This window comes from Ictalurus punctatus, chromosome 15 (genome assembly GCF_001660625.3).
Source record: "Ictalurus punctatus breed USDA103 chromosome 15, Coco_2.0, whole genome shotgun sequence".
NCBI classification, from domain to species: domain Eukaryota; kingdom Metazoa; phylum Chordata; class Actinopteri; order Siluriformes; family Ictaluridae; genus Ictalurus; species Ictalurus punctatus.
Genome location: NC_030430.2, coordinates 12,904,875 through 12,976,963, shown reverse-complemented (window position 1 = coordinate 12,976,963; position 72,089 = coordinate 12,904,875). Strand labels below are relative to the sequence as shown.

Sequence of the window (72,089 nt, the reverse complement as noted above, 5' to 3'; positions counted from 1 at the left end):
TATTTGAGACTATCACAGACTATTCCGACTATTGACTATTGTTGCTGACCATGTGCTTCATGGCCACAATTTACCCATCTTCTAATGGCTACTTCCAGTATGATAATGCATCATGTCACAAAGCAAAAGCTGTCTCAAACCGGTTTCATGAAAATGACAATAAGTTCAGTGTTCTTTAGTGGCCTTCTAAAAAGGCCACATAATCTAAATGTTTCCAACATCTTGTGGAATCCATGCCATGAAAAATTAAGGCTGTTTTGAAAATATAAAGGGAGGCCATACCCAGTATTAATATAGTGATCCTAATAAAGTTCTTGGTGAGTGTATGTACAAACCTTCTCTTCCAGTGGCAGCACTAAGATTCCTCCAACCTTCAGCAGATTCTTCATGTAGTTCTCATATTCTTTCTGCACTCCAGCCCCACAGTACACTCTGTCATACTGGCGGCTCTCTGGAAGAATTTCCAGACAGTTCCCCACAACAAACGATGGCTCACAGAACTCAAACCTACACACACGCACACGCATCAATACTCACTTAAATCCTACATGAATCTCTTCTCATGTTAAGAAACTTACTCATGTTTGTACTTTACACCTTTTTTCTAAAGGTCTTGCATTCTTTTATTACTTATACATTTCCCCTTGAAATTCCTGTTGGCCTCTTAAGAGCCATCTTGGAATTGATCAGCAACTTAATCTTAAATCTGATGCAATTTACTTTTCAAAATCGGAAAATAGTGATAGATACAGCATTTTATAAATCTAAACAGAGAAAAGTACTATTTTAAAAAATATCATATATTTCATATAATATCATATAATATATTTTTAAAAATGTAGTTGCTTTGTAATGGTCAGTAAGTTTACACCATGGGAGGGTCTACAAAACAGAACACTTTTTATGTACTCTGTCCTGTTCAATCTTTTACTCTTCAGGTTTTCTCAGTAACATGACAAGCAGCATTTTTTTGTGACTACTGTCACAACAACTGTTAACAGCTTCTACAATGATAACAGGAAATAACTTCCTGTTAAAAATCCACATAATTAAATGTATACATAGTTAAAAGTCTAAAAAGTCATTTATTAATAAATTGAAAATGTGTTGGCCAATTTCTATGATATAAGAGAAATAAATGGCATGGAGTTGCTGTTATAGGAAAATAATCAACTTTGGGGTGGTAATCAATCGTACTCCAATACCAATATTCAGTACTAGCTGGGTGCATCCCTAATGATCACAACTTTTTATGATTAGACAGCCATAATTGGATTCTTTATTAATAGTCAATCAATTGTACAGTTCTAGAATGGAAATGAAATTGGAGTGAAACCTGGAGAAATGGTGCCATATTAAATGACACATTATGAATTAATGCAAAATACTACTGCAAAAAAAGAAGTAGATTCCATTAAGGGACAAAATCAAACTTCTGTGCATGTAGAAAAACAAACTGACAAAGGCATATATCATATATGAAGCATGATTAAAAAAATACATCCAAGCACTGTGCCAGGATCTTTTCTGAAGCAAAGTTTTAAAATATACTTTTGCTCATAGCTCACCTGTCAAAGCTGTCACTGGTTTTGATGAAGTAGTCGAGTTTCTGGTAGGCATACTCCACCACATCTACATGCAGCTCAACACCGTGATTCACACCGAATGGACCTGCAAATCATTTTTTTTTTTTTACTGTCATACTAAAAATATACATGTAGATAGTGTTTAAATATTGGAACCCTGGAACTGCAGTGTAACATAAGAGACAAAATAGGGCTATTGTACACTAAGCTGCACACAGATATAAAAATTTTAAATATATATACATTTATATTATATATTAAATATTTATATATATATATATATATATATATATATATATATATATATATATATATATAGAGAGAGAGAGAGAGAGAGAGAGAGAGAGAGAGAGCAAAAGTGCACTCTTAAGGGAAATAAGTACAATATAGTACAATACAGTACTGGCAGAGAACAGTATACATATCTATAGAGTACAATCTAACCATATAGAACAACACAGTAACTGTTAGGTTTCACTTTGAGCATGAAAACCAACTGTGAAAAACCATGATTGTAAACCATCATTAGCAGCATACAAGACTGTAGCACAGAAAGAATGTAAGCATGCTTTATGAAAAAAGTATTAGACAGGATAACTGACAAAAACAAAGAAATTCTCAAAAACTTAACTGGACGCATTTTCATTGTGGATCAGAAATTCTTTAAACCCTGTCTACTAATGTCTTTACTGATGATGATGATGATGATGATTATTATTATCATTAACATTATTATTTTAAAGGGGCCTTGGGCAACTCACCCAAGATGAGGCCCACCATGGTGCTGAGGTAGCCTGTTCCACTGCCTAGGTTAAGGAAAGAAAGGCCAGGCTGCAGCTCCAGTGCCTCCATCACTTCCGAATAGATGCAGGGAGCGGACAAGTGGAGGTTGCCATGCCTCCAGGCCAGGTCTTTGTAGGCACTGTCCTTGTACTCCTCCAAATAGTAATCAGCACGATCGATGGCCCGGAAAGCCCTTTCAACCAACTCTGAACGAATGTAGTGTGCCTCCTTCAGGTTGTCGATCAGTTCATCGTTGTCCTCTCCAGCACTCACAGCACCACCCATGGTGAAGGAGAGAGTGTGTGTCTGGGTCAGAGCGGACAGAGGCCTAGCACAGTCTGGGGGGGTGATTAAAATAAACATTGGCATAAAACTGATATAAAGACAAAGAAAATAAACTAAGTCTGTATAAAATTTACATTCTGTAAATTCATTTTACACTGCATTCATTTTACCCCCTCCCCCTCCCCCTCCCCACCCCTCTCCACCCCTCTCCACTCTCTCCCCTTTCCTCCACCCTCCCTCCCTTCCTCCACCCCATCTCCCCCTTCCTCTCTCCATTCCTCCACCCTCTCCCCCTTTCTCCCTCCCTCCCTCCATTCCTCCACCCTCTCCCCCTTCCTCCCTCCCCTGCTTCCTCCCTCCACTTCCTCCTCCCCTTCCTCCCTCCACCCCATCTCCACCCTCTCCCCCTTCCTCCCTCCCCTGCTTCCTCCCTCCACTTCCTCCTCCCCTTCCTCCCTCCACCCCATCTCCACTCTCTCCCCCTTCCTCCCTCCCCTGCTTCCTTCCCTCCCTCCCTCCCTCCCCCATCTCCACCCTCTCCCCCACTCCCTCCCATCTCCACCCTCTCCCCCCTCCCATCTCCACCATTTCCCCCCCCATCTCCACCCTCTCCACCCTCTCCCCCTTCCTCCCTTCACCCTCTCACCCCTTCCTCCCTCCGCTTCCTCCTCCCCTTCCTCCCTCCACCCCATCTCCACCCTCTCCCCCTTCCTCCCTCCCTCCATTCCTCCACCCTCTCCCCCTTCCTCCCTCCCCCGCTCCCTCCCTCCCTCTCCCCCTCCCTCCCCCCTTCCTCCACCCTCTCCCCCTTCCTCCCTCCCCTGCTCCCTCCCTTCCTCCACCCTCTCCCCCCTCCCTCCCTTCCACCCCATCTCCACCCCCTCCACCCCATCTCCACTCTCACCCCTTCCTCCTCCCCTTCCTCCCTCCACCCCATCTCCACCTTCTCCCCCCTCTCACCCCTTCCTCCCTTCACCCTCTCACCCCTTCCTCCCTCCACCCCATCTCCACCCCATCTCCACCCTCTCCCCCTAATCTCCCCCTTCCACCCTCCCTCCCTTCCTCCACCCTCTCTCCCTTCCTCCACCCTCTCCCCCCTCCACCCCATCTCCCTCCCTCCCCCCTCCACCCCATCTCCCTCCCTCCCCCCTCCACCCCATCTCCCTCCCCCTCCCCCCTCCCCCCTCCCGTGATAGTCCTCTGTGCCCCAGTCTGAAGTCTTGCCAAGGCTCCACTTAGACCAGAGGGTGTCATTTGTATATTTGTTTGGGACAGACTTCACAATGTGTTTTTGAAGCAGGCTTGCGAATGAGAAAAATATCCTGGAACAACTGAAATAAAATTGATTGTTGGGACAAAGGAGCACTTAAAGCTTCACAACCATGTGCTTTTGACCAGTTCTTTCCTCTGGCCTGAGGATGACATGAATTGCATCAACAGCAATGTGAACTGTTTGTGTTTGAGCAGAAAGAACAACATTTGCAGTGCTGAGTTTTTACATAACATGTTAATGCCCAAATAATTTTGTTCAGTGGTATGTCAGAAGAGTGGTCATATTTTGAAGCAACACAGACTTAACATTAGCAGAATGTATATACAGTAAGTCCTGTTACACAAAACTTTAGTGTGGCAGAAAATAATAAAATATTAAACATAAAGATGCATTTAGTGGCCACTTTATTGTCTAAACCTACTCTATGGCTTTATGTAAAAAGTTACACTGTTAAACAGAATATCAATTTGTATGAGCTGGACCACTTCATGACTTCTACATGGAAACAAAACATTATTTAGTGGATCCTTGATTGTAAAAATAGAGATTGTTGTTGACTAAAGTTAATTGAGGACCTCTGACGTATTTGCAGCCGTCGGTGATTTTAAATATCCAGCACGTGACGCTTCAGGACTTTTATCTTTTTGCTGTAACACACTAAAGCAGCAAAACAAAGGAAAACAAATTTAGCAAAATAACTACAACAGTGCAACTTTGAAAACGTTTTTGAAAAAGCGAGGTTCCTTTAACAAACGCAGCTGCTGTATTCAGCAACTTGAACGACTAAAATGGCACAGCGACAGCGTACCAACAACAACTACAACAGCAGCAAAATTAATGTCAACTCTAATATACTGTATATAAACATATGACCGAGTTGCTAAAAGGAAACGCAGGTTAGATGTATATATATGACAGGAGGGCAAATTTGTCCAACACAAACAAAAGACAAAAACAAAACAGTCTGGCGCTGCCTGACCCCCCCACACACACACACACACACGGGCACTGCCAACCCTGTCGATGGTAGTACAGCCTCCATTTGCCCTTACCGTGCGATGGCGGAATCGACAACCGTTTCACTCATGTGTTTACCCATCGATTGCCAAACGCTGCTTTTTCACATCTCGATGTGAAATATTTAAACAGCAAAACAACAGCGCTGAACTTGACTCTGGAGGAGAAAGAACGATCTGATGTAAACAAAAAACAGCTGACGTGACGTGTTGACGTCACACGGACAAGAACGTCACCTGTGATTGGCCAGTTGTGTTTCTCCAAAACACGAGCGTTTCCGAAATGAACTCCGAGCAAACCAGATTAAGAACATCCCACTGTACTTAATGCATAAAATTATTATGCATGTCCACCACAAATCACTGCTTTGCAAAGGCTACAAGTGAAACTGAAACTAGCCTATATTTTTCTGTTCAACACAGCTGATCGATATAGTTGTCCAAGTGACTGTGCTATCCCACAACGACATTAAACAGTCCTACGCCAAAAGTACATTCAAGTGGCGACCTGCGGAAACAGGCGAGAAAGCAAAGAACACTTGTAGGTAGCCTGTTAAAAAAAATGACTGCGCCACCTACCTCTTGTTCCTCGACAGGCCGTCACCTCCTTCGGTCTGAAGCAAGAAGTGAACATTCAGAAGCAGCAGGCTACCTTTAAGCGCCCTTATATGCCATCACTAAAGTTGAAATTCTTGAATCGGTTCAGTTAATTTATGCCGATCAGTGAAATGATTCGTTTATTTGCATGGTTTGCCCATATGTGGAGCCTGATCATGCAGCCCAACACTACTATTTTATTAGATTCGGCAGTGATCCAGGCTATACCAGTCCAGTAAATTCCGAATATCAGTTCCCAAAGTCCGTGGACGAATGTAGAATGTAGTGCTGGAGAAAAAGTGCAAAGACTGTGCGGAGAGTGCGCGAGAAAAGCTGCGCTGGCAGCCACATTTTTAAAATGAAATAACTTTCATTTCCAAGTTGGCCGCTGTTATAATACACTGTAAAATAGCTATTAACAGCCAATTACCAACTGTATTATGCCGTTAATCTTCAATACAGCTTTTTGTTAATCAAAAATGCTTTGCGGGGTCACATAGTATAGAGGAACAGCACTAACAACCAGGGCAATCCTGGGACAAAATATCAGGCCATGAGTCTCACACTCAGGCCCAGGCTACCCCAAGCACCTACAAAAATTTTTGAGCCCACTGACCACACTCACCAACCAATGTATTGGGAGCCCATCCATCCATTTTCCTACACAGGGAGCCTGGAGCTGGGGTAGGGGACCCAGGGCACAAGGCAGGGGATGCCCTGGACAGGGTGCCAGCCTGTCATAGGGCAGAACTGCACACAAACTCACACCAAGAGATGCCAGTCAGATTTAGAGATGCCAATATGTCAATCATGACTTTGGACTTTGGGAGGGAACCCCCAAAGCACACATGCACATGCAAACTACTTGCACACAGGGTGAAGGTGGGAATTCGAACTCCCAGCCCTGGAGGTGGGAGGCAAACATGCTATTACGATGCCGTTACGATGTATTAACACCCCCTGTACTCAATCATGCAAATACACTATATAGTTAATGTTGACACCTGACCATCACACTCATACAGTATATGCTTGCTGAACATTCCATTTCAGATTTAGCCACCCCCCCTCCCATTCTATAACGTTATTTATAACATTCGTTTAAGCTAACATACTACACATACAATTGCAACAAGCATAAATACAAACCGGGTGCATGGTGGCTTAGTGGTTAGCATGTTTGCCTCACACTGCCAGGGTCGGGGGTTCGATTCCCGCGGCTCTGTGCAGAGTTTTCATGTTCTCCCGTGCTGCTCCGGGTACTCCAGTTTCCTCCCCCAGTCCAAAGACATGCATGGTAAGCTGATTGGCATGTCTAAAGTGTCCGTAGTGTATGAATGGGTGTGTGAGTGTGTATGTGATTGTGTGCCCTGTGATGGATTGGCACCCTGTCCAGGGTGTACCCCGCCTTGTGTCCGATGCCCCATGGGATAGGCTCCAGGTTCCCCGTGACCCTGAAAAGGATAAGCGCTATAGAAGATGGATGGATGGATAAATAGAAAACATAAAAATGGATCAAGGAACCAATGAAGGTAGGGTAAAATGGGGGCGATGTGATCCTGTAGTAGTTTAACAGCTGCACAAGTCTTAGATGACGTGTTTGCCTTTACTATCCCAGATTGGTAGCTGTTGTATGATAAGGTGAGCTGTTTGGCATCATAAAACTAGAATTTAATATATTATTTATCATGGTATATGGTATATAGTATTCTATTGCATGGTATTGTGCCGCTCAGTTTAAACAGATTTAACCCTCTTTGTCATTTCACAGCAAACCAGTGACTACATTTCCCATCCTGCACTGCGGCCTACATACATGGCCTTCATGGACTACACTTCCCACACACACACATGTTCACCTTCTCTGGAATTGTAATCAGACACACCTGTTGCCTGTTGCCAATCTCACACTCACTCACTCCACTCTATAAAAGAGACTTTTTGAACACCATGACTTTGTGAAGTATAAGTTTTCACTGTACCAAGCGATTATACCCTGTTTCTTGTTTTGTGCGCCTGACCCTTTGCCTGTTTCTTGACCTCGCTATTGTCTCGTGTTTTGGATTTGTCTGCCTGTCTCTCTCTCATTAAACTGTTGTCTGCATTTGCATCTGTCCTAATGTTCATTATTTATATATATATACATATATATATATATATATATATATATATATATATATATATATATATATATATATATATATATATGTGTGTGTGTGTGTGTGTGTGTGTGTGTGTGTGTGTGTGTGTGCGTGTATGTGTGTGTGTATGTATGTGTGTATGTGTGTGTATATTTATGTGTGTGTCTGACCATTACAGGCTAGGCCACTGCTTAGGATCATTTAGCCACTTACAGTATGCCAAGCCATAAGTATCTTCTAGAGTTACACCATTTAAAAGTGTTAGTTTAGCTTAAAAGCATTCACTGTCTTTCAGTGCTAACCTATAATAATAAGTGTATAACATTTTAACTAATGTCGATCTGATTCCTAAATAAAATTCATGATAGATTCTTTATTCAGATTATAATCTAGTTGCATCATGTTGCCAGGCTACTGTGGTGTTTTCGCAACCAGGTTACACACACATCAAGCACATTTTGTTTACAAACATCAAAGGTGTCTTTACACCACCTAAACATTATGGGTATTTATGAGCTCTTCAAACCAGAGTACTATGAAAGAGTTATTGGGTCGTCTGCCGAAGAAGATCCTAAAGAAAACGATGATTCCGATTCCATACAAAACAGAGGCCAGAGGAGCATTCCAAGCCTGGTCAACTTGACTAAAGGAGCCAAACTGAGGTAAGGCATCTGCTGTAAAATTATTCAGCAATGTGAATAATTCCAGTAATTATTAAGAAGAAGGTGATCGAAATACATCAGTCTGGGAAGGGTTACAAAGCTATTGCAAAGGCTCTAGGACTCCAAACTTCCACAGTGAGAGCCATTATCTCCAAATGGAAAAACTTGGCACAGCAGTGAACCTTCCCAGAAGTGGCCGACCTTCCAAAATTCCTCCAAGAGTACAGCAACTACTGATCCAACAAGTCACAAAAGAGCCAAGAACAACATCAAAGAACCTACAGGCCTCTCTTGTATCAATAAAGGTCACTGTTCATGACTCCACTATCAGATGACACTGGGAAAAAATGGCATCCATGGAAGAGTGGCTCATTAAGAAGAACATTGTGAGAATTTTCCCAAAACACACCTTGATGATCTTTTGGGAGTATATTCTGTGGACTAATGAGTAGAAAGTGGAACTGTTTGGAACACAGGGGTCCCATTACATCTGGTGTAAACCAAACACAGAATTCCACAAAAAGAATTCGCAACTGGATTATGCACCAAGACAATGATCCAATGCATAGGAGTAAGTCCTAGTCTTAGAAATAAGTGAAAGACTGCTCTCCAGTTAATGGAAGTGGTTGGTTGTAGTTTTTGCTAATAAAAATGGCACAACCAGATTTTATGTTTAAGGGGGCAATTTGTTTTTTGCATTGGTGATAGATGTTGGATAAATTTTTGTTGCTTAAATAAAAAAAATTGAAATAAAAACTGCACTGTGTGTTTGCTCAGGTTGCTTTTGTTTTATGTTGTATTTCATTTGAAGATCTAAAACTATCTAGTATTAGATATACACAAAAAGAGAAGAAATAATGGTGGGGGCAAATTATTTTTCACAGCACTGTACCTTTTATAGCCAAAAGTATATGGACACCTGACGTCACACTCATATGTGGTTCTTCCCCAAACTATTTCCACAAAACTGGAAGCACACAGTTGCATAGAATGGCTTTGTATTCTGTAGCATTAAGATTTCCCTTCACTTGAACTACTCACGTCGCATTTGTTTTATGTTGTATTTCATTTGAAGATCTAAAACTATTTAGTATGATATATATATATATATATATATATATATATATATATATATATATATATATATATATATATATATATACAAAAACAGCACTGTAGGTGATGTCCATTAGCAAATGTTGATCCTCACCCATGTACAGTGTATATAAAAAGTCTACACAATCCTGTTAAAATGGCATGTTTTTGTGATGTAAAAAAATTAAACTAAGTTAAATCAACCCTTTTCACCTTTATTGTGAAATTGCAACATATAAATGACAAACACAAATGTTTTTTCAAAAAGAAAAGTTCCAATAAAAAAAGAGAAAGAAAACTTCCAATACCCAGGTTGCATAAGTGTGCACACACTTTTCTAATTGGGAATGTGCCATTGTTCGGATTTAACCAATCACATTCAAACTCATATTAATTACTAATTACTATACACCTGTCATCAGTTAAAGCGACTGATTACCACCAAATAAAGTACAGTGGTTCCCATAGGATTTTCCTTGGTAACATCAAACTGGAAAAGCCATGGGCTTCAAAGAGCTTACAAAGCAGGTATGGCATGTCATTGCATCAAATATCAAATATCAATCAAGAGAAGGTTACAAAAATTTCCAAGGCATTGTATACACCATGGAACACTGTAAAGACAATAATCACCAAGTGGAGAAAATGTGGCACAAAAAGTTGATGAGAAGATCAGGAGAAAACTCATGAGGGAGGCTGCCAAGAGGTCCACAGCAACATTGAAAGAATTGTAGCAATTTCTGGCAAGTACTGTTTGCTCCCTACATGTGCCAACAATCTCCTGAATTCTTCATATCTCTGTTCTATGGGGTAGGGTGCCAAGGCGGAAGTCTTTTTTAACCAAAAAAAAAAAAAATACATCCAATCTCTCAAAACCATGTGGAATTATGTGTTATGTTTTTGATGAGTTGAACTTTTTGGCCATGCCCAGCCAGTTTAGAGTTAGAATGCATTTGCAAGGAAGAATGGCAAAATATTGCTAAGTCAAGATGTGCCAAACTCACTGACTCTTACCCAGAAAGATTGAGCGCTGTGATAAAATCTAAAGGTGCTTCAACTAAGTATTAGTTTAGAGTTGTGCACACATACAACCGGGTTATTATACTTTTTTCATTATCATACTTTTTTCCCATAAAATTATACTTTTAATTTTAATTAATAGGCTAAAATTTCACAATAAAGGTAGAAAAAGTTATTTATCTTTGTTTCACCTTTTTACATCACAAAAAATAATAAATAAAAGTGTAGACTTTTATACCCACTGCAACTACTAGTAAGACAGGTAGTGAGGTTGCTATCATGTAACATTGCTAGCTAACATTATGGTAGTTATTTGTGTTGCATATAAGTGTAAGTGGCTCAGTGTAATTTTGAAAGGCCTCCACTTGCTGTCTGTGTGCCTCCTGTTGCTCTTTTCACTGGCAAAGCTCTTCTTCTGTATATTCTGCCTCAAACATGTATTTTCATCTATAGTCATATGAAAAAATAAGTACACCCCATGGAACTGTTTTATTTATTTATTTATTTATTTATTTATTTATTTATTTATTTATTTATTCATTTTTTACATATTTGGACAAGCAAACATTCTTTGAAACAGTGCCTATTAATAAAGTTGATATACTTAGAAAAAAAACACAAGGGGAATGAGAGTTTTAAATCATTTATTCAACAGAAATATCAATAGATGTGATATTCTTCTGTGGAAAAAGTAAGTACACCCTCGGCCTCAGAAGCTAGTATTGCCCCCTTTAGCAGAAATAGGTTCTTGTAGGCATTTTGCACAATTGTTCACCAGGCTTGCTGGTTTTTTTATTTGTTTATTTATTTATTGGTAAAAATTATTTATTTATTTATTTATTTATTTTTTACCACTATTCCATATAATATTGTTTCAGTTGCAAGATGTTTAAGGGTTTTCTTGAATGTCTGTTTCAAAGCCCCACCACAACATTTCAATGGGATTCAAATCTGGACTTTGACTAGGCCATGCCATAACCCTCCATTTCTTCTTTTTGAGCCATTCCTTGGTGGATTTGCTAGTGTGCTTAGGAACATTATCCAGTTGAAAGTTCCACTTTCAGTTCAACTTTTGGACAAATGGCTTTACATTATCTTCAAGCACTCTTTGATATGATGCAGAATTCATAGTTGAATCAGTGAATGCAAGCCTCGATGAATGCAAGCCCCAGTCCCTGTGGCAGTGAAGCAAGCCCAAAACATAAAATTTCCAACATGGTGCTTCTCAGTGGGTATGAGGTGCTTCTCCTGAAAAGTTGTCTTTGATCTGTGCCAAACATGTCTGCTTTTGATGTGGCCAAACAACTCTTTTTCCTGGCATGCCTCCCATGTATGTTAAATTTGTGCAAACTCTTTCTGATTGTAGATGCATGCACGTTGACATCAGCTGCAAGACTTGCTAGCAGATCCTGTGATAAAATTGTGGGGTTCTTGGAGACTTGTTTTTGCATCTGACGGTCTGCTCTTGGGCTGAATTTGCTGGGATGGCCATTTGTAGATGATTTTCCTTACAATGGAATGATGTATTTCAAATAATTTGGATATCTTTTTAAATCCCTTGCCAGACTCATAGGCATCCACAACCTTTTTTTCTGATAGTTTTATAAAACTATTTACATCTTGACATGATAACACCACACACCTCAATAGCAAAGGGAACATCAGGCACTAGATGTGAGAACATCTGCACTCCATAAGGAGGTTCTGATCACTGGCACCCAATCTTGAGCACCTGATTCAAATTTATGGATTTGAAGGCATGATAAATGATACTTACTTTTCCCATGTAACTGATGTTTTTTTCTTTTTTTAATTTAACTTGTTAAAATTAGTACAAAATGTCAATTTTGTGTGACATTTGATAGAGTGTATCACCTTTATTAATAGGCACTGTTCCAAAGAGTGCATATTTATTTATTTGTCCAAATATTTGGATAATTATTGTTTCACATAATTGTATTATCACAATATTGTCCAATATAAAAACAACTTTACCAAACTTTATTTTACCTCAGTAAATGGTGAGATGTGAGACTCTCAATTTTCTGAATGAAGAAGAATGACAGGGAGGATCTATTTGTACTGCTGCTGGTTGATGATGTACTGTATATAGGGGAGGTGATCAGTTATCATGATAAATGGAAATGAATCTTCTTAATGATGCACAGACACAGCAGGCAAAATAACAAAATACGATGCAAAGAAATATTATTTTGTTAATTAAATGGTAAAGGATTATTTCATGAAACTATTTAAGCCATAGTTTAGTAAAGATGAACAGTCATTGGTGAGTTGAGCCAAATTATTTGAATCACTGAAATGAGCCTCAGAATCCAAATCACTATTACACCACCAACCAAAGAATGGGGGTTGAGGGCAGGACAAAAGATTAAAATTTCTGGACATTTACAGTGTTTAGCAGAGGCCCTCATACTGAGCAACTTACAGATGTGCTTTGTAGTCTCTATGAAAATCATATACTTGTGCTATAGGAACTTAGAATTGATTAGGGTATCTAAAAGGGGGAGGTTAATACACCATGAATAGAAAAGACAAGTCAAGAGCTTTTAGATTTAAGCGGTGATTCAAGTGCTTGGTGATGGCACCCCTCCACTTTTTTCTTTAAAATTTTTTATTTTATAGGAAATATAAAATATCATGCATAACATTTTATCTTAACCTTGTGAAAACTAGCAAAGACTCATAATGTTATAAAAATGTTTGCACCTAGCTTTGTGTGAACATTTAAATAACATTAGCCAAAGTTCATGAAATGGCCCCTACTAGCTCGGATATAACACTCGGTCTAATTCAACATGAGACAAAATGGATGTTGCCATGTGCGTGATGCTGAATCTGTTTGTGAAATACCAACAGAGGTCAGCATCTGACAATAAAACAATCTCTTTGTTTTCCCAGACTCTGTTGCTGAGTGGACATGCTGACACTAACACTGGCATGCTGAAATAGAACTGACACTGTGACATCTGCATTCAGAGCTTTGTTATGACTTACTAATTACATTAATAATCAAGCAAAACATTTACATAATATAGATAATAAGATAATATGACCATCAACTATACTTGTCGATAATAAATTAATTCAGAACGATTCAGAATGTAATTTACATAAATAAGTGTTTATGTTGGTTAATGTACACTTAAACAATCAGAGAAGGGCAAGACACTCAAAAGTGACAACATAGCCTTGGCCTACAACATCCTGGCATGTACACTGGGGGAAATAAGTATTGAATGTATCAACATTTTTTCAGTAAAGATATTTCCAATGAGGCTATTCATGTGAAATTTTCACCTGAAATCAGTATTAACTCAAGAAATATGGAAATATAAAGAACTCACACCATTAAAGTCCATAAATAAAGTTATGTGTAAAGTGGAATGACACAGGAAAGTATTGGACAGGCTAAGAAAAAGCAGTTCTCCAAGACAAGGTAAGGCAAGGAACCAGCTGAAATCTATAAGTAATTGTGCAATCTGTGCAAATTAATATCAACTGGGTTAGTAAATTGATGGTCTATATAAGGGCTTTTCATTACCAAGGTATCACACAAGTAACATCTCATGATGGGTAAAAGCAAAGAGCTCTCCCAAGACCTTTGCAACTTTATTGTTGCAAAACATACTGATGGAATCGGATACAGATGTATTTCAAAACTTCGGAATCCTCCAGTAAGCACCATTGGGGCCATTATCCGCAAGTAGAAGCAGCATCACTCAGAAAAGACCACTAAGACCACTCAGAAAGAACTCCAGAAACCCTTGGAGGCAGCAGGTGCCATCGTCACAGAGAAAACTGTTCTCACGCTGCTCACACTCACCCCGCAAGACTTTTGTTTTATAGTTTGATACAAGTCATTTTGACAAGCCTATGAAATACTGGGAGAGTGTAGTCTGGTCAGACAAGAGCAAAATTTAACTTTTCGCCTGTCATACTACACACCATGTTTGGAGAAGAAATGGCACTGCACATCAGCCTTAAAACACTATACTAACAGTGAAATTTGGTGGTGGAAGCATCATAGTGTGGGGCTGTTTTTCACCACATGGTACTGGCAGACTTCATATAATTGAAGGAACGGTGAACTTTACTGGGAGATTCTTGAGAAGAATCTGCAGCCATCTACCAGGATGATGAAGATGAGACGTGGCTGGACCTTCCAGCAGGACAAACATCCAAAGCATATAGCAAAGGAAACTCTCAATTGGTTTCAGATTTTTAAAAAAATCAAGGCGTTAGAATGGCACAGTTAATCACCTGACTTGAATCCAATTGAGCAAGATTTAAAGACGGGCCAGAAGAATGGGCCAAAATCACACCTGAATACTGTGGCCGATTAATTTCTTCATACAGGAAGCATCTTGAAGCTGTCATTACAAACAAAGGCTTCTCCACTAAGTATTAAATAAATGAGTTAATGTGTTCAATACTTTTTTCCTGTCATTCCTCTTTATTACACATAACTTCATTTATGAACTTTAATGTTTGGATTACTTTGTATGTGTGGATTTCTTGAGATAATACCAAAGTCTAGCGAAAATTTCATGTGAATATCCTCACTGGAAATATATTTACTGAAGATGCTGTTGATGCGTTCAATACTTATTTCCCCCCATGTATATGTGTATCTGCTCAGCAGCTTGTGACCATGGTTGGAGCTATGGGTCCTTCCAAGGTAGGGATAGCCTAACTTCTTTCTACCTCAGAGTGTGTGCTTGTACTGTATATTACAAGCATTATTCAGAGAATGCTACTTTTCTGAGTAATGCCCGTTAGCCTCACTTTGGGTTTTCCCTATATTGCCTGTCCTTGCATGTTCATCTCCATGGGCTCTGTGGAATTTTTGTTCTCTACAGTGGTTTCTATTTACTGATGTTTCAAGTAGTTTCTATTTACCGAATAGTGAATGACACATGTCGCTCATGTTTCTCCCTATTGAGTCAGCTCTTCCCCAACTTAACTGGGCAGTGTATTTCTACTATTGTAGAGTGGTACTCCCCTGACATTCCAAACACTGCTAATTGCAAACCTGCTAATTAAGCTCACAATTCTTTATTTTGAGTATTTCCTCTACAGTAACATCCAGTATCATATAGTGTCCAAATCTCTTGGAAGGCAGGGATGGGCACTCTGTATGTGTTCATTGCCTTATCTATCTATCTATCTATCTATCTATCTATCTATCTATCTATCTATCTATCTATCTATCTATCTATCTATCTATCTATTAATTTGATACATGCAATTATCTAATTAGCCAATTGTGTGGCAGTAGTGCAATGCATAAATCATGGACATATGTGCCACACTGACCATCAAATTGGGGAAAATTTTGATCTCAGTGATTTTGACCATGGCATGATTGTTGGTGCCATACAGGCTGGTTTGAGTATTTCTATAACTGATGATGTCCTGGGATTTTCATGCACAACAGTCTCTAGAGTTTACTTAGAATAGTGCAATGAAGAAAAAACATCCGGTGAGCAGCAGTTCTACAGACAAAAATGCTAGTTGAGCAGAGAGGTCAATGGAGAGACAATAGAAGACTGGAACAATGTGGCCTGGTCTGATGAATCTCGATTTCTTCTGAGACTCACAGATGGTAGGGTCAGAATTTGGCACCAGAAGCATGAATCCATGGACCCAACCTGCCTTGTGTCAACAGTTCAGGCTGGTGGAGGTGGTGTAATGGTGTGGGGAATGTTCTTGGCACATTTTGGGCCTGTTAAGACCAATCAATTGTTACTTGTATGCCACAACCTATTTGAGTATTTTTGCTCACCATGTGCATTCCTTCATGGCAGCAATTTACCCATCTTCTAATGGCTACTTCCAACATGATAATGCACCATGTCACCAAGCAAAAGTTATCTAACTTCACCTCACCTTAACTCTTGCATAAAGTCCCTCCTAAAATGAAAACACATATTCACTGTGATTTCTCTTGCTTTGAGGTCTCCATATGGTGCACAGTATGACAGTGTGTTCACAAAAACATTTGTGGATGCTCTGAAATCAATTTAAGTCAGTGGTCACAATCTGGAAAGTCAGCAGCAACCAACCTTAGCCCGAAGAGGCATCAAAGTATAGACTTTGAGGAGGACAGCAGGGCATAGGTGGCCAATTAGGACACACACACACACACACACACACACACACCACAGATTTATTTAAAAAAAAAAAAAAAATCACATTTAGCAAGGTCACTGTTTTGTCCACTTTATTCAAGTTGTCCATAGATAACACTGGAATGAACAAATGAAAAGATGTTTCCACAACAAAAGACATTGCTGTTCCTGTAACACTAATATGGGGGAGCACAGATACAAGAGTACACAAACACAGTCACAATCCAAACCCAGCTACACACTTTCCAAATGAAGTTGTGAAAGTACCACAGCCACAGCCTGTCCCACTCTACAAAACATGTTCGCAAAGAAATGTGACGAAAATCTATACAATCTATATGCGAGGAAGTGCTCATTATTTTTTGGAAGTACCAATGTCTATAAAATCACCAGCAAAAATACTTCATCTCTGTAAAAAGTACTCAGCAGGACAAGCTTTGGCTGTAGATAACATCACAAGCAATTTTTTCTTTCATCATTTTTGGGAAATATTGTTTAATTAATACAACACATTTCCTTTATTACAAATGTACAGACTCCTACTGCAGTCAAAACAATGACCTGTGCACAACCGCTTCACCTTTAACAATTCCCTCAATTTCCTAAATAACCAATCGTGCAGTCAACAGTAAATTTGTGTCACAGTTTCGGAAGTGTTTTAGGGAAGAATATTTTTTAGATATATTGTGTTTTTTCATGGAAAAAGGAAAAACAATATATAAATGGTGACAGTTTAAAGAAAGTTGCAGTACGTCTCCGATCCTCTCAGACCCTGAAAAAATGGCACCCTGAGTGTTGCTTAAACTTATTATTCAAAATGTAAACACACCTTTTCCTGCAGCTAAGTGAAGTAAGAAAAGGCACACATGAGACACCACAGAGCTGTAGGATAAGATGGCGCCTACAAATGGAGGGCCATTTTGGTTACATCAGCTTAATGGGAAATATTCAAACTTGCCTTCCTATTCAGTACATGTTTAGAACCCAGATGTCATTTATCCAGTCATAACCGGATATTGTGGCCTAATATCTTATTTAATACTGTTCCAATTCCAAAAATTCCCTGAATCCTTATATGTTATACAGTGAGGGAAAGAAGTATTTGATCCCCTGCTGATTTTGTACGTTTGCCCACTGACAAAGAAATGATCAGTCTATGATTTTAATGGTAGGTTTATTTGAACAGTGAGAGACAGAATAACAACAAGAAAATCCAGAAAAACGCATGTCGAAAATGTTATAAATTGATTTGCATTTTAACGAGGGAAATAAGTATTTGACCCCCTCTCAATCAGAAAGATTTCTGGCTCCCACGTGTCTTTTATACAGGTAACGAGCTGAGATTAGGAGCACACTCTTAAAGGGAGTGCTCCTAATCTCAGTTTGTTACCTGTATAAAAGACACCTGTCCACAGAAACAATCAATCAATCAGATTCCAAACTCTCCACCATGGCCAAGACCAAAGAGCTTTCCAAGGATGTCAGGGACAAGATTGTAGACCTACACAAGTCTGGACTGGGCTACAAGACCATTGCCAAGCAGCTTGGTGAGAAGGTGACAACAGTTGATGCGATTATTCGCAAATGGAAGAAACACAAAAGAACTGTCAATCTCTCTCGGCCTGGGGCTCCATGCAAGATCTCACCTCGTGGAGTTGCAATAATCATGAGAACAGTGAGGAATCAGCCCAGAACTACACGGGAGGATCTTGTCAATGATCTCAAGACAGCTGGGACCATAGTCACCAAGAAAACAATTGGTAACACACTATGCCTTGAAGGACTGAAATCCTGCAATGCCCGCAAGGTCCCCCTGCTCAAGAAAGCACATATACATGCCTGCTGAAGTTTGCCAATGAACATCTGAATGATTCAGAGGACAACTGGGTGAAAGTGTTGTGGTCAGATGAGACCAAAATGGAGCTCTTTGGCATCAACTCAACTCGCCGTGTTTGGAGGAGGAGGAATGCTGCCTATGACCCCAAGAACACCATCCCCACCGTCAAACATGGAGGTGGAAACATTATGCTTTGGGGGTGTTTTTCTGCTAAGGGGACAGGACAACTTCACCGCATCAAAGGGACAATGGACGGGGCCATGTACCGTCAAATCTTGGGTGAGAACCTCCTTCCCTCAGCCAGGGCATTGAAAATGGGTCGTGCATGGGTATTCCAGCATGACAATGACCCAAAACACACGGCCAAGGCAACAAAGGAGTGGCTCAAGAAGAAGCACATTAAGGTCCTGGAGTGGCCTAGCCAGTCTCCAGACCTTAATCCCATAGAAAATCTGTGGAGGGAGCTGAAGGTTCGAGTTGCCAAACGTCAGCCTCGAAACCTTAATGACTTGGAGAAGATCTGCAAAGAGGAGTGGGACAAAATCCCTCCTGAGATGTGTGCAAACCTGGTGGCCAACTACAAGAAACGTCTGACCTCTGTGATTGCCAACAAGGGTTTTGCCACCAAGTACCAAGTCATGTTTTGCAAGGGGGTCAAATACTTATTTCCCTCATTAAAATGCAAATCAATTTATAACATTTTTGACATGCATTTTTCTGGATTTTTTTGTTGTTATTCTGTCTCTCACTGTTCAAATAAATCTACCATTAAAATTATAGACTGATCATTTCTTTGTCAGTGGGCAAACGTACAAAATCAGCAGGGGATCAAATACTTTTTTACACTGTATTGTTTAGTTTGATGTGGTTACTCTTTCTCTTGTACAATGCTCAACTGATCTGTTATCCAGGTCATTCATTTCTGTGAGCTTTGAATGGGGAAACACAATTACAATGCTACACTTGGCTTAATGAGATGGCTTAATGATTCAGAAAACAGGCTATGTTATGAAACTTGATAAAATTCACAATTCATAAAGAATAAAACATGTAAGCTGGTCAAATGAATGGTAAGAAAAGAAATAACTGAGTTAATACACATAAAAAATATTTGTGAATTTGCAAACGTGAGACCATATTGATTAATCAGCATGTAGTTTATATTAACTCATTCATGCTGTATGGTATGTCAGTAGTTTTAAGCACATATCAGAATGTTCATTAAGGATTCCTTTAGATTACGTTAAATTCTTAGGGCTAGACTTCTCTATCCCAGGCATGACAATCATTTACAACAGTTCTTGTGATTTCTTGATAATAAGTTAATGTGTTCAAGTGAAATGGTTTATTACTGAAAAAGCATAGCATTGGGATTGTAGCACTGGGATTAGGAAGTTTCACTTCTGGCCCTTAAAGACAAGCTGGTACTACAGCAAAAAAGATTACAAGAGTACCTCGATTCACCAAGTTCTCAACTAATATTCTGCTGAAACAGAACAGTAGTGTGCAATTTCATATTTAAATGCAATGTGACATCTTTCCTGGGGAAAGGTTACAGAGAAGGAGAGGATAAGGCTCGGGACATTATACAAAATGGACATAAATTTATGCAACTGACATCTCTTCCATTCTCTCAGTACAAGAGTGAGAGAAGTCAAGCAGCATATCAATGACAAATAAAAATGCTTAAGCTTGACCTTTTTTTCCCCTCCTTATATTCAGTTCAGATTCAAGGCTCGATCCAAACAGTTTAGATTAGCTGCTTTGACTTGATGACCTCATCCTTTTAAATGCTCAAATTGAAGCTTGTTGAAACAGATCCTCGATATTAAGTTAAAATGGACCCTACACATCATAGACCGAATTGCACTGGACATCAAAAAACATAAAAGACGTACACATTTTTGTCCCATTCTTTTTGGTGTGATGTATAGGTGTCTATTGGCTATGTTAAATGTTTTGGTTAAAAGATTTTCAACTGGTACTTAACTATTTAAAATGGCACATACCATCTCTGTGTGATGTCACCTTTATAACACCTAATGTACAACATGCCTAGTTCTACTGCATATAGGTGGAGATGTAAAATTCTGGTAATATAAGGAGGCACAATGTTCATTTCACAACTCGCTAACAACAACCACGCTGCTTTCTTTATCACATTTAGCATTGGACACAAATAACTAAACAAGGCTGCTCCCACCAGAACTGACACAATACCACACAATACTAAGAGAAGGACCATCACTTTTCAGCACACTATGATGAGTCTTCACAGGTACACAGGTACATTGGTTACCCAATGTAATGCCAAGATGGGTAAAGAATTGACTACCATTACACCACTGTCCCATGAGCATGACATACATAGAGAAGCCCAACAACCATGGACCTAATACACCTAAAAAAATAGGAAATTTTACAAACAACCCCAACATTTTTAGGTTTAAAAATGTACCTATGTAAATTATAAAACACATTGTATTTTGCCACCACAGTAAAATGGGTCATCAGTTTATTTTCTCCTATTGGTAGTAATAGTCACAGTTTTTTTTTTTTTTTTTCCAAAAGATATTTCTTTGATAAGCTACAATAAGAGTAAGTGTTAACAATTACACTGGAAAAATATATGCATGTTTTTATATTCTTTATATAATTGTTTTGTCTTTTTTTTATACAGAATGTATATATAGTGTAATTATGGTCATATTGGCAAGGAAATAAAGGCAACTGTAACAATTACCACACATCTTAAATCACGTGACTCAAGAATTGTGTGGATGCTGGATGGGAGGAGTCAAGAAAAAAAGGTGTTGGTTAGTGGCACTTTTTGCATTTTTGAAATAAAAAAATAAAATCAAGAATAAGGCTACGTGGGTGTGTATGCTCATCTGACAATAGCTGAGTAAAGACATTGTGGTTCAAAGGTTTCTCTTAATACATTTTATAAAATTTTACCAATACATACCCCCTCTTTCCATACTACTTCAACATATATCTCATTGCCTAAATGTACAGACCAACTGAGGAAAAATCATCAGTTGTCATCATTTAAGAACCATTCTGGACAGACCGAGCATTATTGGCAAAACCATGGAGTGGAAAAATCCTTTTACGATACTTCCTTTTCATATTTAAACTCACAGGAAGCTCTGAGTTCCAAAGAATAGCTTTTTTTGTCTTTACATTCCCATGGGAAGTGTTGCTGGCATTGTAAAGAACCTTATTTTTGTCCAAGTGTTACTTTTCTGTCTTTATTTAAGTACAAGACTACTAAGACTCTTTCATAATAAACACACAGAAACATTACAAAATAAATATACAGTACAATCGTATCACAGTTCATTAGTTCATAAATATAAAATAAATAATAAATACACATTATACTTCTCCATAAGTTTTGGATCTCTCAGGATTTTGGAAAAAAAATATCTATAATGGAAAAGAAAATGACAGCCTTATTTAATTATAAAAACCTTGTCAGTTCAAAATATTTTCACTTAAAAAAAGTTTTAAAAATCTACCGTCAAAAGAAAATCAGGTATAAAAAACGGAAAACAGCTTTAAAAGTTTTTCTTATTATCTTATATTTGTCTTCATTTTAAGACGGAAGGGGTATGTTGCATTGTTTCATAGTAGTTTTTTTTTTCAATGCAGGAGGTGAGTTCAAATAAATAAAAAGTAAACAATAAAAACATGAAAAACATAAATACATAAATAAATGAATGTTACATATATTAAGAGAAAAGTACATAACATAAATTTATCTCTAAATAATTTATAAAATATTGACAGTGAAACCCATAAATTATTAATTGAAAAGAAGTGCAATTCATTGTTGATAAATATAACAGATATGACTGGATTTAACTGAGTAGCAATACATTATATTCCTCTAGCATACATAATGCAAATGAATGAGAATGAACTAGTGCTTCTGCAATCTACAGGTATTTAAGGTATTAAAACCTAAATGTTTATCTAGAACTAATAATAAAAAAAATAAAAATAAAATATATATATATATATATATATATATATATATATATATATATATATATATATATATATATATATATATAAATAAATGTAACGGCTGAAATTTGGAGGCATGTGGTTTGACGGTTATACTGAACGTGCATGTGAGCCTGTGGAGTACAGGTACAATAGGCCTCAATGACCTGAAGCTGTGGTGATTCACTACAAGAAGTGCTGCATTTGCTGTGCTAAAGGGCCAGTAGTCCCCCATACACAATACAAAGACAATTTCAAAAGGATTTGGCTGTTGTTAATGCTGAAGCACACATTCTCTTCTTGACTCTCAAAGACATGCAAAACACTTCTTTAATTGTGTGGTACAAATAAGCAAAAACAAGCTTCTATTTTGACCTCTGGCCAAACAGAAGGCTTTAGTTGTGGTCTTTTAATCCTCTACTTCCAATCCAGCAGCATTTGTAGATTTTGTAATGCATGTTATATACATATTTCTCTTTTTGAAGAATGCTCCCTGGGATGAAGGCTGTTATTATTCAAAAACACCTGAATGCCCATTTTTGTGTGTACCATTTGCATGTATTTTTTTTGCTTCTACACACATCGTTTATCTTGTATGCCTCTAGTGGGTGATGCCTCAGGCATCACACCTTAATGCCTTTCACTGCCTGGTTGATGGTCTCCAGCAGGGCCTTGTTCTCAGGGTTCTGGTAGCAGTCTTTATTGGTGTACATGTCAGTCAGAGTACTCACATAGTTTTCAAAATTCTGCTCTGTGATTGGTTCCTGCTGTGAGAGAGGAAATTGGAGCCCATGATGCAAAACAGTTTCTGTGTGTGAATTTGTGTGTGAACGTTTGTGTGTGGATTATTATTCATCAGTATGAGTGGGAATTTGTGACAATGAGCCATATTTGCCACAAGTGCAGTGTTACAGAATAAACCGCATGCTGGCATTTTGAGTTCATTAAATAACAAATGATAATCAAGTAAACATTATTACAGCCATTTGGTGTTGTTACACAGAGTAACACTGCAAAAATCATGCTATCTGTGTCTGTGTGTGTGTGTGTGTGTGTGTGTGTGTGTGTGTGTGTGTATAAAAACTCACCATATGCGGCAGACGGATATTGGCCAGGCTACGTATCAGAGCTTGACTGAGTCCTGACAGCTCCATAAACAGTGCTTCATTCTGCTCCTCAATGATCTTATTCTCCTGCTCAATGTTTTTCAGGTTTCTCTCCATGGATGAGATCTGTGTAAAACAAAAAGGGGTAAAAAACTTTATTACGACTAAGTGCCCGAAATATCTTAAAATTTAACTCTGTTGGGCCAACATTGGTCCATCAGGGCCAAAAGACGTTCAGCCACCCTTAAATCCATCTTGCCCAACATCAGCCATTTCAGCCTCTCTGGTAGAAACAATCTATAGTGAAAGAATGCTTTCTGACTTGGGCTATGCTGCATGCTTCTCCATGGCATAGATCATAAGGCAGTGAAAGGCAAGTAAACAGGACTCCTGGGCTCCACAGTGAATCCCACAGTGAGTCCTAAACCACAGTGTGCATGCTAGAATGCCTAAATAGTATTGACACCATTGGTGCACTAATATACTTACATACTATTCAGTGTGGTATTACTAATGTAACATGAGGTTTGGGACATGTGAAATTATTTTTATGCATCATATGTGGTACAATTACAATTATATTTGATGCTGTTATCAAGGTCTCAAGTGGAGAATAAAAATGTTACTGTACACATTAATATGTACTGTGTGAACAGTCATTTACTGAGTACTAGATGAAAGAAGAAAACCTCTCTCTTTTAACAAGAGCTAGTCTTTTAGTTTTCAATTTCAATTCAATTTATGAACTGCTGATCCAACTGCCTAGTTCCACTGTTTAACTGTGTTTGTTTTCTGAGATAAGAACACAGCATAAAACCAATACTAGCAAGTTACCAATCTAACATTAGCACACTAGCTAAAGCTCAAAAGACCCAGTGAAGGAGAAATGCTTCTCTCTGTTAAGGTCCGTCAGTGCACTACCTCCACCGGTAACTGTCAGTAAGTTTGATTATTGGGAGAATTCTTGCTCAAAGATAGTGGAATGGATGCCTATGGCTCTGCGTTAAGTCATACCAGAAATGTGAGGGCGGGTCTTTGACTGTACATCTTTCAGGCATGATGATGCACAACAGAGTTGTGGTGGTGTATCACATGTGCCAATTGGAACATAATAGTCCTGACTGAAATACTGTAAATTGCTCTTACAGGATTCCCAGGGCAACTCACAGCAGCTCTGGAACGTCATGTTTTAGCATATATATTTTTCTCCTCTGACTCAAGAAAAACCAAAAAAATGTCTTGCATAGTGTAGCTTTAAATCAAACAAAAAATTAATCTCATTCCACACACGATCCATCAGGTTCGGGATTTTTTTTTAGACCATTAATATGATTAATGACTAACCTGTGTTTGGAGGTTGACCATATCGGCTTCCATTTCGTTGTTGGACTCACTGAGGTCACTGATTTCTTTATTGAGTTGCTTAATGTCTTCATCGTTATCTAACACTAAAAAAAAGGATAAATAAATTAGAATACATGAAGAATAACTGACCTGAGGAAGACAAGGAATGAATATTGAAATGAAATACTATTCTCACCGTCACTGGCCTTAAACTTGGTATTTATGTAGTCCTCTCCAGTAAACTTGGCTTTCTTCTTAGCCAGTAAGGCATGGGGACAGCCAGAGAGACTGGAGATCAAAGATCAACAAATGATGAAAAATTCACTTGAAGGAATGAAAATCCTTCACATAAAAAGAACATTTAAACCTGTTTGTATCTGCTCATAAAAGTTAACTAAATGTCTAAAATACAAATGTCTAAAAATATTCTAGGAAATATTCTATGCTATCCACAACTAGCAGCTCTTTTTCAGATTATCTGTGTAGGACTATACCTGCGATGAGTAAGGAAGCTGCCGTTGGCATGGCCTGATCCATCACAGCCTGGTGTGGGGCAGGTGGGCCCCTCCGTCTTGAAGGCCTTCCAGGAGAAAGGTGTGCCATTCAGCATGCCTTCTTTCTGGCGCCGTGCAGCCAGTGGACATCCATATGCACTGCGGTGGGTGGCATACTTCCCACTGATATGACCCAGACTGTCACAACCTGGTACTGGGCACCTAGAAAAGAGACAAATATTAAGAAAGACAATAAGAAACATAGTACTGAGGGAGGAAAAAATGGAAGAGATTTAAATATTAACAGCAACATACAATCCCATTTCCAAAAAAGTTGGGACACTGTGTAAAATGTAAATAAATATAAATAAAAACAGGATGCAATGCTTTGCAAATATCATAAACCCATATGTTTTCAGAATAAAACATAGAAAACATATCAAATGTGTAAAATGAGAAAATGTACTATTTTAAGGAAAAAAATAAGGTAATTTTGAATTAGATTTTTTGAACAGGTCTCAAAAAATTTGGGACAGGGGCAACAAAAGGCTGGAAAATTAAGTGTTACTAAAAGGAACATTTTGCAACTAATTATGTTAATTGGCAAAAGGTCAGTAACATAACTGGGTATAAAAAGAGTATCTTAGAAAGTCTCTAAGAAGTAAATATGGGATAGAATCTGGATGGAAGCACATGTTGCTCTAAAACTTGTATATACCTTTCAGTATTGATAGTGCCTTTCCAGATGTGCAAGCGAACCATTCCATAGGTAGTAATACACTTGCCATACCATCAGAGATGCAGGCTTTTGAACTGATCACTGAAAAAAGACCAGATGGTTCCTCTGCTCTTTAGTCCTCTTTAATTTAGAGGACACAGCGTCCATGGTTTCCAAAAAGAATTTAAAATTTCGATTCGTCTGACCACAAAACAGTTTTCCACTTTTCCTCAGTCCATTTTAAATGAGCTTTGACCCAGAGAAGATGGTGGCATTTCTGGATCATGTTCACATATGGCTTCTTCTTTGCATGATAGAGCTTTAACCAGCATTTGTGGATGGCACGGTGAACTTTGTTCACAGACAATGAGTTCTGAATGTATTTCTGAGCCCATGTAGTGATTTCCATTTCAGAATCATGCCTGTTTTTAATGCAGTGCCGCCTGAGGGCCTGAAGATCACAGGCATACAATATTGATTTTCCCCCTTGTCCCTTGCGCAGAGATTTTTCCAGATGCTCACAATCTTTTGATGATATTATGTACTGTAGATGATGAGATATTCAGTCTTCGCAATTTTACATTGCGGAACATTCTGAAATTGTTCCACAAATTGTAGATACAGTTTTTCGCAGATTGGTGAACTTCTGCCCATCTTTATTTTGAAAGACTTGGCCTCTCTAAGCTACTCTTTTTATACCCAATCATGTTACTGACCTGTTGCCAATTAACCTCCAGCTGTTTCTTTTTTAGCAACATTTATGTTTCCAGCCTTTTGTTGCCCCATCCCAACTTTTTTGAGATGTGTTGCAGCCATCAAATTCAAAATTACCTTATTTTTTCTTAAAATGGTATTTCCTTAGTTTAAACATTTGATATGCTTTCTATGTTCTATTGTGAATAACATATGGGTTTATGAGATTTACAAATCATTGCATTCTGCATTGCATTTACATTTATTTACATTTTACAGAGCATCCTAACTTTTTTGGAATTGGGGTTGTATTTAATCAGAAATATCTTTCTTATAAAGTAACACTGAATCTTGTATCATTGCACATATTTAATTGTAAAAATTAACACTTCAATTAATTGCATAGTCATGAAACATGATCACAATTTTTTGCACTCTTGACCACTAAACATCTCAATTTCCATACAAATTAGTGTTATAGATGCAAAAAAGTTTTGGTGTAAACCAAGTGTATTCACTGTTGTGATATTGGAAGAGCCAGGTTCTGTTTGAGAAAGCTTTCTGAACTACATTAAGCTGTAGTGCACTACAGTGAAATGAGTGTCAGTTAAAAAGTCTGTGACCAGAAATAATTTTAATGTGGCTGATATTTATGAGTCCCATGAAGGTATTAAAGGTCCAGCTACAACAATGTTCCAAAACTGAGACAATACAATAATATAGTATTGCAAAAATCTTTCTACGTGGTACGAACTTTAAGAGTTCAGAGTCTTCTTTGTCTTCCTTGGTAGGTGTTGTTTTGATTCCACCTTTCTTGGCACGAGGACACCCAGACAAACTGAAAACAGAAAGTGTGAAGCCCATTAAGATAGGAGGCAGAAAGTAACACCAGCCAAATACTGGCCACAAACTAAGATAAGACAGGCCAAATTCAAATAACATTACAGGTAGAGTCAGTAGCTTAATTTTCATTACCCATTCAAAAGCAACAGGGAAGGGTCTCATCTCCATTTAGTGCATGTTTAGTGTGTGTGAAAGTGTATGAGTCCTATCTACAACTACACTGTCTCACTCTGAACTTCTCTGTCCTGCAATGTTTATGTATATATTAGTGTAAAAGAAAATGTGCTTGTGTGTGAGGAGTTGGATTAGCCATACCTTCGGTGTGAGGCGTAGTTACCAGTGATGTGGCCAGAACCATCACATCCTGGAGTTGGGCACCTGGTTGAGTAAGATCAATGGACAAACATTATCAAGAGGGCACTGTGATTAGCACTGGATAATAACGGTACAAACATGTAGATGTGACCATTTATGGGAGAAACAGGGGTAAGTGGGATCAGGAGTTAATATAACAGCAAATTGAAGAAAGCTGCAAAATGTATTTAGTAGGGTAGCACAGAGAAATAAAGGAAACAGAGCTATAACACATACTTGAGTTCAGTTGCATGTGCTGCCATGAGGGAGCGAAGACTCTTATCAGCAAGAGGGCACCCAGACAGACTAAGACAGAGAAAGGGGGAAGAAAACAAGGCGAGGGATGCAAGAAAGACAGAAAGAACCCAGAACAACCCACATCAGTACCACAAACAGAAACCAGGCCGGAAAGAGGCAAGAAAAGGCTAAATCCGTATTTTCCTCACACTAAATGGTGATTGTTTTGTGAGTTTAAGTACAGGTAAAAATTGCTACTCAAGCCAAAACACAGTGCTTGAACCAGCATGGTCACATGATTACAAATTCATCAGCAATCACAGAATGTTAGGACGAGGGACAATGTTACTGGGTGTAATATCAAATTGACAACTAAACTGCCCACACTCACTGCAATTCTTATAAATTTTGCACAAGATCAGGAGGTTCCATCAGCCTTGCTACGCAGTAGAGGAAGCAGAAAGTAGGAACATAGGAAACAAGGGTTCCTCTTAGCACCCTACCTGCGGTGGGATGCATAGTTTCCAGTGATGTGGCCGCTGCCATCACAGCCAGGAGTGGGACACCTACACAGAGTACAACATAAGAGCAACTTATATAGCGCCTTTTTAACCTTAGTGGTTCTACAAAGCACTGTGTCTCTTTCACTCATGCAAGACACTAGCCATTGTGAGCAACTTGGGGTTCAGTGTCTTTCCCAAGGACACTTTGGCATGTGGAGTCATGTGGGCCAGGAAATGAACCGCTCACTCTTTGAATAGTGGACAACCTGCTCTACCAGCTGAGCCACAGCCACCCCCAGTGCACAGAAAACACTTGATGCCAATTAAGAATGTATACTTAGTAGAAAAAAAACAATAAAGACAGATGACCTTGCATCAACTTGAAACCCTATACAGAATTAATTAAATCAGCAGAACTTAAAAAATATGTACAGTGCATCCGGAAAGTATTCACAGCGCTTCACTTTTTCCACATTATGTTATATTACAGCCTTATTCCAAAATTGATTGAATTCATTATTTTCCTCAAAATTCTACAAACAAAACCCCATAATGACAACATGAAAGATGTTTGTTGAAATCTTTGCAATTTTATTAAAAATAATAAACAAAAAAGCACATGTACATAAGTATTCACAGCCTTTGCCATGACACTCAAAATTGAGCTCAGGTGCATCCTGTTTCCACTGATCATCCTTGAGATGTTTCTACAACTTGATTGGAGTCCACCTGTGGTAAATTCAGTTAATTGGACATGATTTGGAAAGGCACACACCTGTCTATATAAGGTCCCACGGTTAACAATGCATGTCAGAGCACAAACCACGCCATGAAGTCCAAGGAATTGTCTGTAGACCTCCAAGACAGGATTGTATTGAGGCACAGATCTGGGGAAGGGTACAGCAACATTTTTGCAGCATTGAAGGTCCCAATGAACACAGTGGCCTCCAGTGGCCTGAATGGCAAGCGACATGTCTGGAGGAAACAAGGCACCAGTCATCACCTGGGCAATACCATCCCTACAGTGAAGCATGGTGGTGGCAGCATCATGCTGTGGGGATGTTTTTCAGTGTCAGGAACTGGGAGACTAGTTAGGACCGTGGGAAAGATGAATGCAGCAATGTACAGAGACATCCTTGATGAAAACCTGCTCCAGAGCGCTCTGGACTTCAGACTGGGGCGAAGATTCATCTTCCAACAGGACAACGACCCTAAGCGCACAGCCAAGATAACAAAGGAGTGACTACAGGACAACTCTGTGAATGTCCTTGAGTGGCCCAGCCAGAGCTCATACATGAACCCGATTGAACATCTCTGGAGAGATCTGAAAATGGCTGTGCACCGACGCTCCCCATCCAATCTGATGGAGCTTGAGAGGTCCTGCAAAGAAGAATGGGAAAAACTGCCCAAAAATAGGTGTGCCAAGCTTGCAGCATCATACTCAAAAAGACTTGAGGTTGTAATTGGTGGCAAAGGTACTTCAAAAAAGTATTGAGCAAAGGCTGTGAATACTTATGCACATGTGCTTTTTTGTTTTAATAAATTTGCAAAGATTTCAAACAAACTTCTTTCATGTTGTCATTATGGGGTATTGTTTGTAGAATTTTGAGGAAAATAATGAATTTAATCCATTTTGGAATAAGGCTGTAACATAACAAAATGTGGACAGAGTGAAGCGCTGTGAATACTTTCCGGATGTACTGTATTGTACTGTAAGGCATTATGTTAACATATATATGTGAGGCTGTAACTGAAGACACTCACATAAGGAGCTCTTTCTTGCACTCCCTGGGCTGGAACTTGACTTTGAAGCTAGGGGTTGTGACCTCTCCAGGATACTTCCTGTCCTCTGCACACTCCTGTGCCATGTCAGAGTCCTCAGCATCAGAGGAGGCAAAAGACTGGGCTGTATGATCCATCTTTACACACACACACACACACACACACACACACACACACACACACACACACACACATACACACACAATAAATGGAATTAATATTTATTTTTAAAAAATTCAGACCCCACCATTTTGAAGAGACAAAAATTCCACCCAAGACAAAGGCTTGATGTCATTCATCTGATTCATCAAATCATTACTTTATACTATTTACTTTGAATTTCCTTTAAAGATCAATTCCTTGTTATGTTTATTATTTTCAAATAAAAATTTTGTACAGTGCACTTAACTAATATTGGCACCCTTGGGTGATATGAGCAATATGAGCAAAAAAGGCTGTGAAAAATTGTATTTATTGTTTAACTGTTTGATCTTTTGTTAAAAAAAAAACAAACAAATATACTCTGCTCTCATGGATATCAAACAATTGCAAACACAACACAGTTTATGAAAAAAAAACTTTGTAAAATATAGGTGTGCAACAGTTATTGGCACCCCTATGAATTCATATGAGAAAAGTATATTTGGAGTATATTCCCATTGATACTTACAATTTTTTTATTACACCTGGGTGACTAGGAACAGGAAATTGTTCAACCATGACTTCCTCTTTCACAGAGGTATAAATATGAGGTAACACATAGGCCACATTCCCTTAGTCATTTATAGCAATGGGTAAGACCAAGGAATATAGCTGTGATGTGCGACAAAAGGTTGTTGAGCTTCAAAAATGGGAAATGGCTATAACAAAATAGCACAAGCATTGAAAATACCCACTTCCACCATCAGGGCAATAATTAAGAAATTCCAACCAACTGGAAATATTATGAATCAACCTGGAATTTGACGTATGTCTATAATGTCTCAACACACTGTTAAGAGGATGGTCTGAGTGGCCAAAAAATCTCCAAGGATCACAGCTTGAGAATTGCAGTTAGTTGCGTCTGATCTGAAGTCACCTACATCACCACAAGTTGTTTGGAAGGGTTCAAGAAAAAAGGCCTCTATCTTATCCAAAAACAAACTCAAGGATCTACAGTTTGCCAGACACTACTGGAACTTCAAATGGAATCGAGTTCTATGGACAAATGAAACCAAAATAGAACTTTTTGGCATTAAACACCAGAGGTGGTTTTGGTGCACACAGAGAGGTAGCCATATGGAAAAGTACCTCATACCCACGTTTAAATATGGTGGAGTATTTTTTAGGATACATGGCATCATGGACATCAAATGTTAACAGATAATAAATGAAAACCTGACTGCCTCTGCCAGAAAGCTTAAAATGGGAAAAGGTTGGATCTTCCAGCAGGACAATGATCCAAAACATACATCAAAATTAACATAAAAATAGTTTACTGACCACAAAATCAAGGTCCTGCCATGGCCATCCCAGTCCCCTGACTTGAAACCCATAGAAAACCTGTTGGGTGAAGTGAAGAGGAGAGTCCACCAGCGTGGACCTCAAAATGTGAAGGATCTGGAGAGATTCTCTATGGAGAAATGGTCTCAGATCCCTTGCCATGTATTCTCAAACCTCAGCAAGCATTATACAGTAGGAGAAGACTCAGAGCTGTTATCTTGGCAAAGGGAGGTAGCACAAAGTGTTGAGTAAAAGGGTGCCAATAATTGCTGCATACCTATATTTAACAAATATTTTTTTTGGATAAACCTGTGTTTTGGTTGCAATGGTTTGATGTCAACGAGAGCAGAGTATTTTTGTGAATTTTTTTTTTTTAACAAAAGATCAAATGGTTAAACAATAAAGACAATTTTTCACAGCCTTCTTTGCTCATATTTACCAAGGGTGCCAATATTAGTGGAGGGCACTGTATATTATGTTTTAACAGTGTATTGTTGTGTTAAGCAATGAAAAATACATTTTGTCATTTTAGTAGACATGGTAAACCAACAGTTCTGTTTTGTCTAAATATTTTTTTTTTTTTATCACTGCTGGGTAAAATATTCTCTTGTTTAGTGACAAGAGATGTATCCAAAAAGCTTCAAGTCTCACCTCCTCTAGCTCCTCCTCCCTTTGCCGATTAGGTTTGGTATAATCCAGAGGCCCCTCCCACTCCTCCTGCTTGTAGGCCTGTAAGTGTGGTGAGATGGCAGTGTTGCCATGGTGCCCGGACAATGAGGATGATGATGAGAGGGCAGGTGAGCGCATGCCTGGGCTTGTGCTCAGTGGGCCTCCCTCTTTCTTTATGGGCTTCTTCATACTTAAGTCTAGAGTGCCATTCTCATCCACTTCAATCTCCATGTTCTAAAACAAGGTTAAACATTAACCTTATGATAAAGTGTCCCTTGATAGAGCATAGTGTAGAGTTAAATAAAATAAATAATATTACACTTCATAAATTACTGTTCCTAATCCATACACTGTTCATTTGAAAGAATTCATGAATTATTTGCATCAGAACATATCATTGTACAGCACCATACAATGTGTTTTGAACTATGAGTGTATGAACATTGCTGAGTGTTGGGGGTGACTCAGTGTTAAAGTGCAAGAAAGACAGCTGATCCCAAAGCGGCAGGGCTCTGATTAGAGGCAAGCCACTAGGCTTCTCAGCCCATTAATCTTCCCCTTTTATCTTCCTCCACTAAAAACATGGCAGTAAATCGAAAAAATTATGAAGTAGTGACTCTATTTAGGAGGCAGAACACTTAAAAAAAAGATATATACACTACAATATAAGATGGAGAACTTCAGCATAAACTCCTCACGTGTGGAGGGAAAGAGAGATAAAGAGAGGAGCTAGCGGATAAAGGGAATAGTACTTGAAGAGTCACATTAGTCTTTCTGACTATACAAAATCATTGAACAGCCTTCATCCTTTCATTAGACTAGTGGGAATTATAAACAGAAGAGCCAAGCACACCTGCTTCTTGGCTATCCACAGAAAACTTAATGCAATAACAGCAAAGCATGGCAAAAAAGAAGAGAAAGAGGAATTAATAAAATAAGAGGAGGAGAGGTGATGTAACTAGGCCTCAACAGTAGTTGGCCTAGGGAAGCATATCACTCCAGCTCATGATATATTTATGAAACTGTCTTATACTGAAGGCCCATTTTCCCATAGACACACAATGTAACACATTCACACACCTTTGCACTTCTGCCCCGTAGAAGTGAAATTGTGTATCAAAAGGACATACTCATTCAGTCTGAATGTCAATGTAGTACTGAGTTTTTGCTGCAGATTTGCAGTATTGACATTTATGTTGCTGCAGTAGGTTTTACATCAATATGTGTGACCTGTACCTTATCCTGGTGTTTAGTGCTGAGGTTCTCTGGCTTTTCCCAGCACCGAGTAGACAGGTTTAGAATGGCTGTGGCAGCCATGTGTGCAGCCTCAGCATCATGGGAGTAATCATGGGCTCCACATGAGCTCTTTCCATAGTTGCTTTGCATGCTGGGACTAGGGGGAGAAGTCCTGGGGAATAGAGGTTTGGCTGTGGAAAAACAGGGAAGAGAAATTAATGACATTTATTACCACAATCTCTATATTTTGGACAAGCTATCTCAGTCTTGATACTTGCTTTTACTTACATTTTGAAACTTTGGGTGAGCTTTCAATGGTGTGCATCTGTGGGGCAAGCATACGCTTGCCAAACACCTGCACGTCAAAGCTTGCATAATCAAAGGAGACTTTAGAGTACTTCTCCAGCTCTTTAGCGAGGTTAGCACGGGGTGTATTGGGAACCATGCTGGCAGCCCTATAGCTGCCACACTGTGGCATCTCGAGGTGCTTCACAAAACACATGGGTCTAGAGAGAGAGAGAGAGAGAGAGAGAAAGAGAGAGAGATAGCGAACAAGTATGATTAATGCAGGTAATAAAAAAACGTCTTTGTTACACATGTCCTGAGAAGGGATCGAGACGTTGCGTTTAGCATAACACTATGGGAGCGCCTCAAGCGTGCGACCGGCATCTGAAGCTTGTGTAAAATCATGCCTATTTATAGGCCTACCATGATCAGGTGACATGGCAATTAAACGCGTCATGTAATATAAATATGGCACCTGTGAACCACGCCATCAGCCTCTATTATCTGAAGCGAAGACGCAGTTCACAGGCCTGCCCTGGTATGACAAAGCTACGCAACGTCTCGTTCCCTTCTCTGGGAACAGGGTTACGTGCGTAACCCAGATGTTCGCTTTCAAAGGGAACTTCAATATTGCGTTTAGCATAACACTATGGGAATGAGAATACCCACTCCTTCATACCGAGGGTGCGGCCTGTTCAAAAAGACCTAAGCCCGAGGGCCACTGCAAGACACTCGAGCCCGCGGTGTAATGAATATCCAGGCTGTAATAAAGAATGATTGTGTGTGGCGTAGACCACCCTGCAGCAGCACACACATCCTCTAAAGATACCCCTTTGGACAAAGCCTTTGCAGAGGCGACTGCCCTAGTGGAATGAGCCCTTATGCCCAGAGGCGTAACGAGACCACGCGCCTCATAAGCAATAGAGATTGCTTCCAGTATCCAATTAGAGATGGACTTCTTTGACACAGCATCACCTCTACTGTCGCCACCAAAGCAGACCAGCAGTTGCTCTGACTTATGCTACTGGCCAGAGCGGTGGGCATAAGTACAGAGAGCCCTTACTGGACACAGCAGATGTATTCTCTCTTGTTCCGTTGTGGGGAATGGAGGAGGGCAGAAAGCCTGCAACACCACAGGGTGGGCAGCTGATGTAGACACCTTAGGAATATAATCCGGCATAGGATACAGGAAGGCCTTGGCTAATCCAGGGGCAAAGCAGGAAGGGGCAACAGAGAGCTTGTAGATCTCCTACTCACTTGAGAGATGTCAGGGCTAGCAGAAGAGCTACCTTTAGAGTCAGAAGCTACCTTTAGAGCCTGACAGACCTTCCAGGACCACAGAAAGGTCCCAGAAAGGTATGTGTGGCCTGCAGATGGGCCTCCGCCACCTGACACCATGCATAAACCTCGAAGTTGGAGGATGTTGCCCCACAGAGGCTCCATCAACAGGGGCATGGCTGGCTGAAATGGTGGCCATGTAAACAGTGATTGTAGAAGGAGCCCACCCCACTGAGAAACGTTCTTGTTAAAACTCCAGAACTGTAACTAATGCTTAGTTCAGTGGGTCTACAGTGGATCCCTGCGGATGGGAATCTCCCAAGGAGTGCTATCTAGAATGGATATTATCTCTGAGAACCATATTTGAGCTGGCCAATAAGGTGCTACTAGCAGCAGACATAGACCGTCTTGGTGAACTCTCGCTAGAACTTGTGGGAGCAGAGTGATCGGGGGAAAGCATACAGATGTGACCTCAGCCACATGTGCACCATGGCGTCCAGCCCTAATTGTGTGGGAGGAGTGAGGGCGAACCACAGCGGGCCATGTGTTGTCTCCTCAGAGGCAAACAAATGCAGTCCCGCTTGGCCAAACCTTGCCATATGGACTCCACCACTTGTGGATGGAGCCACCATTTCCTATTATATTTCTATGTGGAAATATGCACCTTTTAGATCTATCATCACAAACCAGTCCTCAAACTCAATCTGTGGAATGATAAGTTTGGGTGTCAGCATCTTGAACCTGTATGTCCGAAGAGTACAGTTCAGATCACGCAGATCTAAATTTGGCTGCATACTCCTCTATTTTTTGCGGACCAGGAAATAATGGCTGTAAAAACCTCCCTCCCTCAGGGAACGGGGTACATGTTCTATGGCCTCTTTGTCCGAGAGGGATCTTACTTCCTGCACTAACATTGGGTTCTGCCCTTGGGTGGGGGGGGGTCGAGCTCTAAACCAGACCCGGTAACCCTTTTCTACAGTAGACCGAACCCATGGAGACACATTTGGCAGTAGTTTCCACACTGAGTGACGTTTTAGTGACGTTAACTATTCCATATTCTATTGGAGGGAAAGCATCAGATTTTCGTTGCCCTGTGACAGCTTGCTGACCAGAGAATACTGAAAACTTGGGACAGCTTTGGCTAGGGGAGGCCCTACAGTAGCAATGGGGGCTAACTGCCTTAACAACCTCATGTCCCCTGATACGTCCCTCCACTCAGGACTGCTCTTCTTTGCTTGCTTGGCCTTGATGACCATTCTCAGATGAGGCCTAGTAGCAGGCGGCGACTGTGGCCGCCTGGTTCCCTGGTCTGCGAGGGTTGGCGGGCTGCCATACTCTCCTTCTGTGTCTCCCTCGCACTAATACTGGTGAACTCGGCACAACAGGGAAGAAACTGGCTGAATGCCACCATATGTTGAGCTCACTCAGCAGGTCTGCTTGTTAGGCCTGCAACACTGTCATTGTATGCAGTGACCCTCAAGCAAGACCCGTTGCTGCATAGGCTTTGCCCACCAACGCCGAGGTGGCCTTACACGGCTTAGAAGGTAAGGTTGGCCACCTGATCATGGCAGGCCTATAAATAGGCATGATTTTACACAAGCTTCAGATGCCGGTTGCGAGCGAGAGGCACTCCCATAGTGTTATGCTAAACGCAACATCGAAGTCCCCTTTGAAAGGGAAAATATGCTATAAGGTATCCTTTAAAGTTTCTTTATGATTTTTAATAGCTTTGCCCACATTTTGTTTAGTTTATGTGCAAAGTCATATTTCCTTACAATTCATGTTCAAAATTTCATAATTCCAAAAATCTAGTAAAAGAAAATGTGAATCATCAATTAGGAGCAACAAGTTCCCTTTCAAAGGGAACTTCGACGTTGTGCTTAGCATAACATTATGGGAGTGCCCTTGCGCACGTGACCGGTATCTGAAGCTTGTGTAAAATCATGCCTCTACTTATAGGCCTGCCATAATCAGGTGACGTGGAAATTAAGCGCGTCACATGATATATATGGCACCTGTGAACCATGCCGCCAGCCTTATTATCTTCAGCTAGACTGCATGTATGTTGTTTGTGTGACAAAAGATGCTTCATTTCTACTCTATATTTTCTTAAAATCTCTAAACTCTTCAATTTTTTAAAAAAGAAAAGAAAAAGAGAAAGAAAGAATGAGTGAGAAAGAATTCAGAAAGTGTGTTACGCCTTGTTCCTGTTTCGTCACGGGAGGAGACGGACACACTTTCTGTGTAAAGTGTTTGGGCATGGAGCATGCGACGGCAGCCCTCGAGGGGTCTGTCTGTCAGCATTGTGAACATTTCACAATTAGGCAGTTCCGCTCTCGGCTCGCTCTCTTCCCGCCCGAAGGGAGTTAGGTTTCAGAGCCTCGCGGATCTGGGCCAGCCGCTGCGGAGGCAGCCAGCCGGCTAAGGTCATGGGGTTCACGTATGGATTTGGAAGAGGATCCGGAGACGAACGCTGCTCTATCTCTTGCTCTGTCTTCCGGGTCTGGCTCTCCACCTGACTCTGGAGCTCGTGTCGCGACTCCTCTTTCCCCTATGGAAAGCCAAAACACCCTCGCTGACTCAGAGGAGTTGGTAGAGGGTGCCATTGTACCAAAAACCTACAGCAGCTCTCAAGCATATAAAGAGCTGCTTGAGGTGATTACTAGGGCAATTTTTAAAAGTTGAATATAGACTGGCCGGGAAAGAGGAAGTGGCTCGTAGCAGGCTGGATGAGTGCTTCCTCTCCAGTGAAAATAAATATAAATCTCCCTCACACTGTAGAAAACTCCACTTTTTTCCAGAAGTGCATGATGAGATATCACACTTATGGAGAAAACCATACACTAGCTGTGTTTATAACCCCGCGATGTCTGATTACTCAGCTGTCATGGGGAATGAGCAGCATGGATATTTATCAATGCCGAAAGTGGAGGAGGTGCTTGCGAGCCACCTCTCTCCATCAATGGCAGGTAATTTAGGGAGGCCAACTTTACCTTCTAAGCCATGTAAGGCCACCTCGGCGTTGGTGGGCAAAGCCTATGCAGCAGCGGGTCTTGCTTGAGGGTCACTGCATACAATGGCAGTGTTGCAGGCCTAACAAGCAGACCTGCTGAGTGAGCTCGATACTGGGGAGGGAATTGGGCCCGAGGCAGTGGCAGAGCTGGGCCCCGCCACAGATTTATCTCTCCGGGTTAAATATAGGTGTGCAACACCTAATATAAACAAATATAAAATATTTGTTAAATATAGATGTGCAACAGTTATTGGCACCATTTTAGTCAACACTTTTTGCTACCTCCATTTGCCAAGATGGAGTCTCTGAGACTTCTCTCATAATGCTTGATGAAGTTGGAGAATACATGGCAAGGGATGTGAGACCATTCCTCCATACAGAATCTCTCCAGATCCTTCAAATTCCAAGGTCCATGCTGGTGGGCTGTTCTCTTCAGTTCGCCCCACAGGTTTTCTATGGGTTTCAAGTCAATGGAGTGGGACGGCTATGGCCGGACCTTGATTTTGTGGTCAGTGAACCATTTTTGAGTTGATTTTGATGTACATTTTGGATTACTGTCCTGCTGGAAGATACAACCACGGCCCATTTTAAGCTTTCTGGCAGAGGCAGTCAGGTTTTCATTTATTATCTGTTGATATTTGATAGAGTCCATGATGCCATGCGTCCTAAAAAATGTATATGTTCTCTGGCTGAAAAACAGCCCCAAAACATTAAAGAGACACCACCATATTTAACTGTGGGCATGAAGTACTTTTCCATATGGCTACCTCTCTTTGGGTGCCAAAAACCACCTTTATTATGTTTATTGCCAAAAAGCTCTATTTTGGCTTCATCTACCCACCAGAACCCAATCCCATTTGAAGTTCCAATAGTGTCTGGCAAACTGAAGATGCTTGAACTTATTTTTGCATGAAACCTTCCAAACACCTAGTGATGATGTAGGTGAATTCGGATTGTAGTATTGGAGACTTTCTAGAGACACAACTATTTTTTGCAATTCTCCAGCTGTGATCTGGTCACTCGAACCATACTCTTTACAGGGTAGATAGATAGATACACGTCCAATTCCAGGTTGATTCATAACATTTCCACTTGACTGGAATTTCGTAATTATTGCCCTGATGGTGGAAATGGGCATTTTTAATGCTTTTGCTGTTTTCTTATAGCCACCTCCAACTTTGTGAAGCTCAACAACCTTTTGCTGCACATCACAACTATATTCCTTGGTCTTACCAATTGTTATGAATGACTAAGGGAATTTGGCCTATGTGTTACTTCATATTTATACCCATGTGAAACAAGAAGTCATTGTTGAACAATTTCCTGTTCTTAGTCACCCAGTTGTACTAAAAAATTGTAAAATATCAATGGGAATACCCTTCAAATATACTTTTCTATGAATTCATAGGGGTGCCAATAATTGTTGCACACCTATATTTAACAAAGATATATTTTTTATAAACCTGTGTTATGTTTGCAATTGTTTGATATTCATGAGAGGAGAGTATTTTTAAACAAAATATCGAAAAGTTAAACAATAAAGACAATTTTTCACAGCCTTCTTTACTCATATTTACCAAGGATGCCAAGATTAGTGGAGGGAAAGGTATTTGGAACAGCATGTTTGTCTCAGGCTGTTATTGTATGTCCTTCTCTGTTTAGTCAAGATGGCATGCAAAGGATGAGACATGTTATCCAATACAGCCTTGAGTTTAAGCTAGTATATTTCCATTAGAGCAAGGTGACATATGCACATCTCTTTAGTGCCCTCTCTGTCTCCTTCTAATGGGTTTCTGCACCACACTGATGCTCATTCAAATTATAACTGTACCACTAAGAGATGTCTCTGTCTATTGAGACTGGAATCTGTATTGCTTTCTGACAACAGACATGGTACCTGGAGGAAAGTAATTATTTTTCTCATACTCCATGCCCTGTAAGTCCATTAATTAGCGTATCTGCAGCATAATTAGTGCACCAATCCAGGGCAGGTGAATTTGGACCTTTGATTGACAGCTATGTATGTTAACCAACTGTGGCAGGTGGTTTTGTCTATCATGCTGTTACACTGACTCAGTGTAACATCTCTATTAATTTTATAGCATTATAACATTGTAAAATGTGTTCTATACACTGAAAGTATGTTATCTGCATCTTGGTTGTTGGGTATGTTGTATAAAATTCTTCTGTATTTTTTCTTATGAATGGAAAGAAACAGTGCTGAAACCTGAAAATCCTACCTGTCTGACTCACCCATGAAAAATAGGAATGAATGAAAGTGAAAAATGTAGCTAAAACCATGGACTGACCTGAGCACTCTCTCTGGGTTTTGGCTGCCTTTTGGCTGCTCTGTCATTGGCTGCAAAAGCTGCTGCTTGTCATGGCTCTTGGACAGCTTTTCAGCAGCAGCGATTGGACATCCAGATAAACTAAAAGCACATTAAGTGTCAGTGAGAGCATGGGAAAGGTATGTGAACATTTGTGAGCATCTGCATGACTAATAGGAGGTGCAGTAGCATGACTAATGGGAGATGCTGTACCTGCGGTGTGTGTTGCGGTTACTGTTGACATGGCCTTGCCCTGTGCAGCCAGGCGTAGGGCACTTCAGAACATTCTCATGCATCGCTAGGACTGCGCACACAAACAAAACACAAAAAGAACCAAATCAAATACAAATACACTGCCAAAAAACAGAAATTCACAAAGAAAAAACATTACAAATTGACACATTTATTGTTTTGCAAAGAAATTAAATTAATGGCAATTATCAATAACTCTTCAATTAAATCATTTAGTTGTAATTTTACAGTATTTGTTCTATCCATCTATCTATCCATTTTCTATACTGCTTATCCTTCATGGTTATGGTTGAACAATTTCCTGTTCCTAGTCACCCAGATTTGCCTTGTCAATGCAAATTCACCTCAATTAAATTACTAATGAGCTGATATAGATGCACACCAGTGATTTTTGATTCTCATTTACAAATGAGGCATACATGTTGACAGTAAACCTTAATTATATGTATTTTAGTCTGAGTTTCTGGCATGCACAGCTCTATGCATTTACTTACTTTGCTATTTTTATTGTAATTTATACTACTCTACTTGGCTGCATTAATAATTAGGTTAATGGATTGCCCTCTCAAGGATAGTATGTGTGAGTGCATCAGTGTGTGTGTGTGTGTGTGTGTGTGTGTGTGTGTATTTGTGTGTAAGTCTGACTCACTCTCTGGGGGGATCCTGTCTTTGTGAGGACAGCCAGACAAACTGCGGTGGTGAGGGTACAGTCCAGTCACATGACCTGTGCCATCACAGCCTGGGGTGGGGCATTTGACCTCTCTCTTCTCTGGCCTGGAACTTTCTGCAAAGGGGAGGTGAAACCTCTTGTCAGTCAAACTATGTCTCATCACAGCAATCACAATATTAAGACATGCAGAAGTATAAATATTTAATTAGAAACACAGTACAGCAGTACTACCTACAAAATTATGAGGGTAAGTCTGTAATCACTCACACCCCTTAACCTTATCTGAAGTCACTGGAGTGAATTTAGAGTGATAATGATAACCAGTACATGTGGTGGCTGAGTATTTGTTTGCATTGTGGCTTTTTGGTTGATGGTCTGAAAATCATCCAAATCATTAAACTCACTTTACCATTGGGGAGGTTTATCTTGGGGAAGTACAGGGTGTAGAAACAACGAAGTCAAGGTTGAATAAATGAGAGTCAAAAAGGAGGGGAGAGAGGGAGACTGAGAGGATTTCACTCATGCCCCAGTGGTTCCTTAATTGAATGCTGAAATGCTAACAAGACTTGCAACTTCTAATTAAAACTGGACAGAGTATAAGCAAATAGGGATGTGTAGAACCTGACTGAGTGTGCTCAGTGACTGGAGTGATGTGAGGACCGGGCAGAGTGCCAACACACGACCACAAACAAACCAATAAAAGAACAAACAAATGCAAAACCAATCTAATTACTAGCACCCTCCCTGTCTCTCACTCTCTACTGCTTTAAGTGTTTTCTCCAGTAATCACATACTACAGCTTCAGTATATCTATGGAAGCAAATTCATTTGACCTGTTTACACTTTATAGTTATCCCATTAAAAGTCTACTGGCTCTGATGGCAATTTTTCAGTTTATTTATTCAGGCTTAATCTTGTGTGTGTGTGTGTGTGTGTGTGTGTGTGTGTGTGTGTGTGTGTGTGTGTGTGTGTAATGTTGTGAGTCACTGTAAAGTGTAAAAACACTGTATGAAGTTCTGTAAAAGTGCATATAATGCAATGACATCTGGATCTGTGGCTGTATAGTGCTCCAAATATCAGTATCTGTATTTTGATTTTAACTGAAAGAAGGCCTGGCCTAAACTGGATGTTAAAAAAAAAAGTATACAACACTACACTAAGGCCCAGCATAGTCAGCATGGTCTGTGAATTCTAGCTCTGACAGTTCCTCAACCACAGCTTAAGGTCATAATTGGTTTCAACTAGCGATGTACCTGTTTCCACAGTTGTACCTGCTCACAATATTCTAGCAAATATTTCCCAAAATATAAATCATTAGCCTAATTTAAATCACTATACCCCTGCCCAGACAGTTACTGAGGATGCTGTAAAATCACTCAGTGGGTCTGTGTTTGTCCTGTATGCTTCATATCTCACAGCTTCAGCCCACATAAAGAAAAACCTCCCACTCACAAGACGTGTTGTGTCTTGTGGGATCCCAGTGATAATGCATGTCTCTAGACTCAACCAGATATCCTGTTAACCTTTCTGGCAACCAACCCCTTTTACATCCCCCCCACTCCCTTTACATGTATACCTTTGCAGTAGTAACTCTTGCGCAGCAGCTCCATATGTTTGGTGGGTCGATTGTCTAGAGGGATGTAGCGATGATGTTCAGAGATGGATGTGAACTCTCTGTTACTTTTGACCTGCTGGGCTTTGAGTGCTATAGCCTGCTCTAAAAGTCTCAGGTTCCCCCGCATCATGTCATACATTTCGGACTCATCCGTCATCATCATCTGCTCCTCCTCTTCATCATCACCATTTTCATCATCCTTCTCTGATTCCTCAGACCGCACCTCGATAATCATGGGAGCTGCTGAGACGTGGTTGGACATGCAGCTCTGTGGTGATAGGGGTTTTTGGGTAATGTAGTCCTCCTTTTGGGAGCCCTGAGTTGCAACATTCACAGAGACGTCATACTGTTCGAACTTTTGATCTTCCACATCTTCATCTTTGTTGTACTCCTCCTTGTAGGTTTTCTCTACATGTGGCTCCTTGTCATCCTCTGAAAGCTGTTTACTGATTTCCTCTGTGAAGTACTGGTGGTCTGACTCTTCCTGCCTTCCATTCTCTTCCTCCTTCCCCATCTCTTCCTCTATTTTCTCATTCATTCCATTCATTGTGGATGTTTGAGCTGTTGTTGGGCTTTCATCTTTCTTTCTGTCTCTCTTTCCCTCAATGTTTTCCTCCTTTTCAGTTCTGGTTGAACTATCCCCCTTTGCCTCTATGGTTACAGGATGTTGTTGTTGTTGATGTTGTTGTTGTTGTTGTTGTTGTGGAGATGTGGTATGGTTATTGTGGCTGCTGAGGTGCAGTAGAGAGTTTGCTACTATGTGCTCATAGTTAGAAAGATCATTTGTTTCAACAGATTTAGCCTTCTTTGTGCAGGATGTCTCAATGATCACACACTCCTCTGTAAGAGAAATAGAAAGAATGAGAGAGATGTATTTGCTAAAAAAAAATCAATGTATTACTAACTGAGTAACAAATATTTGTCAGTTTTTTTCAACATGAAAAATCAAAGCCATGTGTGGGATTTGGAAATTATTACCATAGATTTAATGGTTAATAATGAATTCTTTTTGATGCCAGGGTTGAGCTGCTCTCCTGTATTTCACAGAAATGTGGTACATGACTGTTGCACTTTAAACACTCACCTTCATCACCTGCTTCTCCCTCATTGGTGCTGCTGCTCCTAGCTTCCTGTTCTTCTTCCCCTGCATGTTCTTCATTTCTATATTGTTGAAGAGATTCGCTCTCTTCTTCCTCGTCCTCTTCCTTCACCTCTATCTCCTCACTGCTCCCCTCATTCTCTGCATTAAAGCACCCATCCATTGCCAATTTCAGTGGCTGGGACTTCCTCTTGGAGGGCGAGTGATTTTGCTCTGACTCCTCCTGGAGCCTCCTCTTTCTGGCTATGGGGCAGCTCATTGTACTATGGAAAAAGGAAAGATAAAAAAAAAAAATCAGGGAAAATGTGACATTGTTAAATGTCCATATAAATAAATGTGCTATACAAATAAAATTGTATTGAATTGAAAATGCCATTATAAAAGCATACTCATATAGCTCATAATAATTGACCAAAGGCAACGTTAAAGTCACATACACCATGCCATGCAAGGAACACATACCAAATAGTGAGAGCAAATGAAATGAGAACTAAAGAAAATAACACAGGGCCTTTGGAGGGCGCTGTGATAGCACACACCCATTATACATCACAGTCAATTAAGTGGAAAACCTAATTATGCCTCAATCAAAGATAGGGATGGAGAATGAAAAACAGGGATAAAATGAGCACAGCAGCAAACAGAAAAATTCCCATCTAGAAAGTATAGCTACCCAAGCAAGACTCTGCAAGATCTATAAACATGAAGCTTCTAAAATGGTTTCCTGAACAGATACATATGTAAATAATCACAACAGTAATATGTTTACAGTAAGCTGCAGACATGCCTCAATGAATGGCCTTGAGGCTTCAGAAAGAGAGAGAGAGAGAGAGAGAGAGAGAGAGAGAGAGCTACCCAGAAATTAACAAAAAGTGAAAATGAGAGAGACTGATACAGAGAAAGTCAAGAGGATAGTATTACAAGACAAACCTGACAAATATGACCAGATGGATATATTGAAGAATGCTTAAAAGTGCAAGGAAGGGTGCAATAGAGGACTACAAAGGGTTTATAGAGAATTATAAACTATGTAAGACCTTATGGGTACTTAATCTGTCATACCTTCTGTGCCGTGCATATTTGCCACTGATATGACCAGAACCATTGCATCCTGGAGTGGGACAGCTAAATGGAGTCAGAAGTAGTCCAATTCAGTTATTATTATTATTATTATTATTATTATTATTATTATTATTATTATTATAGTCCTTTTGAAGAATCCTGCCATATTCAGTGTTTACCTTAGTTATACTGCAATGTTCCACAATATGTACACCTACATCTCCCTAAAATTGAGCTGACAGAGTACGTGACATGACCAGCACAAGCGAGTACACGAGCAAGGGCCAGGACCTACAGCAGGACCATTTATGTATGACATGCAAAATGATAATCAGCATTCATGCATATGCATGAAAAAGCAGGTTAATCTGTAAATTCCAAGTAGGTGGCTGTGTTAATGTAAAAGAATAGTGTTACTTTAATTATGGACAGGTAAGTAAACAATGAAGGTCTAATCTGAAGTGCAGCATAGATGCATGTGACCCAAGGCACAAGGTCATGCAACCCTCTCTAAAATGTCAAAAAGTGTGTTGGTGTTTTGTGATGCATAACTTGAAACATGCAGTTTAAAAATTATTGGCCACAATGGTAGAATGTTGGCACATTTGTTTACACAGAGGAAATATGTCTTACCTTAGCTCCTGGACTATAATCTCAGTAGGAGCTGCAGAAAAAAATATTCAACATAGAGTGTAAAAAACAAGCAGAGGCAGTTTAAGTCCAAATAACCGCATAAAATGACAATCAATAAATCACAAACACAATGAAATCCTTGGAGGGCACATGCAGCAGCATATGTGACTGCATTATCAGGCAAAACAGACATGGCCACGTAAGTACACACACATTCAAACACACATGCCAAGAACAACTGATTCAGCCAAAAATTCAGGGTTGATGAGGAATAAAAAGTGCAGCAATATGCAGCCATCAGCACAAGACTGTGATTAATTGCTGCTGTAGAATTAAAGACTAAAGCTAAATTGCAGTAAGCAATAAGCTTAGCATTTTAAATCAATACTTTTAAGTGCAGCACTTATAGTAAACAAATAGGGAGAGACTAAAAAAATCGAACACCATGTAGGTTCTTGGTAAAAAGCACGATGTTAGAGCTTGTCAATAATATGGCGAAACATTGCAAAATAATCAGTAGAAGAGCTGCACCACAATTATTGTTTTTAATATTTTAATTCCTAATTCCTAATGCTGTGTCTGTTTGATTGGATCCTTTTTCAGAAGGATTTTTATGAAACACTATTTTTGTATGTATTATCAAGCTATCACCACACTGCACTCTAATCAGACTGTGCTTCTTACACAGAAAAGGAACAAAAAGGGTCTAGAAGGTCAAGCAAATCTGTCTGAATGGGAATGAAAACTGATGCTTTGCTGACCAACAAAAGTGATGCTTTGCTGACCAGCAGAAATGATGACTCTACACAGACAGACAGAAAAAAGAGAGAGAGAGGGAGAGACAGACAGACAGACTTACTTCTTCCTCCCTTAGACCGTGTACATGCACGGTTGTCATCAATGTCCAAACTCATCTGTGACAGAAGGAGGAAAGAGTCAAAATTGTATTCCTCAGGCAGAGGAAAAACAAAGTTCAAATATAGAACTAAATGCAAATTTACAGCTTCACAGTAATACACACATTTGAACACACAGTACAAGTATTTTCCCTTTATTTTTCTTTAGAATGCATCCTAAACAGATTACCTCAGTACCCTCACTTTTTCAACCAAAGAGAGATATAGAGAAAGAGAATGTGAAATTGCAGCAAATAAAAATGAAAGCAAAAAAAAAAAAAAAACACACCCTGTGATCTCTCTTTCTTTCTCTCCATCATTTCATCACCCTATAATTTACTGCACCTGAACAATCAATTTGATTGGATGGTGCTCTTGGGGGAATATGCTGTATCTTTCGGAAAAGCCTATTTATGACTGAGGCCCCATGTGAGGCTTGAGTGGTTATTATAATAGTGCACATAAGCATAGGGCTAACAATAATACAAACACAGTCACTCTAAATCACTGTAATTCTTTTCTCAAAGTCTATGCACTCCCCATCACTACACTGTGCTTTCTGGCACAAAGGAGCAGGTGTCGAACCCTGTTTCACACTAAAACACACACATACACAGTAAAATGAGCTCACACTAAAGCGATTGGCAGTTTTTAATGCACAATAGTGCCATTAGCGCTGATTACCAGGCTGTGCTCAAAATCAAATGGAATCCATGTAAATGCCCTACATCTCCCTCCCATTGACCCTCCCTGAACCTCACTCCCACTACACTTAGCCACTTTGTTGGAAGAGCCTCCAAACCTGGCAGAAGCACACTAGAGTTTAACACAAGAGTTTCTCTTTCACTTGGCCCTTTTCTCTTTTGCTCTTTCTTCCCTCTTCACCCTCTCTTCCTGCTGATCACTGACTTTTGAGAGTGTGGGAGAATGAGGATGTTGTGTGTGATTTGGGTGTGGGGAAGGGATAAAAAGTTGATTGTGTTTGTATGTGTGCACATGTGTGGAGTGTGGGTGTGTGTATTAGGGGGGTTGGGGGTTGCATCCGGGTGTACAGGTGCGGCGAATGCCTTCTCTTCCTCTCTCTCACACACTCTCAGCTCTTACCGCACACCCACAACAAGCCTGCTTTGTGCTTTCTGATTTGAGCTTGGAGATTCACACACACACAACTGGCCTGGGAGAAAAAGTTTGCTTAAGCACTTCAAAAAGCCCAGCTCACATAAACCCTAGCATTGTGGTGAAGGTTGTGCTTGTGTGTTTATGTGTGTGTCATTCAGCAGTGAGGTCTGTATACCCTCTCTGTGCTTCTGAAACTTCCCTCTGACCCCAAAACACAAAGGCCAGGGACAGATGAGTCCATTCCATTCTCCTCTCCTTAATGATGATACTGTGCTGCATTCTCCTTCGCTTTCTCTCCTTCTGTCTCTCTTCGTTCATTTCTCCCTCCCTCTTGGGTTGATAGTCAACACATGAATCGTGCAGGCACTAATAGAGCCCGCATTGCTTTCATGTTTGTGTAACCATAGTTACATGCACATTCCTCTCAAATAGGTAAGTACATCAGAGTTCACATTCTTTTTTTTAAAATTCCACCTCATTAAATTTGTATTTGGGCCTGGTCCATTTCATCTGCATTTCCTAGATCTCTTTCAAAGAGATCTTTTAATGTATGTTCAGATTATGGTGTTTGTCTCTTTTTGAATTATGGTCTTTGACTGCTAAAATGTATATTAACCAGCGAAAATGAAGAAGACAGAAGTTAGAAAGAAAGACACACCATGAGATGTAGGTTTTCATTATCTAGAAAATAGGGAGGATTGTGCGTCCCTTGAGGCTGTGTGCTGCATTATTAATTTTGTCCCTCTCAGCTTTGGGCTGGCTTTGCTTGCACTCTTTAGGCTGACAGCTCTATGTAAATTGCTGGCTGGGGGCAATGACTCCACAAAGAAGGTCACCTCTCCTCCCCCGGTGTGAATAAATGAGCCTTTTATTCCCCTCCACATTTTTACAAGAAGAGCACAAAACCTAGAGTGGCGGAGTGACAGGACGACTGACGTTCCTGAAAATTACCTGCAGACAGAGATACACAATTACTGGAGTCCAATGATGTCACCAAGGAGATCCATCATGCCTGTCCATCATAGGCAGAGGAGGAGTGGATTTAATGGGCACACTTTGGGCTTGACTGACAAGTAGTGGGGGTTATGTTTGTGTGTGTGCACATCACTGTGTAGTATCTGCACATTTTGTGGCTGTACATGTATTTAATTACAATACTGTACTTTTCTTACCACAGTACATACTGCAAAACAGTGAATATTCTGATATTCAAATATTATTTCCTTTTATATATCCCCTTCATTTTTATTTATTACATTGTAAACAACTGCCAGGTTAATAACTTGCTTGATAAAACTGATTCTGATATCTGTGCTTTTGTTCAGTATATGTGTAATATTTGAATTTTTGTGTGTTTCTGTATTTGTTTATGTTCATGTATTTACTCTGCTAAAGCCCTTGTGTGTGTCGTTAGCCTTTAGACTTTAGACTTTAGTGACTGATATTGTTAATCACTTAGACTATGTGGTATCATCTAATTGGATGCATTTAAAAGGAACGCATGCAACAGCAAGCCTTTAAACATATCACATCTGATCAATAAATCAATGGTGTCAGATGAATCTTCACCATCACAGGCAAACAAAAACACATTCACTGGGCCTCAGGGCAAGAGTGCTTACTCTCTCTCTCTCACCTTCATCCCTTATGACCCATCCTCTAACTGAAACAAAAAATATGGAAGACTATGAAAAAGCAGGCTGCTCGAAAAAGCATAAAAAGAAGCATTACTTAGAGGCCAAAACACACATCTAAGCATAATTGGTGGAGAAGGGGAGGAGAAAAGAAAAGGAGCAAAGGATACAGAACAAGAAGTAGAGTCCATCTTTGTAAAAAAAGCAAACAAAAACTGCTCAAGAACAGACCCAGTATTACATCTCTCCAGGCTCTCCAAGTTCCAAGCCTTGGAAAATTCAATTTGGGAGAGTATGGAGCTGGTGACATCTAGCCACTTTTGCTGGGTAATGACCTTCATCTGCATACTCAGTGAAAGTATTTTTTTTTTTGTAGATGTCAGAAATAGAGAAATGGCTCATCCATCTCAACCTTATTGATGAAGAACACTTGTACGTAAGACTCACTTTGATTGCACGATTCTGTGGTCTGAGAGAGAGCTGGCAGTGACTGATCTTGTCTCCTCGCATCCAGCACTGATTCACCAGCTTGCCCCGATACTCATTCTCTGATAAAGAAAGAAGGAAAGAAAGATATGGTAAATACCAGCATCAGCACTGGCAGACAGAACAGTAAACTAAGCATTATTCCATTCCAAAAGGAATGATTCAGCAGCGAAAGAGCCAGATCATCCTATCACTGCTCTGAAACCCCCAGCGTCAGTGCAAGAAAAAAACAAACCTTCTCTCTCTCTCTTGCATACAAACAGAAACACACAAACACACACATTCACACACACACACACACACACACACACACACACACACACACACACACAGGCAGTAATCTCTAAAAATGATGAACAAAGCCTAAATGAATGGAAAGTCGTTTAAAAGCAATAGTGTGTGAAACAAAGAAAATCTGGAGAATATTTAGAAAGCAGATGGTTGGTAATGTCAGCTGGGGTGCCTATGCATACATGCATTTTGCTGATGCATAATAAAGCAGAATCATATATCACAATTTGCAAAGCCATGTGACTGTGATCACATGCACATGTTAAAGTAGCTGGTAGTCAGTTTGGGTGGGGGGATGGGGGACGGGGGGTTCTCAGTTACTAAAGTAATAATGAATCTCCCAGAAATCTGCATGCTTTTCCTCCTTCATGTTCTTTTTTTCATTAGGGTAATAGCAACCGCCACAATGCTGGACTGACATTCAAGTTCAAGAAATAAAAAGGCAATGAAAAAATAATGAAAGCTGTCACACTATATTTATGTTAAAGTGATCATCCTATTCATCACCATACACAGATCACTTTGTATCGGTTGGATCTCTGTGCAAAAATTGTGGCTCATATTGCTGTACATGTAAGACTGTCAACCAGAGATTTGTCAAGCTTAACAATTGGATAGGTTTATTTATTCTCAAAGCTTTCTACTATTAACAGAAAGGTATTAAGCATTAAATAAATATTAAGAAAAAAATGAGAATCTGTGCAAAAAAAATTGATGTGTAAAAAATGACAGAATATTGTTATCTTCTTCCTGCTTTTATGACTTGGCCTTCATGTTTACACTTTGTACCTTTCCATGTACCATAACTGTTTATACTCTATCCCTTCTCTGTTGTATCCTATCATAACTTCCTCTCTCCTCCTTTCACTCAATCTGTTGCTTTTTCCTGACTGTGGGCTCCCATCTGTTTCAGTCTGGGCACTAAAACACACCTCTGACAGAGTGAGAGAGAGAAAGAGAGAGAGAGAGAGAGAGAGAGAGAGAGAGAGAGAGAGAGAGAGAGAGAGAGAGCTTGAGAGCTTGTTGTCAGTAAATTAGTAGTTTGTTAAACAAGTCTGTCTGTTCCTCACTCCTTCTCAATCTCTATATGTCTATAACATGCCCTTGTCTCGCAGCAGGCACAAAGTAAACAAAGCAGGCAGATCTGATTTGGCACTTTAAAAACTCTGCAGAACAGCAATAATGGAAAAGAGGACTGGCAGAATGTCAATGAGCAGAAACAGAGAGCTGTAGGTCATTGCCAGTTAGAGCCTTTCCAAATACACACACACACATTCATTTTTATGAAGTGGCAAGTCTGAGCTCAAGCAATGTAAAAAAAGAAGAAAAAAAAACTTTCATCTTCTCTATAAAAAACTCACTGGAATAGATACCCCTCCCCAAAACAAACAAACAAATAAAACAAAACAAAAACAGCTGTTTTACATACTGATGAATTTCATAGAACTTTCATATGAGTTCAAAGAATCTGGTTCACACTCTCATCTCAAAAGCCCACTCTTGTAATACACAGCACACCACTTTGCTGCTATACATAAAGACATCTTTGACAAGTAACAGCAGAAGGATGATGCCACATATGTTTAATGGAAAATAATACAGTGGAGATTATTTAAATTTTGCTTTATGTTAAAAACTGTACAACTAAGATTCATGTGTGTAAGATAAAGCATAAACACTGCAAAGTTACAGTGAGGTTAATGATCATAACTTAAAAGAACAAAACAAAACTATATTTGTATTAAATTTGAGTTGCTCAGGAGAACCAGCTCTTTAAAAGATGTATAGGCTACCACATCACTATTAAATTCTCGATTCAGATCCATCAGAAATGTAATGCTCTTAGGTAAAATCACAGGCTCATATTAATATGCTCTTTCTAATAGGTTACAGTTTCTATGTATAGTTACAAATTACAGAGGGCCTAGTATTGCAGAGTTCCATGTAATCTAAGCTTAAACAATTTACTATATAGATTGACATGGTGATGTTTTCTGTACTAAGATGTTTGATAGGACTTTTTGGTAGGTGGTATGAGTAGTTGATTTTAATCACATATTTTAATTCCTTACATTATGCACAGTGGTCGTTTAAATCCTATATCTTTCATAGATAATAATAAAAAATAGCATGTTTTGCCTATTGTTCAAACGTTATGGACTAATCCATATTGCATCCATTTAGAATTTGCAAAGTAGGATTAAGAACAACACTGACTACGCAAATTACACATGAAAAGTGTTTCAACTTTCTGACTATTGTAAATAACACGCTTGTGTATATATATATATATAAAAGCCGAAGTCCTGATCGGTTCTTAATAAGCAAGAGTCGTAACTCAGTGGTTAGGAACAGCACACTTTGGCCCAGCTGTTCTTCTGCGCATGCGCATTGGCTACCCCCACTCCAGCACCTGCTACCCTCCAGTCTTAATTCGTTTCACCTTCTCCACTCACTAAAGTCCACAAGGTTAGCACAGTGGTCTGGTTTGTTTCACTAATATTTTATAAACGTAAGCAAATTGTAAAGAAAACAGCTTTACCTTTGAATGAGGAAACGAATTGGTTATCAAATTGCGGTGTAGCCAAACGGTGACATCTTCCGTTTCTGTTTAGATTCTTAGTGAAAGTGACATGCCCGCTGCCCCGAGAGCATATATATTTTCTATAGGCTATTCACGATGAGGCGAGGGCTATAATATAAATAAAAATTATGTTTTGCAGCTGAAATATTCTACCGAACGTCCAGGTTTGATGCTAAAGTGGCCACAAAACATAAACAGCATGTTAAATCACTTTATAAAAGTCTCATTTTAGGTTATATTGGCAGTTCCACTGTATTGGCAGCAGAAACAAACAGCAGCAGTAGACAGCAGCAGCAGTGGACTATCCTTAGTGTGACAGTAGTAATGAAAACAGAATTGGCCAACAACAAAACTAACAGACGTGGGTTATAAAGCAGAGACTGAGTAAGATGCAGCGAAATGGTGGTCGGATGCTTTTTCTAGTGTGAGCTTAACTGATGATAATTGGGCAAACATTAATCAATGGCTTGTATTAAAGCTTGGTTTTGACTATGAGATCAAAGACCAGCGGACTAAAAATTCAATCCGAGCCTTCAGCGCATCCACCATCTTGGCTGCAGGTGTTTTGATATGACATTTAACCCAATATGGAACACTGGCGCAACGAAACTCGTTATGCCAGAATAACAGACAAGTGAAACGTACATGCATTTGTGCTTAATCTCAGAAATATCATAGAGCGAGCGAGAGAGAGAGAGAGAGAGTGAGAGAGAGAGAGAGAGAGAGAGAGAGAGAGAGAGAGCAGTTCGTGTTTGAGGAGTTTTGCCCGTCTACCCGAGGCGTTTGACATTTACCGCCAGCATCTCCACTCAGTTTCTGCTACTGCAGAAAATCAAATGGCCACCACCCCCACTCTCTTCTCTTCCTCAACGCCATCCGTGCGCTCGGCCGGGAATCCACTGCTACGCCCCTCGTTACAACCTTAATCACACACGACCATATGGAACTAACTCTCAGTTCTGGCGCTCGGCTAAAACCCAACAGAAGCAGCTTAATAAATTAAACACGATTATTTCTGATTTATTGCTGAACGTGAGAGTGAATGTTAAAAATATCATGATGGCACGAATATATACATTAAATGGATAGAGAGGAAATACAACAATGCAAATTTGTAAAGAGAAGGTATGAACGTACGGACATTTGAACACTCTTAAACGGTAATAAATGTAGTCGGAGTATTGGAATAAAATCGAGAAGAGACTGCGCAAACGCGCAAGGGCTTTACTGTGCCAAAAGTGCGCAAGCACACCGGTCTTGCCTGGCATCGCCATAGTTCACCTTCATCACTTTTCCCGTGTTTTTCAACTCTTCAAGCCTGCCTTCATAGACCACGCTGTCCAGACAAGTAGCTATGAAAGCACTAACCACACATTTTCAAGCCGAATCTTTTTCTTAGGCAAATATAGGCAAATATTTACTTTCTTTAAAATGCACGCTACTAGTATTTGGTAGATGCTATCGGCAAAGATTTCTACAATTAAACAAATCATGTCCACGAATGCATTCGGAAAACTACGCTACCATGGCCAGCACATTTCAGATCAGAAGTCCTTAACCTTGATCTCCATGGTAGGGCATCTCATAATGGGATGCTCTGGATAAATTAACCTTTAAACTCCTCTACTTCTGGTTAACTGGTTAAAACCGTTTTGCAAACTGTAACTCCGAACAAGCTAGTGCACTTTTAGAGCCGAGCTAGGAGTTAAGAGTGCTAAACATTTGTATTTTTACGAAAGAAAAATGGCCAAATGTATAATCATATTGAATGTTTTAAACATAAACACAAGTACCTGAGTAATCAGATAATTCCGAAAACGTTGTTCAGGCTACACACAAGAAGGTCTTCGATGTTTTCGATTTTCTGTCGCAGTCAGTACGCTATCACGCTATCAAAGAGTTTGCCCTAAATTCTGCCATTTACCGATTAAAAAAAAGCACTGGCCCGGTAGTATCCAGATGGAATGTAGGTAAATGTGTCTTTCCTGATGCTTCTATGGATGCGCAGGACTCCACATCAGGGCGCTAAAGGTTACTTGTTTGTAAGTAAAAAAAAAAAAAAAAAAAAAAAAAAAAAAAGGAAAGTCTTCATTTGCCTTTGTCAGCGGGAAAATGTAATATTGACTTCCCTTTCCCTCATGAGCCATTGCACCCCACCTCCTCCCTCCCGTTTGCCATGACATCACGAAAGCTGTAGTAAAACCTACAACATCAGATGGGCTGGGCTTCGGGTCCCCCCACAGTCGTTCTGTGGCCGTGTGTACAGATATATACACACTCTCGCTATCTCATACACCCCCTCCCGAGATAGGCTATAAACCCTAACACGCTCGTTCTCTCTCTTACACACGGAGACATTCACTTGTGCGCATGCACACACATACTCTTGGCTAAAAGGCTACTGTTAACCATTATTTTGTGTATCGGAAAAAAAGCGAAGGTGAGTGGTTGAATGTAGATTATACTGATCAGTTACTATCAGTCAGCGTGTTTCAGCAACATACACGCACAGAACTGCTTGAATGCAGAAGTCTCTGCACACTGTTCAAAAGAAGCAAGCAATAAGCCGCTTACCTCACTCCCGGAGATTAATCTTCAATATTTCACAAAGGCATGCATTTGTCATGGTGTTTTCTGAACCTTCCCCCTTTGAGTATTTCGAAATGGTACTGTCCAGTGATTGTCTGAGGCAAAACACTAATGCGCGTTCAAAGTTGCGCACAAAATAATAATCTATAACTCCGGCCTTCGTGTTTCAGAAAGTGATTAAGACACTTTACATTACAAAAAGGACTTAACCACTTATTATGGTCCAAACCCCTGGAAAATAGTTACACCAAGTTGAATTAATCTGCCATATTTTCTCATTATCCGAGTAACGTAAATCGCATTATAAATAATACTTGACAGAAGAGGGGCGTTGTACTTTAAAGCACTGCGCAGTAAAATCCCTAGTGTTGAATTAACACCCAGAGTGTTTATATGAGTCCAATGGACTCATATAAACACTGAAGGGTGTGAATTCACCACTGTGGGTGTTAAATCAACACTGGTGATTTTGCTGTGTGTAAACGTCCTTTCGCTTCCATTACTAGGTGAGCAGGCCAGTGTAGTTTAGAATGACTCCCAAATGTAGCTCACACAGTTGTTTTGCTTTGTTGTTTTGTAACCATTAGTGAAAATGACAACCATTCATTACAAGTCATTTGAGAATATTCGCCACAAATGCCACTCTTTATCTGCTGTCTCCAAGCTGCGCGGGGGGATTTTCAAAAAGCCAACCTTCGCCTTTCAGAAATTGTATTAAATTCTTATCTCTTTGCGGCAGGCCCCCTTTTTTTTTTTTTTTTTTTTTTTTTTTTTTTTTTTTTTTTTTTTGCTATCTCATTGTTATGTATTGGAGCTGAAATCAATCACGTTACGTCCGCGCTGCATCAATATGATTTGAGCAAAGCTTCACAAAACTGAGACACAAGTCAACAAACAAAGGATATATATATATATATATATATATACACACACACACACGTACAATAAATTCCACTGTCCGTTTCGTAGCACGCGGCTGAGATTAGGAGTCGCAGATATGGGGCAAGGGCACTTACTGTGTTGAATGTTGTCCATGCCCCAGCTCACTTTAGATGACGTGCAAGGGGACTTTTCTTAGTTGTTGGGTTTATTGTTCATTCTCTCCTTACTGCCTCTTTCGTGCATATTGTGTGTAGTGGCTTGCGTCCCATTTTAAGATTTAGCATTTCTATTTAAAAGAGAGTTTTCAAACGACTTCTGAACCTCTGCATTATTTCTCATCTACAGATATTGCAATCTCAATATGTAAATATGTAAAACAAACTATAACAGAAAACAGCAAGGATAGAATAGAAACAGTGGACTTTGTTCTTCACTACCACAGACAGCGCTTTAGTCCCAGCTTTCTTTTCAAGCACCATGGACAGCGCCCAAGAGGACGCATTGAAATACATTTACAGCACTTGGGAGACCTGACTTCAAGAATGTCCCCATGCTAGTACAAATAGGCAAGAATAGAAGGACAGTGATAAGTCAGTTTCCAGTCAGTGACTCAGCTTTTTCGAAAAGCAAGGAAAATTAATTCTACCTATTGGGTGCCAGTAATTTTTTCCACAGTAGCTATTCTGTTCCTGTTCTGTTGGAATTAAACAACTCATGAACAAAGCAAAGACTTTAAATCATAGTTCATGGATTATCACTGATGAGCGTTTTAAAGTTTTCACTAAATATGGATTCAAATGTCCGGTGCCTAATAAACTGTAGAGTAAAAATAAATGTCAAATACTAACTAATGATAAAATTTTATTTTTTGACATTTCATTTTCTTGTTTTTGATGGTAAGTCATTGCGGTGAGAAAACAGTTTCTCGGGAACTAGTACAAAGAAAATTCCCTTGCAGTGGATTAACTACTTATACATATTTCACCACTCGGACATCAGTGTGTCTAGTCATTGAACCACTTCTTCTACTGACTGAATTCCAGTCTCTTACATTTTGCAGTCAGAGCCTAAAGTCACAATGCACAATGAGACTGAATGGTAAGAATGTATGTCAAGGTATACATATTGCATAAGGCAGCAGCTGAGAGAGTGACAGAAACCCCCTCGAACTCTGTGAAGGCCCTCAGCAGATGGAACAAGCTGTGAGATAACAACAGAAAAGTCTGAATGAATAGCACCAGGCTGCTATTGTCCACTGCTTGGTCATTATACCGCTTGTGGAAAAAGCCAGCCTTTGTCTAAACAGCCCTGAAGCTCGGGAGTTTAGAAAAGGGCGCATCGAGTAAGTTCTTGAAGATTATATATTGTCTAATGAAAAAGCATAAAAAAGAATCACACCTGTAATTCAGGTCTGTTAAAAGATATAGCTTGAATGATATTGACATAAGATTTGGTGAGTTAACTCGAAATAACTTGACAAATTCATGATTCAACAAGTGATATTAAAAAATCTCTTTTCTAACCTACATAGATTTATACAGTGAAGATGGTGTAACATATAGCATGTATGAGAAATCTTGCGTCACGAATAAGGTGGAGTTTTTCACATAAATGTCAGATAAGGTACCATTACACAACATAAAAGCCAAGAAACACATTTTCTTTTTTTCTTACATTTCTAGTTCACAGCAGTCTAGAACACTTAAAGAAACCCAATAAATTCAGGTAAAATGATTATAATAAACTCAAGTGAACACAGAGAATACACATGGGACTGACCTAAGAAAGTTCCACAGAGCTTCATTGTTGCAGTCCAGTTTCTCCCCACGCGTGACTGGGCAATATGGCTAGAAACTACACTTGAGAGGAAAAAGTTGTGGCCAGCTGAGTGTAACTTCTCTTTTGGAGCAAGGGTGTGTGCAGCTGGCTCTCGGGGGATGACGCAGTTCCCATTGAGTGTGCTGCCAAACTCCTAACCAATCACAAGCGCAGCTGAACTCAATTTACACAAAGGGCTCATGGTCTACCGCTGGTAACAGACAAGCAAGAGTTTTTCTGATGGCTGTGTCTACTGTATGTTCCCAAAACACAACAGCATTCAAAAATAATGAATTAGGCTACTTAAGCATCCATTATCGACACCAAAAAGAAAGAAAGAAACATAGACATATATTTTTCTCTCTGCGTGTGTTACAGATGTAGTCATGATAGTATTTAAAACAAGTTTTAATTAAATAATCTATTAGCTCAATTTTTGCTTATTGGTAAACAAACTGATACTTGGTCAGCTTACACGGATTTACTTGCAATGATAAATAGCTTTTGTTTAAGACAAGTAAACAATCCAATTCAAATCGCTTAAGACAAGTAAACAATTCAATCCAAACTGGCTGGTTTGATTCATTCATTCTGGAGGTGGGAGGAAACCAGAGAATCAAGAGAAAACCCATGCTGACACAGGGAGAACATGCACAGAACCCCCCCCCCCCAACCACACATGACTGAACGTTACTAAAAGGCGCAAACCCAAATCCCCTTTCAGACAGCCTTAATGTTTGTGCCTGTTGGCAGTCACTCATAGAGTCCAAATAGTGGCAATCAAGTATTTGCATAATCAATGATTTCCTTAATCATTCACTCAACCAAAACAAGCATGCCAATTCTATAAAATTGCAGTCAACACACAGAACAAGGAAGAGGAGAGTAGACGACTAGGGTGGTGGAGCTGTGTAACCCCAAATTTTGGGCCACCCTTGGGCAGATGGCTCTTTTGATAACCGTGTCCTATCTAGGCCCCATCTCCATATCCTGGTTCTGGGTTACAATGACAAGTGTATATGCAATGGAGTTTGCTGCTTATTAAGTTTGCCATCTTACAGAAAAGAGACTCTCACCTCAAAAATAGCTTGAGTTTTGTTACCACAGGTTGCTTGGCTGCATGTGTTACATTTTGGCCATGCACTGTACATTAATTAACTAATTAACTTTAGGTCCTTCCCTTTCAACTGTTCACTACTCCACCCTGTCCTCCCTTCATGTACAGTTTTGGAACAAAATCTCCTTAAGTTTTAGACCCACACCCCTGCCCAATATCCCCCTAGTTCTTTGATCTCATGACAATAAAGCAAACTATGGGAGGCTCAGCTCAATCCTGACATGCATTCCAGCTGTCTACAAGGCACAGAACAAAGAGAAGAAAGTTTGTACATATGCAAGCCAAAGTGGTGGAACGTACTAGAGAAAATAGAAAGACCAGGAAACAGAAATGCAATTATCTATTTAAAATGTCAATCATTGTAATTGGTACTATATATATAAACTGCTGTCCCACAACCAAAAAGCACATTTAATAAGCATTTAAGTATTAAAATCTTAGATGTTTACTAAGATTCTTCTATTATCTGTTGAAACCCACAATCATATTTAAAATATCAGTAAGCTTAATATATATAAAATCATCATTTATTGTATACTTTTAATTTGGAGATGGCTGTCCTGAACGCTAACACCTAAATTTCAACTTATGAAAATTATATTGAAATAATTTTTGCATTTTATTCCATTGTTGTTTTTTAACAAAATCTTTAAAAAAAAATTTTTAAAGGTGAAGTTAAAAAAATATTTATTTTATATTTTCTTTGTACATCATGAAACTTTATGTAAAAAAAAGTTTTCATATCACTACTGAAACAGTGTATGTAGAACTCACAGTGGTTTAGCATTCGCCTCACACTGCCAGAGTTGGGGTTTGATTCCCATCGTGGCCCTGTGTACAGAGTTTTCATGTTCTCCCTGTGCTGCGGGGGTTTCCTCTGGGTATTCCAGTTTCCTCCCCCAGTCCAAAGACATGCATGGTAGGCTGATTGGCATGTCTAAATTGTCCGTATGAATGTATGAAGGGGCGTGTGAACATGTATGTGATTGTGCCCTGTGATGGATTGGCACCCTTTTTACGGTGTATCCTGCCTTGTGCCCGATGCTGTTGGATAGGCTCCAGGTTCCCGACGATCTTGAAGGATAAGCGTTATAGATGGATGGATACGGATGGATGGATATATATCTCCATCCATCCATCCATCCATATCTATATCTATCTATCTATCGAAATATATATATATATATATATATATATATATATATATATATATATATATATATATATATATATATATATATATATATACACACACACTGCAATCCATTGTGACTAAATTAAAGGAGCATGAAAAATGATTAAATATGTGAACTTCACATTAGCACCTAGCGTATTTTTTAAATTAATGCAGGATAAGTGAGATGCTTCAGTAAGGTAAGAGTAAATTGATAACAGTAACCATATTGCAGCTATGGCCGCAAAGAAGTGCTTGCAGTCATGCACTGTTTCTTAAGAAGAAAATTAGGCCCAGAGCATGATGACTGTCCTTTCATTTTTTATGGGCCTTAAACTTCCTGCTTTTTTATTGTCTGTCACGTTTACTCATACAAACATTCAGAGGGGCACCTTACTTCCTACAATCATTTTGTGTCATCTTGCATGACTGAGCTTGAAGAAACGGCATCATATTCAAATAGTGTCATCATGAACACACGTTCCTTGCTATGTGTAATATGAAGGTTTTGTTTTTTAAACCTTTTTTTCTTTTTCCATCTATTATTATTATTATTATTATTATTATTATTATTATTATTATTATTATTATTATTATTAGTAGTAGTAGTAGTAGTAGTAATAGTATTTACAGTCTCTTTCATTATAATAAATATACATAAATTTAGCCTGTGTGTCAGTCTAATCATTTTCTAAGGTTGGTTTTGATGCCTCCTGCCAGTCTGACAAGGGTATACACTGATGCCAAAGGGCATACATTGCCCTCTTGCCCCCTCCCTTTCCTAGTCTGGACACTTTTGATTATACACCTCCTCTCCAAAAGAACACACCCTCCCATCCCCCTCTATTCTCCCCCTGTGTGTATGTGGGCATGTTTTTATACATTGGTTGGGACCAAATGTCCCACAAAGATAGAGATATCTGAGAGTGTTTGGCCTTGTGGGGACATTTGGGGAAAAGTTTTCTTTTCCTTTTTAGGTTATGGTTAGGGTTAGATTAGGTGGCTGCACAACATTATCTAGCTGTGTTAATAATTATATCAGTGGAAGTGGAATTATGTCCTCACGAGGATGGTAAGACAAATGTGTGTGTGTGTGTGTGTGTGTGTGTGTGTGTGTGTGTGTGTGTGTGTGTGCGTAAGCAGATTGGGCAGACTGAGGCCTGGCTGGGCGCTGGGCAAACACACACAGAGCTGCACTCCAATCACCACCTCATTACAATAACAAAGAGCTGCCACACTTTTGGGTGGAGCCTTGGGCCTCTTTGACCGAATGCAATGTTTAATATGCTTTGTGGAGGAGAAGAAAAGAGGGAGAGGGCAGAGAAAGAAAAAAGACAGAAAAGCGAGCAGGCCCAGCTGTCACTGTGTTAGATATCAGTCTGACACAGCACCACTCTTCCCCCCTCCCCCTTGTTTCCCATTGCCGAATTTAGTTAGACATAGAAAAAATGAGTGTCTGGAGGGTGAGGTGGGGTCACCACACAAAAGAGCTGAGGCAACAGAGTCTCTCTCATAAACTAAAGTACATTAAACTAAATGCATTATCGAATACTTGAAAATACATGAAAGTGAACACTGATACTGTATAATAGTGTATAAGAGAGAATCAGTCATCAGAATAAGTCATAGAGGTAAAATTCAAGTAAAGATCCAAGAGTAAATAACAAACATTACCATATACTCTTATTAATGTTAATAAATAAAAATAAAAATAAATGTTAAAATAAGATTGCATTGCATAACCTAAACTTATGGTTCTGAGCATATCTCATTGCAACCTTACACTATCAGAGAGGACAACAGTACTTTATTTTGCTATATTACAATGCAATTTTGTTCAAGAAACTGATAAAATGTTTAATTGTCTTATTAAAAGGATTGCATTTAGTCTCCAGTATTTGTAGAAAACTGTAGAAATACTATTTCCTAACTTTCAAAAAGAGTACTTCAGTTTAAAAGTGACCATGCATTTGGAAAGTGTTTTTGGCATAGTATTAATGATAACTATTATGATTTCCATCATACCAAATTTATTATATGCATTATGCAAGATTGAAATTTGTACCGGCTATTAAGGAATTGTGAATTGTATGAAAACATAAATAATAAAATAATTATTTTAATAATGTAGTCTATCCTTTGTAAAACTATAAAAACTTTATCAAATAGAGTAATAAGTGAGTAATAGCATAATGTATATTATTGTTTGTGCAATCTGTGTGATTTTTTGGGATTCAGCTAAAACCTGATAAATCATCTTAGCACATGCACCACAGTGAAGAAGGTTGTATTTAAAAAGACCTCAATGAACAGTGCACGCTAAAGAAAGGCATAGATCAAAAGACTATTCTCTTTAAATAACATCCCAGAGGACACACAAACAGAATGAAATCCCCCATCCAGTATGAATGAGGAACTATCACCTAATGCCACTCCATTCTCTCGCACAGAACTTAATGAGAGGTGAAAAATAACAAAAATGTGTGTAAGCAGAAGTGTGAATGAAAAGGGGACACCTGGAGCAGGAGAAACACTGTACTGCTTGGAATTACAAATATTGAAGACTAATAACAAACTAGTGGCTGCATGCAAGCATGTGTTTGGTGTGTGTGGGGTTGTCATGGCAGCAGGCCTCAGCTGATTGCAGGGTTATGGGGGCTGTTTCAAAGGCATCTGTATGCAAATATCATTACGGTATAGAGATGTTTGGAGATGACCCATGTGGGGGGTGGGGGTGTTGTGATGGGTAAAATAACATATGAACTGATGGCTTAAGAATATTATTATTATTAACAAAGGACATTTATTAAGGCCTGGACACAGAATGTCTACTTCTCAATTCAGCATACTGATTTTATTATTTCTTTAAATGAACATTTATATACAGTATTTGTTAAAACTCAAATTCAAAGAGAATAAAATGTAAACGTGCTAGTAAGTTGTATAAGAATGTTAGTAGCATATCTTACACAAGGTAAAGTAAATACTGGCCTTTAGCATATGTTTTCAGTAGTATTTACAGTAAATGGCAACAGGATAAAAGACTATATGGACTAAAGATATTCTTATAAATACAGAACCATCAGGCCATGGTAAAAATAGGGCAAGAAAGAGATAAATGCAAACACACACACACACACACACACACACACACACACACACACACACACACACACACACACACACACACACACACAAACACACACACACACACACACACACACACCACACCTCTGTCCTCTGCCCCTCACACACACACACTGATGCACTCATGGGCAAAATGTGCCTATACAGATTGCACTAACGCATAATGGGGAAATTATTTTATTTTTCCTTTCCTTTTCTATCTTTTATTTCTTATTAAGAGTACATGTTGTGTTTCTTGACCACAGACCTGTTTGCAGGATTGTTTTTTTTTTTTTTTTATCTCCCTCCCATTACTCACTAATATTACTAGGTTTTCACTGTGTTTACAATTTTCTTTCATGATTTCACATACATATTGGATTATACCTTGAAAGTCCAATTTACATAACCTCTTACTCTTTTCCAATACAAAATATTAACACTGCAATGGCACAAATTTATGCAAAGGGGTTTAAACGTAAAAACGTGGGCAGAATACTTGTGTGATACTTGTGATCTCTTTCTACTAAACACCCACTACAGGAGAAACAGAAATAATATTATAGGTTAATGCAATTCCTTTTCTCCTCAAACATTCATATAAAAAAGAAATGCATGGGATTACTACACTACAGCACTACAACTACAGATTTCATTTTATTGCATTCCATTTTAAAACTGTAGACACAAAACTATAAACTGCAGTTTCATGTAGAATCTCTTGGTAAAATCATTCAACTTTACAACTTTTTTCTTTTAGATAACCAATTCATGCAATTAAGAAGAATTGGTTTTGGTTATTGGTTGTAAAGTGCTGTGTTATTTATAAATAATCAAAAACCTCATCCATGTAGCAGAGAAATTGAAGCTTATATTTCAAGAACTTTTGTGAAAAGTAGGCAGCTCAGAACCTGGTCTGGCACTAGTGATGATTAAATGAAATATCACATATTTCTGAATCTATTGCAAGATTATCACCTTCAACATCTGTGTTTTTCAGCAGCTGTAATTTGACAGTCTTGTTTCTGCTCACTGTTCATATAGTCTGCTGCAATCATCTACTGATATAGTACACAAATACTTGCTGCAAGCCTTGCATTTATTGCCCTGTTATTCCTACTACTATTTTTTTTACTTATCCCTGATCAACTGGCTAAAATGCTGGCTTGTGGTACATACACTTACTATCCACTGTAATAGGAACACCTGCATACCTGCTTGTTTATGCAGTTAACCAATCAGCCGATCCGGTGGCATCAACACAATGCATAAAATCATGAAGATACAGGTCAAGAGCTTTAGTTCCTGTTCACATGAAAGATGAGGATGGGGAAAAGTGTAATCTCAGTGATTTTAACCATGACATGGTACCAGACATGATCAGACAACTGTGGTGAGCAGAAAAGCATCTCAGAAAGCACAACACATCAAACTTTGAGGTGGATGGGCTACAATAGCAGAAGACCGCATAAGGTTCTACTCCTGTCAGCCAAGAACAATAATCTGATCATTAGCACAGACTCAATGAACTGGACAGTTGAAGATTGGAAGACTAGGCGATTTTTTTCTGTCTAGTTTTGGCCAACAAGGCTTTTTCACCCACAGAACTGCTGCTCACTCAATGTTTTTTGTTTTTCACACAATTCTGTGTAAACTTTAGAAAATGTTTTGTGTGAAATTCCCAGGAGATCAGCAGTTTATGAAATCCTCAAACCAGTCTATCTGGTACCAATATGCATGCCATGACCAAAGTCACAGAGATCACACTTTTTCTTCATTCTGATGTTTAATGTGAATATTACCTGAAGCTCATGATCTGTATCTGCATAATTTTTTATATTGTACTGCTGCCAAATGATTTGCTGATTAGATAACTGTATGAATATGCAATTTTACAGGTGTTCATAATAAAGAGCATGGTGAATGTATATTACTGTCAAAACCTTTAAAGATCCATAATCACATTCTTCCTAACTAGAAAGTCACTTTAGATAAAAACATCTGTCAAATAAGTAAATGTAAATGTAAATGCATCAACAGAAAAGTCATTAGTCAGAGACTTAAAGTCTTGAAAAAAAGCTGGGACCAAGTGCAACATGCAAACAGTAAGAAACATTCAGCAAGAAAACAAAGGTATCTATTGTTTATTACTGTAATGTAAGCTTGTCAGTGAATATAGTGACACCAATATTGTGTCTGGAGAAAAAGCAGAAAGAGAGAGAGAAAAGGAAGAGTCAGAGACACTCAGCAGGATAATAAAATTTTATGACTTGCTCATACTCTGTGTTCCCAGTGGCCCAGCTTGATGGATAATTATAAGACTCACAACACTGAAGAGGGCAGATTTTAAGCATATGCACACAACCACACACAACCACACACAACCACACACACACACACACACACACACACACACACACACACACACACACACACACACACACACACACACACATTGTATCTCTACAAAGCCCTTGCAAAGACAGGGTCATCATAAGCACTATCTTCTCAGAATGTCAGGTTAAGGAGAGTTAGATAGATAGATAGATAGATAGATAGATAGATAGATAGATAGATAGATAGAGATAATTCGTTGCACCCCATAAAGACGTGTGGTCTACTCTTTAAAGTATTTGGTATGTAATGGCGTTTCAGGCACAGAGCTGTCATTTTCTCTTAATAGGGCTTTCTGGACCACTTTGTGACCCTTCCTTTCTCTCTCTCTCTCTCTCTCTCTCTCTCTCTCTCTCTCTCTCTCTCTCTCTCTCTCTCTCTCTCTCTCTCACACACACACATACACACACGCACATGCACGCACACACACACACACACACACACACACACACACACACACACACACACCCCAGCAAGTGAAAGCGATTACCAGCAGCTGGAGTTTTAGCATGGCCAAAGTGGCCAATTTTTTTATGTCATTTAAGCAACAAACACAGCAGACTGTTAAAAGAGTGGGGGATAGCAAACAGAACATTTGAGAGAGAGCCATATGGGTCAGTCAGAGAATGTGTTTAATTCAGAGACTCTATATGTGTAATAAACAAACATGTAAACGTGCAGAGTATTTGATTTATATTTACTAGTTTTATTGTATTTTAGTGTACATATATCTATCTATCTATCTATCTATCTATCTATCTATCTATCTATCTATCTATCTATCTAACTAACCTCTGTTTTTCTCTCTTGCTTTCTAGAGTTATAACTTTATATTCTGGATTTATAAATACATTCTGATTTCATATAATTATTTCCTATTTGGCCCTTCATACTATGCACACACACACACACACACACACACACACTGCCACCAAAATCTGACATATTGAGGCAAATATATTCCATATGAGGTGGAGGTGAGCATATTCGGTTGTCAAAGAGCACCAGACTGGCAGCAGAGTTCCAAACCAAGCTAATCCCATACTAAAACACTGAACAGCTGTTCTGTTCTGTTCAACCACACACACACACCCACACACACATTACCTCAGTCAAAGAGCAAGGTACATGTTTTTATTTTATGTTTAAATGGAAATATTTAAATATATTTTAATTTATCAGACTATATGACTGGCTCTAACTGAGAAAACCTATAAGCCTTCTTAACTGATGATATATCTAAAAGGAATGCTTGCTGCTCTTTTAACCTCTGAATCAGATGTTTTGGTGTATGCATGTTCGAGCACAGAACACCTGTCAAATGATGACATAGAATTTCCTGTTGTGTCCAAGAAAGTTCTCTTTGTGATGCTCTTTTGTTCCCTGAAGGTTGAAAAGTAGTGTAAAAAAGCAGTAGTATGTGTGACACAGACAAAGGCAAAGAGCTGCACCTGCTTCCCTAATGTCTCCTTTATGTAGAGAACACACAACCATTTTAACTCCATTATCCCACTCATCCATCCATCCATCCATCCATCTTCTATACCGCTTATCCTTTTTTTCAGGGTCACGGGGAACCTGGAGCTTATCCCAAGGAGCATCGGGCACAAGGCGGGGTACACCCTGAACAGGGTGTCAATCCATGCTAATGCAGGACACAATCACATACACACTCACACACCCATTCATACAGACACTACAGACACTTTAGACATGCGAATCAGCCTATCATTCATGTCTTTGGACTGGGGGAGGAAACCAGAGTACCCGGAGGAAACCCTCGCAGCATGGGGAGAACATGCAAACACAGGGCCACGGTGGGAATCGAACCCCCGATCCTGGAGGTGCGAGGCGAACCCCCGACCCTGGAAATGTGTGCCCCCATGAGCCCACCCTTACCTCATTAACCTCACCATTTTCTCTCTCTGTCTCTCCCTATGTATGTGTGTGTGTGTGTGTGTGTGTGTGTGTGTGTGTGTGTGTGTGTGTGTGTGTGTGTGCATGCTTGTGTGCATGTGATGTGTGGTGTTTGTGAATCAATTTGAGGAAACAAACAAATGTTTTCTAACACAAATATATACTACTAATGTAATGTGTGTATTACTGGTCACCCTGATCTTAGACAAAATATTTGGGAAATATTGAGATTAATTAAGAAGGATTTCATATGAGTGAGCATAAAACAAGCTACAGTTGCTAAACCCACCCCTCACCATAACACCAAAACCACTCATGATTTGTCATGTGATTTATTACTTCTGACATACTTATCAATCTTGAGATCATATTTGCTTGGTAGGGAAAAAAGCTCTCAGAATCCCATTTTTCTTCACTTGATGTTGCCTCACATAGTGTGGTGTGAGGACACCTGAAGGAATCTTAACAAAACAAGAAATGTAACATGTCAAAATGCACATCTTGATATACACTGGCATAAATATATGTCTGCTCTGTCAGTGCAGCACTAAGAGTTAAATATAAATTTAGTGGCACACACTCTATTTTGCAATGCTGTAATTTCATTTTCAGTTCCAGTTCAGTACATTTTCACTGCTAATTGTAATTCTGATGTTTAGGATCCCTTCACCTTAGTTTCTGCTTAAATTATTAAGGGGTTTTCTTATGCGTACCTTCTTCCATGGGTATATTCCCTCTTCCAAGTTTTTTGTCAGTGAATCTAAACTTTTCATTGTGTTGGGATAGACATTATGTAGACAGTGAAACACAATTAACAAATGCCTGTACTCAAATTTAGCTTAAAAAGACAATATATAGACAAGTTAGCTTATCTATATAATTTATGTGCTGCTACACCATTATTCTGCTACTTATGATGGTTTACAAGTGCATGAAGTTTGCACCATTATCCTAATCAGCTTTGCAAAGTTGTGCCTACTCTTTTATGCTGTGGTTATATATTGTGTATGTACTCATTTGCTGTGTAAATTTCTGCATTGTGCTATTGTACTGAAACTTTGTTTTTGGAAATATAATAAATAAATTATCATGATAATGAAATATAACTGTATAAGAATAGAAAACCACGTGCAATACTGTATGTCTACTGCATGTTCACATTCTTGAATGCACAGTATAATAAAAAATGGTGAATGCATTTTCATAAATGGTGAAAGCATGCATAACTTTTCCAAAAAATAAAATCCATTTTCTTTGACTTTCAAATCTTTTTCACACACACACACACACACACACACACACACACACACACACACACACACACACACACACACACACACACACAAACAAACCACACCTCTGTCCTTTGCCCCTCATTGATTGTCATGGTGTTAGATTGGTGTCAGTGTAAAGAAAGACCTAGTGTGAGAAAGGGAGAGATGGTGAAAAGGAAAGAGTAAGATTATCTCCCCCAGAAACTGAGACACATAGTGCATGGCTCAGCTTGAACCCAAAGAAGGTGAAATCAAATCTGAGACTATTTCTGTCACACAAATATAGAATGCACAAAAAAACTCTGCACACATCAAAAAACAAAAACAATTAATTGGCACTTATTGAGGAAAAAAGCTACACAAATTAAAGATCAATCAGTAAAATAAAAAGCACATTGAATACACTTCTAAAAAAACAACTAAAACAAAGGAAGGGAGTGTGCATATATCATGACATGGTTTCCTTCTCAGTTTCACACACTCTTAAACATGGTTAAGAGGTATATAGTGGAACAAAACTAATAATAATAAAACATAGAAAAACAGACAAAACAATGTAAACTGTACTCCTAATACAGTTCCCTTTCAAAGGGAACTCCACGTTGCATTTAGCATAACACTATGGGAGCGCCCTTACGCGCGACCGGCATCTGAAGCTAGTGTAAAATCATGTGTATTCATAGGCCTACCATGATCAGGTGACGTGGCAATTAAGCGCATCGCGTGATATATATATGGCACACGTGAATCGCGCCGTCAGCCTTATTATCTTCAGTGAGACTGCATGTCGGTTGTTTGTGTAAAGAAACAAAAAGATGCTTAATTTTTCTCTCTATCTTTTCTCAAAATCTCTGGGCTTTTCTATCCCTTTAAAAAAAGAGAAGAAAAAAAAGGAATGAGCAAGAGAGAAAAATATGAGTGAGAAAATTCAGGAAATGTGTTACGCCTTTTCCCCATTTCATCACGGGGAGTAGTGCACACTTTGTGAAGTGTCTAGGGGGTGGGGCATGCAACAGCAGCCCTCGAGAGGTCTGAATGCGCATTATAACGCCTACATTAGGCAGCTCCGCTCGCGACTCGCTCTCTTCTCGGAATCCGAAGCGAGTTGGGTTTCAGAGCCTCATGGATCTGGGCCGGCTACTGCCAAGGCAGCTAGCCGTCTCAGGTCCGGGGGATCTCTTATGGATCCGGAAGAGGAGCCGGAGACGAGCGCTGCTCTATCTCTTGCTCTGTCTTCCGGGTCTGGCTCTCCGCTGGATTTTGGAGTTTGCGTCACGACTCCTCCTTCTGCTATGGAAAGCCAAAAACAAAAAACAAACAAACAAAAAAATGCACGCACAAAAATAATAGTAATAATTCCTCTCTGATTCCGAGGACCCAGAAGGATATGCTAAAAACTGAGAGCAGCCTATAAAGACCTTCTTAAGGTCTTTATATGTATATGAAATTTGTATATGAAAACCATTCATAAGCTGTATTTATAACGTGGGATTATTCGGCCGTTGTGGGATATGAACGGGCATGGCTATTTAGCTATGCTGAATGTGGAGCTATGCTGAATGTGCGAGCTACCTCTCTCCATCGATAGCAGGTAATTTAGGGGGGCCGGCTTTGTCATCCAAGCCACCGTGTAAGGCCACTGTAGCATTGATGGGCAAGGCCTATGCAGTAGTAGTCTTGCTTGTGGGTCACTGGAGACAATGACAGTGTTGCAGGCCTACCAAGCAGACCTGCTGAGTGAGCTCAACATACCGCGGCATTCAACCAGTTCCTTCCCTTTTGTGTAGAGTTCACCCGGGCATCCACAAGTGGAGCCCCGGTCAGGGCTAGAGCGAGGGAGGCACAGAAGGCGAGTATGGCAGCCCGCCAACCCCCGCAGACAGCCAGGGGAACCGGGCGGCCACAGTCGCGGCCTGCTACTAAGTCTGATCTGAGAATGGTCATAAAGGCCAAGCAGACAAAGAACAGTGGTCCTGAGGGGTCGTGGAGGGACGTATCAGGGGACATGAGGTTGTTAGGGCAGTTAGCCCCCAGTGCTACTGTAGGGCCTCCCCTAGCCAAGGCTGTCCCAAGTTTTCAGTGTTCTCTGGTCAGCGAGCTGTCACAGGGCAACAAAAATCTGATGCTACCCCTCCAATAGTATGTGGAATAGTTAACGTCACTAAAAGACTGTCTGGCAGCATGGAAACTACTGCCAAATGTGTCTCCATGGGTTCTGTCTAACGTTGAAAAGAGTTACCGGGCGCAATTAGAGCTCGACCCCCCCAGTTCAGAGGTGTGCTCACCACAGTAGTCAGCACAGACTAGAGCCTGATGTTAGCGCAGGAAGTAAGATCCCTCTTTTAAAAAGGGGCCATAGAACATAGCCCCATTCCCTGAGGGAGGGAGGTTTTTACAGCTGCTATTTCCTGGTCTACAAAAAATGGTGGAGTATGCAGCCAATTTTATATCTGCGTCATCTGAACTGTACTCTTTGGACATACAGGTTCAAGATGCTGATGCCCAAACTTATCGTTCCACAGATTCAGTTTGAGGACTTGTTTGTGACGATAGATCTAAAAGGTGCATATTTCCACATAGCCAAGATCGGGTTCTTCCCTTCGGGCTAGTTTTATCCCCTTGCACCTTCATA

The 72,089-nt window shown here is 39.5% G+C and overlaps 2 protein-coding genes across 4 annotated transcripts in view; both read right to left on the bottom strand.

Annotated features, from left to right (window-relative positions):
- Window positions 1-5,157, bottom strand: part of LOC108276136 (protein-L-isoaspartate O-methyltransferase domain-containing protein 2) — a 13,151-nt gene extending 7,994 nt beyond the window's left edge. For both annotated transcript variants that reach the window (XM_017487539.3, XM_053686171.1), the window contains exons 1-4: window positions 4,980-5,157; window positions 2,348-2,707; window positions 1,569-1,671; window positions 336-507 (exon numbers count right to left, since the gene is read on the bottom strand). In XM_017487539.3, coding sequence (XP_017343028.2) covers window positions 336-507; window positions 1,569-1,671; window positions 2,348-2,654 — 582 coding nt within the window. In that variant the 5' untranslated portion in view covers window positions 2,655-2,707; window positions 4,980-5,157. The remainder of the gene's footprint in view (window positions 1-335; window positions 508-1,568; window positions 1,672-2,347; window positions 2,708-4,979) is intronic.
- A 17,389-nt stretch (window positions 5,158-22,546) lies between these two features.
- myt1b (myelin transcription factor 1b) lies at window positions 22,547-55,145 on the bottom strand. 2 transcript variants are annotated; one of them, XM_047160480.2, is made up of 23 exons: window positions 54,960-55,145; window positions 50,253-50,353; window positions 47,016-47,070; window positions 46,157-46,187; window positions 45,524-45,586; window positions 44,447-44,724; window positions 43,324-44,202; window positions 41,727-41,861; window positions 41,039-41,129; window positions 40,808-40,927; window positions 34,211-34,428; window positions 33,923-34,113; window positions 32,669-32,920; window positions 30,518-30,672; window positions 28,754-28,816; window positions 28,251-28,319; window positions 27,975-28,037; window positions 27,571-27,654; window positions 25,406-25,627; window positions 25,108-25,199; window positions 24,912-25,015; window positions 23,550-23,693; window positions 22,547-23,228 (listed from the first exon to the last, which is right to left on the bottom strand). In XM_047160480.2, exons 2-23 carry the CDS (start codon window positions 50,313-50,315, stop codon window positions 23,085-23,087), a joined length of 3,516 nt encoding a protein of 1,171 aa, XP_047016436.1. In that variant the 5' UTR covers window positions 50,316-50,353; window positions 54,960-55,145; the 3' UTR covers window positions 22,547-23,084. The 2 variants fall into 2 exon arrangements, with proteins under 2 accessions (XP_047016436.1, XP_053542478.1); XM_053686503.1 differs by lacking the exon at window positions 28,251-28,319.
- Between the last annotated feature and the right edge of the window lie 16,944 nt (window positions 55,146-72,089).

Coding starts and splice junctions, on each gene's coding strand:
- myt1b (XM_047160480.2), bottom strand. CDS start 50,315: ATGCGAGGAGACAAGATCAGTCACTGCCAGCTCTCTCTCAGACCACAG. Junction 34,429..40,807: donor AACCCAGAGAGAGTGCTCAG/GTCAGTCCATGG, acceptor CTCTCTCTCTAG/ACCCATGTGTTTTGTGAAGC. Junction 28,817..30,517: donor TGCAAGAAAGAGCTCCTTAT/GTGAGTGTCTTC, acceptor TACTCTGTGTAG/GTGTCCCACTCCTGGCTGTG.